Consider the following 72,089-nt stretch of genomic DNA (forward strand, 5'->3'; position numbering starts at 1 on the left):
ATTAAAGAGATATGAAATTGTAGTAAAAATTAAAATTTAATAATTGTGGTGATAAAAATTAAAATACAATAACCAATTTATTATAAAATATAAAATTCAAGAATTAATAATGTAATCTACCTAATACTTTTTCTATAAACTTTTAGGTTATAGATTCAATGATGCCTTAATACTGATTTCCAATTAATAAATGTTAAAATTTGTTAAATAATTAATATTAATTTTTAATGGAGTTTAGAAGGTCTTGCTCATGAATGAGAGAAACCAGAAGACAGAAAGAGAGAGAGAGACATTTCCTTTTGTGCATTATTGTTTTGAAATTTATTCAACCTTGTTTTTTGTATAATTCTTTTAAATTGATAGAAGAAATTAGTTGCTAAAAAGTTAATGGAATTTATTTCGCTAAAATTTTATGAATTTTTTAATATCTTAAAAATCAAATTTTAACAATAAATATAAACAAAATAATGAAGTTTCTTAAAACTCCTTGAAATGATAATACAATGAACCTGTTGAAGATTGAACCAAGACCATTTGGCTAAAATACTCAAAATGACTCCAAGATGATACTTTAAATATAAACAAAAGTGAAAATAAATATTTTAGTTGTTAAAAAGACAAATCAAAAATAAAAAACATGCCCAATTATAGGAAATTTAAACATTAGTTGAAATACTATTTCAAAAAAAAGGAACCAACATACAACCAGAGCAAATATAATTGGAGCTAGAATCAATACTAGCAAGAATCACTAGGGAGAATCAACACTACATTTTAATTAGAACTAGAACCAACATACAATCAATTGTCTAAGCAAGAACCATTAGTCTTCATACACTTTTGTTTGAATGCTCTATTAAGAATTTTTTATTCTCTGCTTTGAAGCCTTTCATACTCACTCTTTATATATAGACATCTTCAAATAACTAGCTGTTATCCGTTTGAATTAGCAATGGAATATTTCGTCTGCATTTGAATACATGACAAACGAAGAAGCTCATATCCGTTTGAATTAAAGGTAAAAACAAAAATATATATATATTCAGATATAAGACAAATACAAGTAAGACATATCCAGATATAAGACACAAACATATATTTGCACTCGATTATTGTTTATTTGTACAAAAATTATTAGTACAAATAAACTTAGAGTTACTTATAAAATAAACTTAGAGTTACTTACAAAAATTATTAGTATAAATAAACTTACAAAATTTATTAACAAAATTTATTAGTAAGTCTCAGAGATATTTCTTCTTTTTCAAATATACAGAAGTGAAACAATCATTTTACTAATATTGGAAGACCTAAAAGAGTCTTCCAATGTATCATTAATAGTGAAATATCGATTGTTTGTTGAATTCTGTGAGTTGAGTGAAAGTAAGATACTCCAAATTCGGGATTTTATTTATTATTTATATATATTATTTTATGTTTATTATTGAGTATAAAATATATTTTTCTCTATATACATATTATTTAGATTTTATGATTTTTTTTAAATATTTTAAATATTTTTTTAAAAAATTAAACGGCTTAAATAGTGACGTGCAACAACGAGCTCTTCGCTAACTAAACAGTGTTTAGTGACAGGCATCTCCCGTCACTGTTTAGCGGAGGGAGATGCCCGTCGTTAACCCCCCATTTCCCCCCGCACCCCCCTTTCCTCCTTTTTCTTAGTTGCACCTATTTCGAATTTTCCCCCTTCCCTTTTGAAGTTTCCCGCCCTCTTATATAAATCCATTCCCCTCCCTCTACACTCTTTGTCTCCCATCTCTTCCCCCTTTGCACTCTCAACTTCACTTTCAAAGTTTTGTTTAATTTTTTTTTTTTTTTTAGAGTCTTCATTTAGAAGATATTAGCATCACCAAAATTTATAAGATATTTTTTTTTTGTCTGTGCATTATATTTTTAGTGTTTTATTATTTTAACTTTTAAATGCATCTTTGAATATTTTTTAGATAAAAAGTATTCATGTTAGTTATAGATTGCTTCGTTTTCTCTCTGCATTATAGTTTTTTTTAGCTGTTAGTTTTTTTTTAATGATTAACTACTAATTTTAATTTCTATGTTATTTATATTTATTGTATGTATATTATTTTTTATTTTACATTTATATAGTTTTATATTCTGTATATATTATTGTGCATTGTGTATATATTATTGATGATTTAAATGAGAAATAATTAAAAAATGTTTATTTAAAATAAAAAAAATATTATGTCAATTTTTTCAATGAAATATTAATTATATATAAAAAATATAATAAATATACAATTTATTTGTAAAAAAATTTTTTCAGTAGTTATTTATTAAATATATTATAATAATTTTAAATAAAAAGATTAATATTTATTTTTTAATTAGTTTTCATTTATATTTTAAAATAAGAAGTACAAATATAATGTTATAAATATGGTAAATACAATTTTAAAATTAGAAATACAAATATAATGATCTAAGTATTGTTTGTGAGTTAGTTATTTATTTAATTAAAATAAATTATTAATTATCATAAATTTATTTTTATATATTTATATTCAATAAATATAAAATTTTAAGTTCAAATTTCAATTTATATAATTTGTATTTTTTATATATTTTATTATTATTTTTTATTTACGTTTAAAATTTTATTTTTTATTAATTTTTTAATCAGTGACGAAATCAACGACAGACCAATCCCGTCGTTGATCAACTGAATTAATTGAAGGGAGTGTTTTGGAACTTAGATGTTTAAGGAAAATGATATAGTATAATTATAAGTATCTTTGTTTATTGGTTCCAAGAAATTTAGTGGATTCTTCATAAAATAAGACTGAAATTATATATAAATATATATATATATATAAATTTAAAAAGAACTAACTGATTTGATTTTATTTTTATCTCTTGTCAATAAATGAATAGTTAGATTGGTGGATTAGTAAAGGCTGCTCATCTTTTATTATTTTAGTCGCAAGCCTATTAATGAATGAATGAATATGAGAAGAGAGAAGCCCAAGCCTTAATATGAATATGATGGGATGTGATAAAATCTTTTTCATGTGTGTGAGTGATGTGCCTACCACCTCGATCAGCAACCTTCTCGCAGCCCTTATATTCATTCGGGACGGTATACATTCAGCTTAGTGGCATTGACTAGTCATGTCATAATAACAATACCCCCTGCTTAATTATTTGATTATATGCAGGAGGAAGGAAGGCTCCCTGCTACCTTACGGGCATGGTCCAGCAGTAAAGCACTTAGAAAAATAACGCAAGCATTAGGGGTTCAAATCTCAATGGCGACCAGTGGCATTTATTGTTGGCTTGTTGCCCTTGTGGAGAGAGGGTCTTGGTGCGCCTTGTCTCCCCTCCAGGGGTCCCATCCGCACGACGTGAAGGGGGTCCACAAGGAGGATAGGTATATCTCGAAGGTCCAGTTTGGGTGTGTATAGACTGGATTCGCATCCGAATTTACCCTATCGTGCATCAGGGGGAAGGTCATCGCCCCGTGGAGACTAGTTGGGCGTAAGTCCGGATATCCCGAGTGAATCGATGATTAATAATATTATTTTTTGTCTTATAAATTTTAATTGGTGATGATATTTTTAATTAAATAAATTTACTATTATATCTTAATAATAATACTTAATTAAAAAAATAAAAATTTTATTTATAAAAGAGACTATTGGAATTAAAACTGTGTCAAAAAAATCAATTAAAAAACTGAGAAATAACAGGAATTAAATTTGAATTTTAAATAACAGAAATTAATGTTAGCATGCCACCCTGCTCCCGCATTCCAACGGACGTATCTTTTCTGGAATAACATATCTCCAACCACCCACGCTCCTCCCCCGTTCGGATTCTCGTATCTTCTCCAACCATCCACGCTCCTCCTCTCTCTCTCTATCTAACCCTCTGGGAGAGTTGCGGACAGCTCTCTCCTCTCTCTCTTCTCGTATTTTAGTGACCGCCAGCCTGAGCCTATCCGCCCATTCCTTGCCCTGCTTCTTCTACTCGCTCTCTCACTCTCTCTCTCTGATCGTCTCCCCAAATTGGCTAGGGTTTCATTTTCTCATTTTGCAGCTATGGAATTGATTGTGTGCACGGCGCGTACATGCTCGTCTCCACCGCTATCGTCATCCAATTTCGATTCCTTCAATACACGCACTGCCGGTGGCCGCGCCGTGCCACTAATTACAACCAAGAAGAAGCTGCGAGTTGTTGCCAAGGCTCCTCCCCCATTCGGATTCGTATCTTCCCCCCCCACCCCACGCTCCCCCCTCCTCTCTCTCTCTCTAACCCCCTCTGGGAGAGATGCGGACCGCTCTCTCCTCTCTCTCTCTCTCTGCGTTCTCTCGTCTCACTCTCTCTATCGCTGCCGCCAACGCCTCTACCATCGCTGCGGAATCCAACTCCTCCCACCCGAGATCCAAGGAGGTCAGCTTGCCCGGCATGATCGGTGCCGCATTGGAGAAGGAATTCACCGAGATTGAAGATCTGCCCCAAGGTTTGATCTCTCCTCTCTTTTTTTTGGGATTGGTGCCTGTGCGGTTAATTTCAGGGGTTTTGCATTTTGTGGAATTTGGAATTTGTTGGCTTTAGTTGAATTGATGTTTCTGGACGTTGCAATTGCGTCTGAGTTGCTGTATATAGGGTTTAACTACTTCTTGTCCGAAATTCGACAATGTTCTTTTTGTTTAGGGAATGTGAGGAGAAAGATTCAATGTGAATCGACTGAAATTATGGCTATTGATAAAGAAGACGAGTGAAAGAGGTTTTCATGTTGTTGGCAACCGCGTAGTTCATGCGTTCATTACACGATTCATTCCGCGTGCCATGGCGTCACTCGGACAGAGAGCTTGCCCTGTAGATGCACTTTTTTTCTGGTCGCTCTTACATTTCCAAATTTTGCATCACGTTTCTTGTGACAATTTGACTGGATGCAATCAAAATATTAGTTTCCATTACTTTCTAATTTCTTATATATATATATATATATTCATATACATATACATATTTAGTTTCGAGAAGATTAACTACATAATTGTCAGCCAAACTTTTGGAGTTGTTGCCCGTCGGAAATGTATTACGTTCTTAATATATTTATTTAACTGCAAATAGATTATATTCTTAATTTCTTTGGGATAAAGTCAGTGAAATTCTATTAATCTCAAAGTTGCTTTGTTGGTTTTTATAAGATTTCCTTTATCTCTGGTTTACACTTATTGAAGGAAAGTAATGCTGACGAGCTATTTTTAATTACTTCTTTGGTAAGTTATATTCTCTCTTATTTGTGTCCAAGCAAAGGAATTAAACTAGTTTCCCTGCCTTTTTGTTCTGCACGTGCAGGTCCTGGGTGCTTTAACTATAGTGTAGCTGATCAGCAGGTTGGTAGAGATTGTCTTCCTCTTCTTCTTCTTTTTTTTTTTTTTTCCCTGTTGCAAATATTTTGTTTGTTGTACATTGCTAACATCAGGAAATGGAACAATCAAGAATCTCTAGCAAGGGGCTAAGCCTTATCTTCCTGGAGGCTCTTTAATTTATTTTGAGTTGTTTGTCATTTAGAAATGTAAGGGAAAAAGATATGGAAAGTTATGTCTTTTGGGGGCATGTAATATTTAATGTGGTGCCGTTGTTGTCTTTTCTCTCTAGGATTATCTAGATGCTGATGCAAGAGCTGAAGAGAATAAAGACATCAAGTAGTTTGATAGTCTTAACAAGGTGCTCTTGAAAAGAGTGAGATAATGCCTCCTGGTAGATACTGCATTTTCCGCCATGCCAATTTCTTTTGAAAGCTCTCACTCTAAACCATTCCATCTTGGATTGCCTTCACCTTAAAAGCTTGAATGCAACAACTGACCCAGATAAGAAGGCAAGAGCCACTTTGCAATCTTAGTAAATTCTAATACTTCCAATCCAAATTCACCTTAAGTCTTGATACAACAAGGAAAGAAAAGCAGGACATGCATGAGATCCCCTCTTTGTCCTTAAGAGACATTGTATCATCTGGGAACAACAGTTACACTGCCATCTGGGGTGATTCAGTCTGCCCTGTTTTATTGAGTAACATCCTGCTTTATTCCATTTTCTGACTATATTTGTTTATTGTTTCCAATTTTATCAGGCAGTTTTGGTAACAGTTGCTAGGGTTAAGTCCAAAAAAATGACACCACCGAGGAGAAGTTAAGTGTTTCTATCTTGTGGAGTGATTAACAGGTTGTCTAAAATTTTTATTTCCACGAGTCTTATGCCAGGTCATTTCAACTTCATAATGTTTTCAAATTTGAAAATGACAGTGGAGCAGAAGACATGACAAAATTAATAGATCAAAAGGTATGCATTGTACATGTGACCCAAAAAGAGAGTTTGCATGCATCACATTTTATTTATTTTTGCAGTTGTAGAAATGTTCCATACAATGATTGTGATCAGATAATGTTTTCTAGGCTAACTAAGTTCTTAGCTATTGAAGTAGTGATCCAATTATCTGAATGTTTTGCCCAGGATAATGTCTTCATCATATCAAATCCCAAGTCAAAATATCACTCTTGGTGCAAGCTTTAGATCTCTAATCCCCACCTTGGAAAAAATTTGATACAATTAATAATATAAAGCTTCAACTTATTTAGTAGGCTCAAAACTCAGGGATACCTCTATTTTTAATAGCATTATTAAAAGGCGTGGACATAGCTTGTCATCTTGGCCTGGTCTAGCCAACTATATTCCAATAACTGGTCTGTCTCATTCGCCTATATTCTTGTAATTGCTCTGGCTACGAACCCTATTTTCTGGAATTAGATTGGCTAACATTTGGCCATCATTTCTGGTGAGATAGTGAGAATAAACATCTGCCCCCACCCACACACACAAAGTGTGGCTTAAACCATTGGACCATCAACCATGCCCTAAATCATCCAGCTGCTAAAAAATGGGAACCCTTGCTGCTAAAAATAGGGTAAGTTGATCATTTTACCCTTACCTTTCTAAAAATGGGTCCCCTCGTGCATGGTTTGGAAGATTTTCAAAGAATATGTTTTTTATGGGATACCACCAAAGCCGAGGAGACCACACATAAAATATAAACATACACAATTATTTCCCAGCTATATACAAAGCCCTCTACTGAGACTTAACAACTTAACTAATGCAAATCTTAACACTTCCACTTAGAAAATAAATAATTGTACACCTAAATACAAAATTATAATAATTTTCTACACACCCCTCAAGCGAGGCTATAAATATTAGGAAATCTCAGCTTGAATCTTCACATCTTCAAACTAGGTCTTCGCTAGATTCTTGTCCACCTTCAATTTTTCTTTATAAAGTACTTGTCCATTTAGGTCACTTTGAACATGTTGAGTAGCTACCAATATCTAGTTAGACAACTAAAATATTAGGTAATTGAGAGGTCTCTTTGACAATGCCTCTGCTACGTCCTCAATGTCAGAATACATCTCCTTTGAGACATCCTAGACTTCTTGTGCCGTCTCGTGGAGGATGAAATTTACTCCAACCTGATGTGCTTTTAGGGTTGGAATACTTCTCCTTTTATGGCATTCTATTATGCCATCTTGTGGAGGATGAAATTTCCTATCAAGTGCTTTTTATGAAAGACAAGCACTATCCTCTTTTACAATGGTAGCTTTTGATGGGCTCAGCTATAACCACATTATGCTTTTTCATGGGATCAAGTAATAACCCTTACAATGCTTTTTTACACTTAGGCTGAAGCAATAACTCTTACAATGCTTTTTATACTTGGATTGAAGCAATAACCCTTACAACTAAAATAAGATGAAGCCAGCATCAACCTCCAGAAAAATAAAGACAACTTGCCATACTTGTTGTTTAACTCATCCGTGGCAAGTAGATTTTTTTATTTTTAAAAGACATTGAGGTTTTCTTAGCCGAGGCCATGCAAATCACCTTCTTAGGATATTTGGCAAGGCTGACAACGAGGTAGTGACCATAGGGGCGATTTCAAGTGCCGTCATCGAATGACCACATGATGACGACCTTTCTATCAGCTAATTGACCTTCTCTAGTGCAATTGTTTGTGTTCTTTGTGAGTCCGCCTGCGACCAACATCTACAATCTTTGATGCCAGAGTACAACTCTAGGTTGCGCCCTTTCATCTTCTCTGACGACTGCGACAGTTGTTTGGGTTTTGTGTTACCAACCCTTTTGTCTTCCCCATCAATCTCCGTTTTGCAACCCTTCACTTTCTCCAACCCAATTTTGTGATTGTGGTCGGTTATCTCTTCAATGGCACTAGGTCTGCGACTATGGCGGACAAAGTTAAAGGAGATGACCGAAGATGAAGGAGATGTGCAGTGGCTGACGATGGCAGAGATCTCCACCATCTTCGCCACTTTCTCTCTCACTGTTCTAATACCATGTAGTTTTTGGACAGAAATAACTTCTTTCACTTTATTATTTAGATTGGACAAATTTATGCACTAAATGGTAATTGTTTATATGGTGGCAGTTACACAGAAAAAAAACTCACTTAGAAAATAAATAGTTGTATACCTAAATACAAAATTGTGATGATCTTCTACAATATATTATGGTGATATTATTTTTTTAATGGACTTTATTTGTGGATGAAATGGAGAGTAGGTGGAGTAATATATCCTGGTATTTGAGTTATTATTGATGGAACTTGATCAACCGATATGTGTTTTTTGTTGAGTTGGATAAATAATGCAATCCTGATATTTTTATAGTTTACCAGATCACCCACAAGTGTGTTGTCAGAATTCACACACAAGTTCTTGCAATTATCTCGTCTTTTTTTTTTTTTTTTAAAAAAAACAATTGTCTTTGTGAATTTGGATCTGTACTTCCAACTATTGGGTCATTAAAATCCTTGTCAAACAAACAGGATGATAAAATTTCAGACTGGGATTCTAAAATTTTCAAGAAAAAAGACAGTAGTTCTTATGTGCTCACTGCTGGTGTTATCTGAGTTCTGATGGTTTCTTGATCTCATTCTAGGAATCACTTCAGAAAATTCTGAGCAGGGAAGTGAAGAAAGGTCAACCTGTTACTGATATTTTTAAGATTAATCGATTACGAAGACAATTACTCTTCCAGTCTTAATTGTGCGACCACCGCTTGATCTATGCTGTCAGTTTAAATAGCAGGACCCTCCAGGATGAGATATGTAACTCCAATTTAGAGATTTTGGAGAAGCCACTTAATGATACTGAGCTGCTCGTAGATACAAATGTTCCTGTTAAGCCAGGAAATGAACCATGTAGTTCTGATTCGGTTCTTGCGGATATAAGGCTTAAGGCAGGTTATGATCATGGAGGAGAAGTTGGTAGTCATCCTAAACAGGCAGATGTAATTCATCAAGGAAATGCTCTCAAAATGGATTCAAACCATGAAAAAGAAAATCCAAGTGATCTTTCTGTTTGTATGAACAACTGTGTTGAATCTGAGCCTCCAGAATCCAAATTAGTTGTTCATAGGACTCTATCTGATGGGCAGTTCCCAATTGTGCCAAGTTTGATAGACACCCTTGATGCTGCATGGACTGGTGAAAATCATCCAGCAATTAGAATAGCAAAGGCTGATTCTTGTCCACTTCCTGAATTAAATGGAGGTGACTCTTTAACTGTAGCATCGGTTGTTGAAAAGTTGGAGTTTGAAGACCATGGAGGTAACCAGAGTGGGCCCACAGTATCCAATTCACTCCCTGTATTGTCCATTAAAGGCTCTGATAATATGGAGGATTATGTAAGCTGGCTGGGAATGCCCTTCATAAATTTCTATAAGTCTCTGAACAAGAACCTTTTAGGGACCGGTCAGAAGCTTGATATGCTTGGAGAGTATAATCCTGTTTATGTTTCATCATTTTGAGATTTTGAACTTCAATGCGGTGCTAGGTTGCTTTTGCCTGTGGGTGCTAATGACACTGTTGTTCCAGTGTATGATGATGAACCAACAAGCATTATATCTTATGCACTGGTATCACCAGATTATCTTGTTCAGTTGTCTGATGAATATGAAAAGCCAAAAGACAGCGGGGAAACTACTGCTTTATTCCAGTCTCATGATTCATGGAATATTCAATCACTTAATGCCTTTGATGAAATGGCCTTGGAATCTTATAGAAGTATTGGATCTACTGATGATAGCATCCTAACCATGTCTGGACATCGCAGCTCCTTGGCTTTGGACCCACTCTCATGCACAAAGACTTTGCATCCAAGAATTTCTTTTATTGATGATGGGCCTTTAGGTAAGGTGAAATATAATGTGACTTGTTACTTTGCAAAGCGGTTTGAAGCCTTAAGGAGGATATGCTGCCCTTCTGTGATGGATTTCGTTAGGTCTCTCAGTCGTTGTAAGAAATGGGGTGCTCAGGGTGGCAAAAGCAATGTCTTTTTTGCAAAAAACCTTGGATGATCGCTTTATTATCAAACAGGTTACAAAGACAGAGCTAGAATCCTTCATAAAATTTGCTCCAGGATACTTCAAGTATCTATCTGAATCAATTGTCACAGGGAGCCCAACTTGCCTGGCAAAGATTCTTGGGATATATCAGGTAATTTCTGAGGTCTTGATATGCTTATTGCACCAAATTAACATAATGAAAGATGTTACTGGATCCTGCTGAGTTCAATTGTCCACAGTTGGAAATATGATATACTTGATTGTGAGTACCTTTAAGTTGGTCAAGACTTTATCATGTGAAATAAACCAATATATTCAAGTTTGTAGGGGCTAAATGCTGTATTATATAGACCTTGCAAATTGCAGAGTACCTATGTGCGCGGGAGATTTGATAGGTCATGGGGTCAAGCTTCTAGTGTCTAAGATGTTAGTTTAATATGGACTCGCTAAATATAGTAAGTTGAATAGTTTTAATATTATTATTGTAAAAATATGGATAAAACTCTCTTTTTATGCATTTAAACTCTATGCTATTACGTGAGCACTGTTTTAGGTTGGATAAAAAAAATATACAAAATTTAGCCATATCCTCCTGCCACTGGACATGAAAATTAGATGACTCCTGTAAGGCATATACTTGCACCTGGCACCATGTCTTAGTTTGTTGCACCATGCAACATAGGCTAAACGAGAATATGGGGAAAGCTTATTTATATCCATCTAACATAGTAGATGGATGGCATGAGCATGATCCATGTGAGAGGAAATTCTTGAAGGAGTAAACATTACCACTAGAAAAAAAAGAATCCTCTTACTTTGGCTGGATTATTTGTGAACACATTTCAACTGAAATTGTTCAGGCTGACATTAACACGTGGTGGCCAAAATTAGATATGAACTGAAAACTTTTCTAATGTTGGCACAATATAATTTGAAGAAAGATAATGTCTACTCTCTGCTTCGTTGTCATATTTATGATGAGGAAATTGTTTGCTTGTTTCTTTGTATTATGCATTATGGTTTTTATTGCAAGGAGATTAGAATGGTTAAAAACATGGGATTTGGGGCTTGGTGAGAAAGAGGAGCTCTGACTGGAAAAAACAATAGTAGCAGCATTTGTATAGACATTATTGGCTACCATAAGTAGGAAATTTAGTTATGTTATGCATGGAATTGGTGTACCCAGGTCGTTTGGTTCTATTTGCATTGTCACATTTCATATTTTAGAAATAGTTCAGTTTTGTTATTTTGTTACACTTGCAACTAAATTCAGCATTACCCTATCTATTAAATAGTTGTGCTGCGCAAATATTAAATAGTTGTGAGTCTTGAGAACTAAATGAGTGGAATTCATTAGTATTTTATTAGAAAGGATAAGGATGTGTGACACAAATATGGTTGGCACTGTAATTTTCAACAAATTAGGACAGGAAATGTTGGGGAAGTGACCACAAATGGATGTCTTTTCATATTTACACATGAAACATGAACTGTATCTTCATTTTTGCATTACTAATAAATTTTTATTATGTAAAATTTGAAGTCAATGCGATTTCCTTAAACTTTTCCATATGAGGATGTTGGAATCTTATCTCATCATTCCCTCGCTAATTTCCTGAGGAAGGGCATCCTACTTAAAATTTTTCTACATTGTTCTTTTACATAGATTTGTATTATTAATGTGATTTTTAGAAGTCAATTGACCCTAATTTGGTTAGAGATAAGGTGCAGTTGGTGATAAAATTTTGAAATCATTTTTTTTGCAGTCAACTCGAAAAAAAGCTTTGAAGAATCATTGCCCCCTTATTAGTGATTTCCATATGTGTACTTATTTATCAAGACATAAAGTGTAAAAGAAAAGAGTCTTGTTACTACTTCAGAGTTTTTTTTTTTTTAAAATCTAAACTTCTGCTTTTAGAAGTCTCAAAATAAAAAAATAAAAAAAAAACAGAAACAGAAACCTTGAAAGAATTATACTTTTGACTCTTTGTGTCTGTTAATATTTGAGATGATATACTATTTTATCTTGTTGAAATCACAAACCATATACTTAGAGCTGTATACACACCACAAACTTGAGCAGCTCTTTTTTTTTTTTTTTATGCTTTAGAATTAGATAAGAATTTTGGTGGACATTTTGCCTTTTCTACTTTCCAAAGTGCATAGGTCCTTGTCTAGCTTAGCATAGGCTCTGAAACTTTGTTATTTTGTTGGCTTAAGGTTTCATCAAAGCATCTGAAAGGTGGAAAGGAAACAAAAATGGATGTTCTGGTATTGGAGAATCTTCTATTTCAAAGGAATCTAACATGGCTTTATGATCTCAAAGGAGCTTCCCGATCACGATATAATCCAGATTCCAGTGGAAGTAATAAGGTTCTGCTAGATCAGAATTTGATTGAAGCAATGCCAACTTCTCCAATATTTGTTGGAAACAAGGCAAAGCGGTTGTTGGAAAGAGCTGTTTGGAATGATACTTCTTTTCTTGCTGTAAGTTTTCATACTGATATTTTCATGAATTTAGTTATTTCACAGGATCTTATAATTGTTTATAGTGCTTGATCTGGAAGTAGTTTCTATGGGCACAGAATAAGCATTTTCTAAACTAATGCTCCTAGCAGAGACGCCTATATAAATCATCTTTCATTGGCTGATAACCTAGAACAGACATGTAGGCTATGTTTGGAATACAGATTTTTAGACTGAAAGGAAAATAAATAGTGTTGTTAGTATTGTACGATACGCAATACGTATCGGTTCAATATTCAGTCCAACTGGTAGAAACAGAAGAGTGAACTGGATTTTGCTTTGAATGGCTACCTGAATCGCATGACATTCTGGGTGAATGGCATGATCCAAGCTAATTCTGCAATCAGGTTGCAACAGGCCAAGTTGGAACTGCGCAACCCGAAGGTGAAACAGCTTAGTTTTCTTCTTCTTCTTCTTCTTTTTTTTCCTTAACCTGATGCAAAGAGTCCTATTGGGATCTTAGGGTTAAAAAACTCAGGTCAAATAGGGCCCTTTTGGTCAAAAACTAAAAAAATATGCAGCATTCCAACAGTCTTTCCCTCTTTGAAATCCTTGGTAGCCTGTTTTAGTTCCATACATGGTATCAGTATCGTTAAACTTGGGTTAGAATTACTATTTTGAGTATTTTCTTCATGTTATAGGTATGAACATTTTTTAGATTATAATCTTAAGCTATTTAGCAAATTGTTATTGTATCTTACAATACAATTCACGGTTCAGAAATTAAACCTTCCAATTCACTATTCTAATCTCGATTTGACAACTATGAATAAAATAACTTTTAGTGTTAAGACTTCTCCACTACCTTCATTGAAATCAACTATTAATGGAATTAAAATTAAAAACAAAAAAACAGGAAAAAGGAAAATAAAAACTTTAAACTTGATAAGGTCTATTCTTGCAAGTGCTTTCCACTATGTGAAATCTTCCAGTGTCTGTCACTTTCCTTTGGGCCTCACCACGGAATGAGTACCAGGTTTCCAGCATTCCATTGTTGATCCTTTAAGCTCTTCCATGATCTGGAAGTTTACTTGCTTTCCATTTATCTTAATTCCTTAAATTTCATGCTGATGCAGTCAGTCGACGTCATGTATTATTCCTTGCTGGTTGGGGTGGTTGAAGAGAAACATGAGTTGGTTATATTGGGATCATTGATTTTATGAGACAGTACACTTGGGACAAGCACCTTGAGAGTTGGGTGAAGGCTTCTGGCTTCCTTGGTGGGCCGAGGAATTCGTCTCCTACAGTCATTTCCCCTAAGCAGTACAAGAAAAGGTTCAGGAAGGCCACGACAACATATTTTCTGATGGTCCCGGATCAGTGGCCTCCTGCTACCATCATAACGAGCAAGTCCTAGACTGACCTTTGTGACGAGTACTCCCAAGGTGGCGGGACACAAGTCGAGTAAAGCCATAAATCAGTGATCATTAGTGGTCTCACGGGGAACTCTCACTCCAAGCAAGTCCTAGGACTGATCTTTGTGAAAAGAAGTCTCTCTCAAGATGGTTATGGGACACAACACAAGTCGAGTAAAGCTGTAAATCAGTGTGCCTCTGTACATTTGCAAGTGTAAGTTTTGAAAATCATTCCTCGCATAATCCACGTTAGTTTTGCTTCATTAGTCATTATATTTAATGATTCGTTTTTTTTTTTTTTCTTTTGCCTTCTTCTGGTAACTCTAAAAGTAAGAAAAGTGTTCAAAGCTTTCAATCTCACTCAAGAAGCACTCAAGCTCACGAATCTAGATTGTGCAACCATCTTCGAAGCTCTTGCAATCAAAGAAACAAGAAGCCATCTTGCAAATCCTATTGAAGGTCAACTATATATATTTGTTCTTATTTGTGTATCTTGTACTTATAATTGTTTCCTTGTAATCTCTTGTGCTTTATTGTTTTTGTCCAACGGTGGACATTGTTGTAAAATCTATAAACACTATCAGTGTGGTTGTTGGTTGGTTTCCTAGATCCATTACAAAATCTAGGTGTAATAGTTGCCGAGGTAAGCTACAGGAAAACCTCAAGGTGTTTAAGAATAGTGGAACCCTAAGCGTAGTTGATACCTTAGGAGAGTGGATTAGGCATGGGATTGCCGAACCACTATATGTCTTGTGTGCCACGTTGCTTTTATTTCTTATGGATCTTGTGCAATCAAATCTCTATCTTCAAGCAATCAAAATATACAAATATATATCAAAGTATTTTTAAGTAAAAAAATTAATCAAGAGGTTTCAAAGAAATTAAAATTAGGCTAAAATCTTTAGTAACTCAATTCACCTCCCCTCTTGAGTTGTCGTTGTAGAGCGTCAAGGGATCAACAGAAGCCTCCACTAGATTGCACCGGCTAAGATTTACATGCAAAGTAGGATTAGAAGATTGCACCGGCTAAGATTTACATGTAAAGTAGGATTAGAGGCCATCAAGGGCGAAAGATGGATTGCCTACATAGAAAAGATATTTGTGGGGATAAATTGCTTTGAAGTGTGGAAGGTGAGATTAGTGGTCATCATGTTGGAGGGAGAGGCCTAATACTAGTGGAAGCAAACCAAATCAAAGTATGCCATTTGGACCTTACTCAAGGAACAATTTGATGGTAAATTTTTCTTACAGCTAATGCAAATACAATTATGTGAGCTATTGACATTTGCTTCATACCTAATGGAAAATGAGGAGAGGATGTTAAGAAACTTTTTTATTAGGATTAAGGCCCAGCCTTCAAGCTCAAGCCGTACAGGCTTGTGATGGCTAAAGCCATGGTGATTGATCAAGATTTGGAGTGTGACAAAGAAACTGAGCCAATCTCAAAGAAATCCAATACCGGATCCAATTAAGAAAGGCTGAAGACCAAGGCCTCAGAGTTCAAGACAAGGAAAAGTTGCTCAAGATGCAGGAGGGAGCATTGGGGAGGGTATTGCTTGGGCTTTGGAAGTGCTATAATTCTAGCCAGTTGGAGTTGGACGCCGGGCTCACAATTGCAGACGACCTAGGCAAGATCCAAAACTAGTTGGAGGGACTTGCTTTGCATTATGGGCAACAAGGGCACAAGCTATAAGATCGCCCCCTGGCATAGGCTGGTGGAACAGCAAGACCACATTAGGAGTAGTTTAAGACACATTATCCTATAGATGGCAGCCAGACAACCAGATTATCCTACAGATTATTCTAAGAGTGTCCCTTTGGACTTGGCATCATTATCTACTGAAGAAAGAAATAATTCTTCTTTTGTATTGAACTTAATATGTCCTTTACAATATATACGAGATATTGGGATATTATATCCCAATATCTTAGGAAATATACAACAGGGAAAGAAAGATAAACAAGAAATCTCCAAAAATAGGAAAGGAGACACTAGGAAAGGAACCATAAAAAATTGTTTCATTAGAGTAGTGTTGTTGTTGTTTCCATAAAAAAATTGTTGTTGTTGGCTAAAACATTCAAGTAATATTGTTTCATTTGCTTTATTAGAGCTTATTTTTGTACAAAAAATTCTAAGGTAGAAACAAAAAAGATGTATAAATATTGGATACTTTTTTGTTGTGTGTAAGAGCAAGTAGGCTCTTGCTGGTGTGTGATGTGGCTTCTTAGAGTTGATCAAATCTAAAGGATATGTAAAAAGTTGCAGCGGTGAACTTTGGATAAGATATCAGGGTAACTTGGGGTGAGTTGCCTTGGAGAAGTGGACATAGGTGTAAGGAAGCACCAAACCACTATAAATTCCACTCTTTCTGTTTGCGTATGTGCACTATGCATTTATTTTATCTTATCTACACAATACTTTTCAAGCTTGCTGCATTAAGATTTAAGTTTCAATTCAACAACACCCCCTCCCCCCCCCCTCTCTCTCTCTCTCAAACAACCATTGTAGGCGCCCCTAACTAGGGACCCACAACAAGATGTCATAAATGCCAAAACCAATTAAAACATTACACATCCTCTTTGACAATGGAAGCCTCACCCATACATTCTTACTCATAGACAAATACAATAGTGTTGACATGCTCACATAAACAAAAGTAACTCAATATTACACACCACATCAGGGTTTATAAACCCATCACATCCCCTCAGGGGTACAACCTAAAACATAAACAAGCATAATTTAATATTACACACCACAAGACACCCCCAAGGACCTTTGATTGAGACGGCTCTGTACACACTGCTACCCCATGGATCATGGTTCACTTGGCTTGCCCTCTTCTTTAGCCTTACCCTTACCTGGAATGATGCAAGTAAACATGAGCCACAAGGCCCAGTAAGTATAACTGGAAGAAAGCGAGCATAAGAGTCATAGGTATCGTGAAGCAAAAGAGTCATGGATGGCATTTAAGGTACTTTCAAATGATAATATAATAAAACATGCATCCATGCTCATATGCAATCTTTTTAAAACCATAAACATGAGACCAAAGTCAAACCATGGGACCGAAGTGCATATTGTAAACTTGGGACCGAAGTCCATAACATAAACTTGGGACCGAAGTCCAACTTTGAGCTCAACACTTTCTTTGCAGATATATCCTGGGGACTCGTTCGCTGCGCGCATCATGAGGCTTTTACACATTCTTAAAAACCACTTTCATGCACATGCTTCATGCTTCATTGTAACATGCAAATTTGTAATAATTTTCCATATATAACTGACATGCAAATAACGAAACAATAAGCACAATAGGACAACATTTATGCAAGATAACATCAAATCCTTGCATGTTCTCAATAAAGCATCATTCCCAAAGAAAGATAGGGTGATACAAAACCCTATTTGAGACTCAAGAGGTATAACTAAGAATCGTGAAATAATTTACTAATAAAAAGGGAAATAACTTGTAAAATAGGAAAATAACTTGTAATTTAGAAAATTAAGAGGTAGAATCTTGCAATAACATGAGATAGAGAATAGAACTTGTAATTTAAACATAACTTGAGCAAAGAGGAACTGAACTTGTAAAATAGGAGAAGAACTTGCAAACATGAACTTGAGAAGAGAGAGAAACTAAACTTGCATATTAATAAGAAAATCGAGATCTTGCCTCTTAATTGAAACAAAGAGGAAGAAGAACTTACAAAAATTAGGAAGATAACTTGCCTTAAATATCTTCTTAATCCTTGTAGCATACCGGGATTGCTTATGCCAAGCCCAAACCCAACAGCAGAATTTTCCCTAATTTCTCCAAAAATTTCCATAATATTTCCCCAAAACCTTCCCCCCAAAGTCTCCCATTTCACTCAGTATCATGGCCCATTTATAGGCCAAGGGAAATGAGCAATGTAGGGGTCACATGGGCGCATAAAAGAAGCATTTTCTGGTAGCAAAGGAGGCTGGACGCGTGGCTGGGGGGTGGCAGTCGTGTGGCCGCGCAGGGCATGGCTGCGAGCATGCGGGCCGTGTGGCCGCGCGCAGGCGCCTGGCTTGCTGGGAATAAAAATTCCCAGATTTTTCCTTTGCTCCAGCCAAGATTCGATCCCCCACCCTTCACCTGCACACGTGCTCACTTAACCACTTGCTCTAGTGCCTCCCTTGCTCTTTAAATGTGCTACTAAATTTTTAAGGAGATTCCAGTTTCCAAATTTACACTTTAACCCCAAAAATTTCTGAAATTAACCAAAATCATTTTATTTTATTCTTTCCATAAATACTTTCAAACAAAATAATTAATTACCTATTTCCTCAAAATAACGTAAACTATTATTTCCTCTTAAATCCTCAAATATTCCATAACGACTTCAAATAATTTTGAATAATTACCAAAACTCACTTGATAAATTTTAATTTTTCTTCAATTAATTCCTTACACCCAAATTCATATTAATTCACAAATAAACGGGTCGTTACAACCATACTCAAGGGGCCAACAAAGGTTAGATTAAAGTTTAGAGTTGTAGATTTTGTTAAGGTCTCACTGCTTCTTTTAGGTGGCTTTGCCTTGCCTAGTCACAAGGATTTCAACCACAAGAAAAATGTATTTAATGTGCACCACTACTCCCATAACAGCAAGCTTGCCTGCAAGAATTGGGTCCGAGGCATTCAACTCTCCATTATGGAATAGGGGACTTTAAATCTTTACAAAAAGTTAAGAACAGACCTCCACCAGTGTGTTGTTTTCTCACATTGAACTTAGACCTCCTACTATTGCCACTCTTTTCTATCTCAAGAGTGCCAACTTATTTCCTGTACCAGTTCTCCCAGTCGCTGTGCTTACTCGGCCCCTATAACGATATCCTTTTTTTGGGAATAATATTTTTTTCTAAACCTATACCAACTTATACAATCTAAATGAAATATAAAGCACACAATATGTAACTTTAAAAACTTTCAATTAATCACATAAAATAAAACTAATGTCAACCACACATTACAAAAAATCTCTAATTATTTTTAATGTGAATACATCTAATGATAGCAACATTAAATTTAATTTCGGTCTATTTCTTCTTCTGTTATTTATGCATTGCAAGAACCTAAAAACATAAATAAATGAAAGATTAGATAAATTAATATAACTTATTTTAATGTGAAATATTTATAATAATTTGAATAAAGAAAACTAACCATACTCCTAAGAAATAGTTATACTACTTTTCCGTCATTATTGATTTAAAATTTAAATTCTAACCGTTAAATAATAGAAACAAATTATTAAGATTTAACTAACATTTATATAAGCAATCTCTAAGTTGATTATATTTTTTTTTATAAATGCACGAATATAATTATTACACTAATATAATTTAACATTAATTATTTATTGATAATACAAGGTATTAAAAAATTACGAAAACATTAAAAATAATATAATATATTAAACTAATTTATTATAATTATTAGATTTATAATATAATTATATTTTTAAATAAATATTAATTTGATGCAATAATTTAAATTATTTTATTATTATAATTTAGATTATTATCATATATTATTAGTTAAATTATTTAATAATTATTATAATTTAAATTATTTTATCAGTTATCATAATCATAATTATTTTTTTTATCAATCAAACTATTATTAATATTAATTTTATAAGTTATTTTATTTTTATTTTACAATTAAATATTATTTTTTGTTTTCTGTTGGGTTGATTATTGTTGTTATGGTTTTATTGTTGTTGGTGTTCTGGTTAGATTGTTGTTATATTGTTGGTTATATTCATAAATTAAAACATGACAAACTTGCTACATAATTTTGAAAGAGAAAAGGATTGCAGCATAAACATTAGATTGTCTCTGACTTGTTCCTTCTCCGAAAGCAGCTAGTCACACATCACTTATTTACCCTGAATGTGTAGGAGCAAGTCCAGGCCATGCTTGATATTCTCCATAGGTAATGTCTTCATTAACATACTTGTCGCATCCTCTTTTGTGCTCACTTTCTCCAAATGAATCTCTCTTAATGTGGAACCTCACAGCTATCTGTTTTGTTGGGAATGGAACACCTGATTCCTAGCCCAATAACCAAAAACAACGAAATTTCCTCCTCAATATAACTTATTTTCTTATACGTCCTGTTGTATGGGCCAATCTCCCAAACTTCAAAAAAAAAAAATAAAAAAAATAAGCATCTTATCCACCACATACACCAGTTCTATGGTACAATGTTCTAACCTCTCTATGATTTGTACCCATTACATTCATGGATATGCTTATTTAGATTGATTTGTTAAAATTTTGTTTATTCATATCAAAATCAAACTAGTGTCAAAAAGACCGAATCTGCTACACATCTGAATGTACTGAATGCAATTTGCTCCAGTTCCCATGAATCCTCCTCATCAACTCTATTTAGCCTTGATCTCGTTAACACTCTAACAACCTGTTGCTGAACTATCAAATCTGTTATTCTTATATGCCACGGATTGAAATTACCTTCTTGTCAAACTTGTCAAATTTAGACTTTATTAGCCCACTTATCTTTCCATGATAAACGATGACTTATAAAGCCTTTATCGCACCATGTTGGGCTGGCTACATAAATTCTAGCTCGCCTTTCATCTTTTCATAATAGAACCCAAAAAAAAAAAAAAAAAACCTAAAGTGAATCTGCTGTAATACAATTTTTAAATTTGATATCCATTTCAAGCACACTCAAAGCAAGCAGCAAGAATAATTAAAAAAAGGGAATAGAAATGAGAAACACATGGTTTTTCATGGTTCAGCCAATGTGCTACTTTCACAGTCCCCTGTAGAATTTTCATCAAGGGAAATGACAGTATAAAATTTCCAAACTGCTTGTAATTGATAGCCATGAAGATTTTTAACATAAGACATAAATATATATATATATATATAATAGACCTGAAAACCGAAAAATTGCCTGACAAAAAATTACAATATCTTGGAGGTTTTGCAATACCATCCATACCATATAACAAACTTGATCTTTCAATTGTCTAATAAAATATTCTTTTAATTTTGATTTTTTATTTGATTTTAAAATTGCATAAAGTTAGAAACACTTGTTCATGTTAGTTGTCTTCCATTATTTCTACGAGTAACAACCTCCATAAGATCCTTATTTTTTGAATATTTAATCCTAGATATTAAAACTCATAATCTTAATGCAATAACTAGATTTTCAAATCTTACCACAATATCACCAATACTTCTATTTTTACTAAAATTACATTTTATATTTGGTCTTAGGGCATTCAACTTGAAGCTTTAGAATTTTAAGCTGTTCCTCCATAACTTGAACTTGGCATTCACATGTTCTTTTATCTCATTTATCAAGACATTGTTATCTACAAATAATATACATCAAGACACTAATGTTGGATGCACTTAGTGAGTTCATCCATTGCTAGAATAAAAAAAGTAAGAGCTTGATGTACATCTTTGACAAAGTCCAATTGTAACAGAAAAATCTTGGCGTATTCTCCACAAGTCTTTAACACATTTCTGCTTTGTGATACATGTCTTTGATATCTTATATATACACCAAATTTGCTATAATTTTATAGTTAAAAAAAAAGAAAATTAAAAAAAATAACTCTAAAAAATTATCGGCATAAGTATTTTCAACATGCGAGTTAGAATAAAAGCCTTGCATGTCACACTATATTAAACTAGCACACTTAAGCCAAAAATATACAAGAGGTCAAATAAGGAACCCAAAGCCTAACAAATAGACAATTTGTAGGTGTCTATCTTCAAAAACACATACCTAAACCTAACTGCATTAAGATGAACTCAAATACCAAGTAGAATTTACAAGTAACTAAGAGAATCCTTCGACGATGATCCCATCAAGGGAGTATGACTGGAGAAGTTTAGACATAATTCCAGGGACACAACATTGACAAAGAATGAATTCAAAACTACAAACTCCACAGGTTTAGGTTCATCTTGCACAAACTTGGAGAAGAACTGTGGATAACGGGGGCTTTTAGGGACAATTTGAGACAATGAATTTCAAAAGGTGCACAAATAACAGCAATAATGCTGTTGATAAAGGGAAATAAGTGGCAGTAACTAGTGCTAGACATATATACTTATTGTTTCAAATTATATACACTTTTTCTTTCATGTGTAATTGCAAAAGAGCCTGTTTTTGATAAACCATGACCACGCTTGAATTTCATGTTTCCTTACAAACAAAGAGTGAATAGATGGAGAACTCTACATTCTTTGAAACATGCACAACTTTGGTGAAAATTCAGATAATTTCTTTTTAGAACTACTGAAAGAGTATAAATAAGGTCAAAAGATATCACATACTTCCTCTGCCTTAAAACATATGGCATATTTTTCCAAGCCCAATGAATGCAAGAAGCTGTCCACAGTAAAGTGTTCATCACTCTACATAACACAAACACAACAATAACAGGAACGTAGTCAGAAGATGAATGTAAAGAATCAAAACATGAAAATGATAAAAATGAAAGGAGGAACAAATTACACCAGAGCAAACACACACACACAATGAGTTGCATGTCATCAACGAATAAGTGACACCAATTGCAAAGTAACGGAGCATTACATTCTGCTTAACTTGACCAAGCATCCAGTAGGGAGAAAGAACTCAGAAAAAGATGGCTTCCTTTGTTAGCATGCCAACACAGCAATATCGAGCCCAGTAGAATAGGCTAGTATAGAAATTAGCTCGCTTATATAGAATAACATTATGTTCAGAGTCATTACAACTTAGGACCCATATCACATGTAGTGAAGTTGCAGTCTGCAGAAATGCCATAGTAGGGCTCTAAGATAGGTGAAGAACGCAGAACTAGGCACCAAATAAATATTCATAGTAGAGTTTTTCCTCTCTCCTCTTTCTTTCTTATCCCTCCCTCCCCCCCAAAATTATAGATTACCAAATGTTCCAAAACCACATTTAGAGAACCACTGTGCCCTGCCTGAAACCTATTATTTGCCAAACAACTAAGTTTTCCAAAACCACATTAATTAGCTCGTGTTCACCCCAAGATGTGAGTGCATATGAGGAAGACTTTACATTGATTAGAAGTGACATTCCAACAGAGATTCCATGTGAAGAAGGTGTATCATGTCAATTGGGAAAACGAAAGAGAGGGAGTGGGAAGGGAAAAAAGAAAGTCAGAGGGAGAGGAAAACGAAAAGTCATTGAATGTTATGATGATGATGATGATGAATGAGCTTGAGTGTTTTGACTTTTTGGTTTAGTATGAGGCACTATAACTTTATAGAAACCAGAGATTGCATATGTGTGTTGGTTATTATATAATAGTCTTGATGTTTATAAACTAAGTACGAATCAATTTAAGTTGACTTAATTTGGATAGAGTATATACTCATTTGGATTTGGATTAAATTTACATGCAGACAAATGATTAGCCTATATGGGCAAACTATAACTCTTATCTTTCTATCTCTCTCTCTCTCTTTTTTTTTTTTTGGTTTACAGGTCGGTCCTTCTCTTTTTCATCTTGTGTGTGCATTTGTGATACTAGTATTGTTGGAGGTATGTATCCTGTGAGTGATAGGATTTAATCACTCCCTCCGGGTGGTGGGTGATCACCCTTTTTTTTAACTTTTGAATGCTTAGTACTATATGTATCCTGTGAGTGATAGGATTTAATCACTCCTTCCGGGTGGTGGGTGATCACCCATTATTTTTTTATTTTGAATGCTTAGTACTATATATATCCTGTGAGTGATAGGATTTAATCACTCCCTCCGGGTGGTGGGTGATCACCCATTATTTTTTTATTTTGAATGCTTAGTACTATATATATCCTGTGAGTGATAGGATTTAATCACTCCCTCCAGGTGGTGGGTGATCACCCATTTTTTAAAATTTTTAATGCTTAATATTATATGTATCATGTGAGTGATAAGATTTAATCTGTAACGACTCGTCTATTGAGCTTAAGATGTTAATTATATTTTTATATAGTGTGTTGTATGTGGGCTTGTTAGATGCCAAAAGTAAGTTATGGGTGAATAAGAGGTTAAATGGCGCAAAATATTTATATGTGGTCTAAGAGGTAAATTAATTAAAAATAACATTTTTAAAAAAATGCATGTAAGTAAATTAATAAATGTAATAACCTACTAGGTGAGTGCCTAATTGATATGATCACAAGAAGAATAACTTCCATTGTTGAATGTTTTGGAGTACTTAAGCACATAGGAAGAATATGGTGCGTCATAATTAAAGACTCTGATCTAATAGTTTCGCTCGAGATTTGGTTGATCTATTAATTTCATTATCAATTGCATCCAACCTTGCATGCTTGTTGGTGTAAAGCTTTCAAGAGCAACAGTTTTTAAAAGAAAAAGGTTCTCATGTACTCATTTTTTGACTGAAATGTTCAAAGAACTTCATTTAATATTTAAACCAATAATGCAAATATTAATCTTTCCCTAAATTATGCTAGTACAAATATAAGATCTATGCTTTGATAAGAGACCATTCTTCTAGATAATATCTGAAGTATGATTCAAAAGTTTAATGGAGAGTAAATGAAATAGAATAAACAATAGTCTATAGTGAACTTTTGAAAATATAATACAGTGGAAGTTTAGAGTAATGGTTATGTATATTGAAAGTGTCCTTAAATTCTAGCTTATTAATTCTAAATCACTGTTTGTTCATGGCCTCCATTTATTTGTCCTTATTAAAGCATCGGATCCCTTCAGAACTCCAAAGTTAAGCGTGCTTAGGAGGGAGTGGTACTAGGGTGGGTGACCTCCTGGGAAGTCCTCGTGTTACACCCCTCTTTCGCTTCTTTTGATTCCTTCCCGAGAAACAGGCGGGCGTCGCCGCTGGTGTAATCGTATGATTTAAGTTTCCTTCGCAACGAATTTCACGGTTTAGGGTTTCTTAACGTCCCCAGAGCTCATTTATGAGCTATAATCGCTAAAATCTTTTAACCTCCTCCAGTTCTCCGCAGTGTCCCGATCTTAAAAAAGCTTACGCCACATCCGAACTAATACCCGTTTTCTGTCAAACCAACCTACGACTTTCGCTTTTGGCCTATTACAGGTACCGAGCGGACGCCCCTCATCGTGGAGGTGGGCGGGGAACAGTCCACGGCCCCGGGGCCTAAATGTGGGCGTGTGATCATACCTAGCGCTAAAGCATCGGATCCCTTCAGAACTCCGAAGTTAAGCCGTGCTTGTGCGGGAGAAGTGCTAGGGTGGGTGACCCCTTGGGAAGTCCTCGTGTTGCACCCTTTTTTATATCCTTTCGATTCCTTCCCGAGAAACGGGCCGGCGTAACCGTATTCGCTTAAGTTTTTTTCGCAACGAATTTCACGGTTTAGGGTTTCTTAGCGTCACCGGAGCTCATTTATGAGCTACAATCGTTAAAATCTTTTAATCACCTCCGGCTCTCCGCAGCGTCCCAATCTTAAAATAACTTACGCTGCCTTTGAACTAATGCCTGTTTTTCTGCGAAACCAACTTGCAACTTTCAACCCACGGCCCCGGGGCCGAAATGTGGGGGTGTGATCATACCTAGCGCTAAAGCACCGGATCCCTTCAGAACTCTGAAGTTAAGCATGCTTGGGCTGGAGTAGTATTAGGGTGGGTGACCCCCTGGGTAGTCCTCGTGCTGCACCCCTCTTTCGCTCCTTTCGATTCCTTCTCGAGAAACAGGCCGGCCTTGCCGCCGGCGTAATTTATTCATATTATTTATAAAAATATGAATAAATTTATTAATATATTTATAACACAAATTATTCTCGAACTTTTAATTAGATCTGTTCGTGAACCCTAATCGAGCTAGCTTGTGAGTTAGTGAGTCAAACTTTTTTAAATTAAAGTTCAATTCATTTATAAATTTAACTTTAAAATTAGATTTCACTTCAGCTCATTTATCTTAATAAATGAATTTAAATAAATTTTTATTAAGTTGAATATCAAATTGTTGAGAAATGAGTAATCTCATTTACAATTCTAAACAATAAATGAATAAAAACTATTGAAGATTAAAGACGGGGAAAAAATAGTTTTAAAAATTTTAGAAAGTGAAATTGTTCTTTTATATGGATTTTTCTTTTTAAAATAAATTATGATAGTTTTAATCTTTTTTCCACTAAAACTAAAGTGGACTTTCCTAAATCAGTATCACACGAGGAACGAAGGGAGTTAAATTTAAAATTTCTTTAGCTTTTAACAAATCTCATTTCTTTAATATTTTATCTTTTGATTTAAGAGTTTAGATGTATGTGCATGTGATTTATAAGTAATTGATAATTTTATAGTTAATATTTATATTTGTTGATAAAAATTATTAAATTTATGTTGCATGTAATTTATCTCTATGATTAGAGAGGGATAAGTCTTTATCACTTTGGAGTGTCTTGAACTTTTGACATTTTTTAAAAAGAAAAAAAAATGATGTTTTACTGTAGAGTTGAGTATTGTTTTTGATAATTGTAATATTTTTTAAATAAAGAACAAATTAATATAAATATTTTTAATGATATTATATATCAATGTATTATATATTTATATTTACATAGCGTTTTCAATATGCATAGATATGTTTTCGGTTTGGAGAAAATTAATATAAACATACATATAAACGTAAAAAGGGAAAAAAGAGAAGAACAAGTAAAATACTATAACAAAAAACTCTTGTTGAGTCAATTTTTTTAGGAGGTTTTTCAAAATTTACATAATTTTTGAAATGTTTCAATAAAATAATTCACACACTAATAAAGTATTCTAATACAAAATTTAATAGGATTATATTTTTGAAGTGTGACAAAATTATGGATTCAATAATTATATTTTTAAATAAATATTAATTTGATACAATAATTTAAATTATTTTATTATCATATTTTTAATTTTAACCATGGAATAATAAAAAAATTATTAAAGTTTAAGTACTACTTTATATAAGTAATTCTAATATAATTATATTTTTCTGTAAATACACAAATATAATTATTAAACTATTATAATTGGGCATTACTTATTTATTAATAATATAATATATTAAAAAATTATAAACATATTATAAATAATACAATATATCAAACTAATTAATTTTTTTTCATAAATTATTTTATTTATTGATAATACAATATATTGAAAAATTATGAACATATTAAAAATAATATAATATATCAAACTAATTAACTTTTTTCATAAATTATTTTTTATAAATAATATTTTTCATAAATTATTTTATTTTTATTAATTAAATAATTAATAATATTATTTTCATAAATTATTTTTTATTTAACAAATAAATATATTAAAAAAAAATGAGAAGTGGGCTGGAACCACTCCGTCGTCTCTCTCTCTCCCCTTTTCCTTCCCCAAATCAACAAATCCCCAAATCTAACCCTAACTCACCCCCTCTCTCCTCTCTCTCTCTCTCTCTCTCTCTCTCTGTGAACTACTCCCGCGCGTCGACCCATCCGTCGCTGCCATTGCCTCCGATCGCAGCCACCGCCGCCTCCTCCAACTCGGTCGGGGCCTCCACGTCCATCGCTGCCAGATCCGCCTCCGCCGCCTCAAAGGTATATGTATATATATATATATTCTGTGAGTGTATATGTATTCTGTGTTTGTATATATATTTTGTGAGTGTATATATATTCTCTGTGTGTATGTATATTCTGTGTGTATATGTAAATGTATATATATATTATGTGTGTATTTGTATTACAGAGTTACACGAGAGAAGCTCTGTAACTCTTGAAACGCCACTTAGTTAACTTGAATGGATGCTTGCTGAGTCAATACTAATTTTATCTCAAGATAATTAATCTTATGTGATTCATCTGTACTGGAAACGCTTGAATCATAGTTAATTTTCAATCTTGTTTCTTAAATAGTGCATGTGTATGTTATAGACTTGCAAATATTTTAATAAATCAAGAGGCTTGCTTTATGCAGCACAATAAAAGTTAACTTGAAGCTCAGTAACTCTTTAACCAATTAGAAAGGTTAATAATTGATTAAACAAGGTGATAAAAATTGAAGCAAAATGTGTAATTAAGAATACCATGATAAAAATTTACATAGAGGCTAAGCTAATTATCAATTTGGGTCAGTTCAATGCTCTTAGGGGGATTATTTGGGCATTCTCGAGCATGGTTCGCGCATGGGTGAGGGTTCACGAATTAGGTAATGCAGTAGAATATTATAAGTTTACTTGTGTATGATAATTTGGATATGCTATATGGGTGGATCGGGGCATTGGGTGGAGTTGATTGGCCTCTAGGGTGGTGTGCATATGGGAGTATGCCCCTAGGTGTTGAGCTATCTGGCCTCAATGACCCGAGCATAAGCTTGGTGTAGACCTTGGGTGGAGCTGACTGGCCTGAGGTGTTAGCTTGGAGTTGAGCTGTTTGGCCCCAAGTGTCAAACTTTGGGTGGAGCTAATTGCCCTTAGGTGTTAGCATGGAGTTGAGTTGTCTGGCCCTAAGTGTGAGTGGTTAGGTATGGAGATCTTGGGTGGAGCTAATTGTCCTCAGGCGTTGACCTGGAGTACGTCCAATGGCAGACCCTCAACATATTATTAAGGGTGCGGTTGCGGCCACCCCTTGGTCATAAACCACTTGAAGCGTATTTCCCTTTGTTGGTCATATCAACACTAGTAATCTCCATCTTTATGTTGTGCAAGGTTTAGGATGCAAAACTACTTGATTTAGCTACTTATCCTATGCTAACTACCCGTTTTATTTAATAACTCAATACTTATTTCCAAGCTTCATTTTCAATTTCTTGATCTATCATTTCCCCCTTTTATTCATCAACGATAACAATATTGAAAGGACTAATATGAATAATGATAATATTAATATCCATACAAACATTAAAAGCCAAATTTATGTGGGCAAATTAAGGGATTGGGCTTCTTATGGGCAATGCTCTGACTCCTCACACATTCTTCAACAGCCAACACATCCTTAACTTCAAGAAATGACAATAAGAAAACAATCATTATAGTAACACATGCCAACACTTTTTGATTATGCAAAACATCTCGCATAAGGAATAGTCCAGGAACTTTCTGATTATACCTATAGCAACATCAATCCGAATAATGCATAAACCTATAACTGAGGCTGTGATTACCGAATGAAAATGAAAATTAAATAGCAATATCAACATCAATCCGAATAATGCATAAACCTATAATTGAGGCTGTGATTGCCCAATGAAAATGAAAATCAAATAGCAACCCTCATCAGGCAATTAAGAAGAATCTAGTTCATAAATTCCCTTCCCCTCTCAAATAAGTTGATCCCCACACAATCTTTGAAGCAAAGCCTAAACTCATCACAGAAGACACTTAAATGATCAACGGGAGATCATCCAGCTAATAGGTGTAATACCATTTGTCCCTTTACTTAATCATAGGCAAACTAGCAATCACCTTTAATATAAGGATTGGCCTTGCCTCCTGCTTGCTCCCTCTCTAAATTAATATGAGCGAAGCAACAAAATAGAGAAAATTTAAAAAGTATTCTCAATATATGAAGCAAATGTATGGACATGCAATATAGAAGATACTATGTATCATGCATGTACAAGCACAAATATTACTGCAGGAGATGACAAAGCGACGCAAGAAAAAATGTATTATATTCTTAACTTAACTTAGGGCGAAGTGCTAGATAAGTCATTGTACTTTAGCCTTGGCACCAAATTAGCTAATATACTTCAAAAAGGGACAAATAAGCCATTGTACTTTTAAGAGTTAGGGCCAAATTAGCCATCAATACTTTAAAAAGACATATGCAACTATGTGAGGTTCATCTGATCTGAATTTGAGGTTTGATTTAGGTGTTTGCGACTATGTGGGGTTATTTTCATTGAAAAAAAAGTTAATATTGCTAATATAATTAAAAACATTATTCGACGGCTTTAAGAAAGCATCTACTATAATGGCTAACATGGCATTGGTTCTAAAAGTGTAGTAACTTATTTGGCACTTTGTAATGTGCAGTGCAAAATTGGCGCTTTAACTCAATGTGTTAATACCCCAAGAGCCCAGAGAATGGTAGTATATATTGAGAATAAGTAAGAAAGGAAACAGCACCAGTTGGATACCTTTTGGGCTGAATGTAGGCATGGAACTCTCGGGTTAAGCGTGCTTGAGCTGGGGTAGCTCAAGGATGGGTGACCCCTTGGGAAGTTCGCGTAGGCCCATTAGGGTAAGTTGTTCCGATCCTTCCTATCGCTCGATGCAAGATGTTACAATGTGTGTGTGTAAATATAAAACATCAAACTTAAGAAAGTTTCTATGTTCTAAAAGTGAAACTTTGTTCCTCAATAAGAGTTATGCTTGTTGAAAGTGTTGCGGGTTTAATCCTCAATGGGATTTCCTTACCCAACAACAAATTCTCAGTAGTCCACACTTTCATTCACTAAGTTAAAACAAACTCACATACACCATTGCATCAATGAGTACGTAGGCAAAGAACTCCATTGCAAAATGACCTTTGTGGCTTCAAAACAAGGATGTTAGACGTGGAAAAAATAACCTTTTACAACCTATAAAACAACTAATGAAATAGCATAACATCCCACATCGAGCGATAGGAAGGACCAGAACAACTTATCCTGATGGGCTTACACGAACTTCCCAGAGGGTCACCCATCCTTGAGTTTTCTCAGCTCAAGCACGCTTAACCTAGGAGTTCTTTGCCTACGTTCAGCCCAAAAGGTATCCAGTTGATATTGTTTCCTTCCTTACTTATTCTTGATATATACAATCCTTCTCTAGGCTCTTGGGGTATTACACCCTCTCCCATTTGAGCACATGACTCGTCATGCGACCTTACAATTGGTCCCAGATCTTCTCCCCTTTGGGGGCTGCCATCCTAGAAGCTTGCCAGAAGCCGCTCCTTGTACAAGCCCTCGAGCCCCGGCGCCACTCCCTGCCCTCATCGGACTGCCTTCACTAAAGGTTGACTCTAATACCACCTGTAACGTCCCGCATCGAGCGATAGGAAGGACCGGAATAACTTACCCTGATCAGCCTACGCGAACTTCCCAAAGGGTTACACATCCTTGAGCTTAGCTCAAGCACGCTTAACCTGGGAGTTTATTGTCTACATTTAGCCCAAAAGGTATACGGCTGGTGTTGTTTCCTTCCTTATTTATCCTCGATATATACTACCATTCTCTAGGCTCTTGGAGTATTACATAAACACTTTTTTTGGACCAAAAAACCAAATCTTTCTTAACTGTTATGAAACTATTTAGATATCCAAAGTACATTTATGATTGTTCCCAAATCCAGATGAGGTAATCAGCCAATAAGAAAAGCCCAAGCCATAATCTAGATGGAGAAAAACATTTAATTTCAAACACAACATATGTTGTTCATGGGCTATAATATATTTGTCTTTATTTATGGAGTTGGGCCTTTTAATTTATTCATTTTTCTTTCTCTGTGACAATAAAGTATTCCTTGCTTTATTGGAATTAATATCGTTATGTTTGCATTTTATTACAGAGGAATCTGAGACAAACCAGTTTTGTCTTAGTAGTTGAGTGTACTATATATCTGTAATATTTTTACGAGTTAATGAATTTCTTAGTTTTCACTCTTTTTTTTTTCTTTAATATTAGGATAACTTGATGGACAAAAGTTGGATAAAATTAAAGAATAAATTTTGTCATGCTTACAGTGTTCAAAAACGCGCTAGGCGCTAGTCGGGCGCTAGGCTGGGGCCTAGTGCCTAGGCGGGGCCTAGGCGGCGACTAGGAAAAATGATTTTTTTTTTTTCTAAAAACCTTTTGATGTAATTTGATATTATTTTCAGGTAAATCAAAGTTGAAAAGACAAGTGAAATAATGAAATTAAGACTCAGAAAATAAACTATTATATTAGTTATAAGTTCAAGAAGGTAGAAGTAGCAATAATACAACATAAACCATATCCGAAGAATCTAAGTCTAACTATCTAATTGGTCTTCTTCCTCTCCATATTCTTCCAGTACACAATCTTTATCGGACTCAAAATCAAATTCATTGATTTCTTGCTCATCTTCTTCTTCTGATTGAAAATCATCTTCATGAAGCTCTCTCATCCTAGAACTTCTTCGAGCTTGAAGCATCTCGTCTACTCCCGATGCTTCACCAACCACTTCCCAAGTGAGCCCCGTACCAGGCTCAACTTCTTCTTCATCTTCTCCATCAACGATCCATCCTTGTGCATTACTAGCATCACTAGCAAGTAGCACATCAACATTCCTTTCCTTCTCCCTTTTGTGCTTGTTCATCAATTTCGCATTAAATTGAACACAGACTAGATTGTTCAATCGATTCACGTCTAGTCTATTTCTTTTCTTCGTATGTATCTACATAAATAAAATAAAAGCAATATCAATATAAATGATAATTAAATAAGGATAACTAATTGATAGTAAATAAATATAATTCATATATACACTAACCCTTTCAAAAGTGCTACAATTTCTTTCACAACCGGATGAACTAGTGGTTAACGAGAGAATATTTCTCGCCATTCGTTGCAAGTTTGGAGTTTGATTTCCATAAGTCATCCACCTTGTAACTACATAGGTCAAACAAGTATGAAGTAAACAAATTTAATTTATACACTAATATAAAATAGAAAGGATTAAAGGAATTTTATACCTGAATTATAATTGTCATCATTTTTCGCACACCCTTGAGTTGCCCACGATTTTCCAAAAGCTCCATCTTTACGAGTATACTTTGGCAACTCAACATTTATAACATGGCCTTGTAATTCACCATCATAATGATAAAACATCTCCACACAGTTAAAAAGCCCATCCATCACTTCATTATCAAGTTGTATATCCATATCCTTGAAAAAGTAGTATGGATTCAAAAGGTAAGCTGCAAAATGTAGTGGACTATGTAGCCTATCTTTTACCCTTACTTCAATAATCTCCATAATAGGCTTATAATTCTTTTCAAGATTATTTAAAGCCTCCTTAATATCTTCCTTTGCTTGCTTAATCTCTCCACATAAAAAGCCCATAAAAGGCTTTCTATCTGCATCAACAATTCGAAGCACATTCACCAAAGGTGCAAAAACCTTAAGTCATATAGTCACACCATTCCAAAAAGCAATGCTCATCACAGTAGCATAGGCTTCTTTCCCTTTAACAATCTTCGACCATTTGCACTCCTCCCATTTAGAGCTGGTAAACATTGCCCTTAGTTGGGCCTTTTTCTCCATCAAACTCTGTAAAGTCAAGAAATCAGAAGCGAATCTAGTGACTCTTGGTCTCACTATATCCCTCTTCTTCGTAAATGACCTCATTAAGGACAAGGTCTTATGGTGTGCATAAATGAAGATTGTGAAACTCTTAGCCTGATCAATGACTTTCTTATACTTTGGCAGTTTTCCAATACTTTCAAGTATCAAATTGATGGTGTGAGTAGCACATGAGGTCCAAAAGATATTTGGCCTCTTCACCTTCAATAATTTTACTGCTCCCATATTATTGGCAGCATTGTTGGTTACTACTTGGATGACGTTTTGTGGCCCAACTTGCTCAATGCACTTATCCACATACTCAAAGATAAGTTCACTTATATGTGCTTTATCTGAAGACTCTCTAGAAGAAAGGAAAGCAGTACCTGCATTAGAATTAACACATAGGTTCATGATGCTCCTCTTTTTTCTATCTGTCCAAGCATCTGTCATAATAGAGCACCCAGTTCGTGCCCACTCTTCTTCATGCTTCTTCAATGACTCTTTTATTCTGTCAACTTCCCCCTTTAATAACGGTTCCTTCAATTGGTATTGACTAGGAGGTTTGAAGCCCGGCCCAAATTGATCAACCGCCTCAACAAACAATTTGAAGCTATCATTGTCAATCGCATTGAAAGGTATACCAGCTTCATACACCCATCTAGCACAATATTCACGAACAGACTGTGTTCTCTCTTTAAATAGTGCTTCACTAATAATTTGTTGCCTTTGGGTCATTCTTGCACTCAAACAAGTTTTAGGACTGATGGAGCTAGCAAACTTATCCATAGGGCCAAGAGTACGGGACGTTTTTCTGCGACCTAACTCTTACAATTCATCTTCATCATCCCCTTCCACTCTTTCAGAGATATTAATAGTTGATCTCATCAAATCTTCCTCCTTCTTCTTATTTTTCCTCTTATTCTTTGTCTCGACAATAACATTCTTACGTTTGGCTTGATCAGTTGGAGAAGATTTTGGACATGCAGAAACATTTCTAGAAATGTGGCCAATGTGTTCTTTTACTCTGTAAACACCTCCAGACATAATTTTACCACACAACTTACATTTAATTTTATCCATATTCTTCTGATCAATTAACATTCCATACTCCCATCCGACATCATTTGACTTCCTTTTAAGAATTGAGGAGGCCTCGGACGATGCTCTCGTACTTCCAATCCTATATGAATCATTCATTTCACTTCCCATTTTCTTGTTTTTCCTTGAGTATTGAATAATATACATTGAAATTTAATTAAAACTCATCTAATGAAATCAACAGCTGCTGCAGTAACGAAGCAACAAGTTGAAGCAGCAAGTTGCTGTTGCTTGCTGCTTGTTGAAGCAAGCAATACGCAAGTGAGCAACGAGCAGCTTTGCGTTGCTGCTTGCTGCTGCGTTGCTGCAGCAACACAAGCTTGCGTTGGCGGAGGAAGATGGATAGTTGGATACATACCGCAGCAAGACGCGATCGGCGACGAGAGAGAACAACCAACAGGTGGGTCGACAGCAAGGTCGGCAGCAACGAGAGAGCAAGACCAAGAGAAGAGATCAATGGCGACGGCGAACGACCAAGAGAATATCGAAGGCGAGAGAGAGAGAGAGGAGCCGCGATGAACACAACCAGAGAGAGAAAGGGAAAGGGGAAATAGAGAAAGGGAGGGGGAAATAAGGTCAGCCCAAGACGCGCACAACCTAGGTGGCCCAAGTCGTGCGCGACCCAAGCAGCCGCCTAGGCGGTTAGGCGCCGCCTGGTCTGCCTAGGCGGCACTGCGGCCCAATTAGTCGGCCATGGCGCATAGGGCTACCGAGTAGCCCTAAATCGCTGCGGCCGGTTGCCACTCAACGCCTAGGCGTCGCCTAGGCCGAATTTTTGAACACTGCATGCATACATTCAAGGGGTTCAACATTTCTTAGATGTTGCAAAATATCATGTTAACTCCATTGGTAAGATCCGATGCCCATGTCAAAACTGTAACAATTGTATCCTGAAAAGTTTAACAGAAGTCGAACAAGATATTTTTCTTTATGGGATGCTGGAAAACTATACTCAATGGATACATCATGGTGAGCCTTTCAATTAGATAATGTTAATCAATGTGGTGATTCATATGATGGAAGTCATTCTGATGATCAAGTTCATGATCAGGATAATGATGTTCAAAGAATGTTGAATGACATGCATAGAGGAAACCTTATGGAAGGTAATGTAGAGGAAATTTCTAATACCCATGGCACATGTATGTCTAACAGAGATGTTTAGAAATTTACTAGATTATTGAATGATGCTGAATGTGAACTTTATCCTGGTCATAGTTCTGAAAGGCGCGAGGCGTAGCGAGGCGTAAAAGGTCCTGGAGCCTGAGGCGCGAGGCGCGCCTTTGCGAAGCGAGGCGCACCTTTTAGGAAAAAAACTCAAAATCTTGTAAAATCATAAACAACTATCAAATTATCAATAATAACACATTCATATCATTCATGATTCATTATCTTCAAATTCTATAAACTAACAACATCAAAGTTAATTCATTCATCATGCAAATTCTAAACTAGAAACATCATCAAAGTTCAAACTTAAAGTCTTAAACTTTACCAAGTACCAATTATAATGCAAAGTTCTAAACAAACACATAAACATTACAAGTCCACAATCAATATAAAAAAGTTTTTTAATCAATCATCATCAAGGAGATCATCAACATCAAGGTCAATATCTTCATCATCCCCTTCAATCACCCCTTCATCTTCTTCTTCATCTCTCAATTCTTCTCCCTCTTCCAAGTCTTCATCATCTTCGGTCCCTGCCTCACTTTCCTCCTCTTCAATCTCTTGAGTTACTCGCCGCTTTGAAGTCGAAGCCGAAGCCGAAGTTGATCCCAATTGTGATCGAGTTTGTTTAGTTCTAAATTGATAACTAGGCTCTCCAACTCCTGCAGCCGCAGCAACATTACTCCATGTCAACCCATCCCCAATGTCATCTGGAAAAACAGTTTCATCATCTTTATCATTCTCCTCATCAAGTTTTCCAGTCAACCATTCATTGCTTTCATCAATGTCAGTCAATATGATAGGGTCAATGGTATCACGCATTTGATATCGACGCCTCAATGCTCTATTGTATTTCACAAACACCAAGTCGTTTAAACGAAGTTGATCAAGCCTGTTTCTCCGTTTAGTATGAAGCTGCAACAATTTATGCAAAAACATACTAAGAATAAGTTACATGAAATAAACCAACTACTAATAAAAATTGTAAGTGTATATGTACAATGCACTTACATTTTCAAACACACTCCAATTACGTTCACACCCAGATGAACTACAAGTCAAGCTAAGAATTTTAATTGCAAATTTTTGCAACGTGGGTGTTGACATTCCATATGAAGCCCACCATTCAGCTGTCCAATAAAATTCATGGGTTAGTTATTATCTATTATCTAGAATGATTATATATATAATGTAATATATATATATGTACCTGGTGATTTCTCAGCTCTCTTTCTAATAGCCATATAGTTTCCAAAGAACCCATCTGCATTGTTATACATCGAAAGCTCAGCATCAATTTGGTCTTGAACCTTTATATCTGGATTTAACTTTCTAATGCATTCATATAAGCCATTCATGATCTCTGGATCTATATGTTCAGCCTTGTAGAAATATTCTGGGTTCAAGTACCAACCAGCTGCGTGCAAGGGGCGATGAAGCTGAACATCCCATCGATTATCAATAATCTGAAAAATGGGTGCATACTTCTTTTCATCCCCATTAAAAGAGTTAGCAATCGCTTCTTTGGCCCTATCCATGGCCTCATATATGTATCCCATAGCAGGTTTCTTCTCACCATCCACTAAGCGCAATACACGCACCAATGGACCAGCCACCTTTAAAGCAAATACAACATTGTTCCAAAATGAAGGCATCAAAATCACTTCTACAACCTTTTTAGCCCCCGCTTCTTTTACCCACTTGCTTGTCATCCACTCCTCGGAGGTAAACATCCTTCTAAGGTTGCTTTTCAGACTATGCATCCTACCCAAAGTGATAAAGGCAGTTGCAAACCGTGTTTTTGCAGGCCTCAACAACTCTTTCTTGTCAGTAAACCTTCTAAGCATGTTTACTAGACCCGAACGAGTATAGATATAGCTATTCACCATAACAGCTCTCTCAAATGTCTTCTTCATATTAGGCAACTTGAAAATATCTTCCAACATTAAATCCAAACAGTGCGCTGCACATGGTGTCCAAAACAACGTAGGATATTTTGCCTCCAAAAATCTTCCTGTTATTATTTAGAGTGAAATTAACAAGATATTAGTAAATAATAAATATCTAATGAATATTCAAATTGTTCTATTTATAAACATAATACAAATTACAAAAATAAATTTCATACCTGCTAAAACATTGTTTGAAGCACTATCGGTGACCACTTGCACCACATTTCTTACTCCAATCTTTTCCACACATTTACTTAATAATTGAAACATCTTTTCCCCAGTCTTTGAATAGCTAGAACCATCAACAGACTCCAAGAACATACTTCCTTTAGGAGAATTGACTAAAAAGTTAATCAATGTCCTTTCCCTCTTGTCTTTCCATCCATCTGACAAAATGGAACATCCATATTTGGCCCACGCCTCTTCATGATCTTTCATCATTTCACGAGTGGCTTCCACCTCTTGTTTGAGAAGAGGAACCCTGACTTCATGGTAACTAGGCGGCTTCACACCCGGACCATACTGACCAACTGCTTCTATAAATACTTTAAAACTGTCATATGTCACTGCATTGAATGGAATGCCTGCATCATACATCCATCGTGCAAAGCTTCTACAAACTCGAGCTCTTAACTCTTTTTTTGCAAAATCATGCTCACCCAACCTTGTTTGCTTTCCTTTGCCCTTGCTTTTCAACACATTAACTTCTGGGTCTTTAAAAAAAACATCAAGTGGACCCTTTTGTGTTGGCCCTTTAACACTACCAATACTACCAGTACCGCTTCCACTTCCGGTAGATACATTGGGTCTTTTTCTACTTTGAGGCAGCGGCTCATCATCATCATCATCATACCCTTCACCAAATTGAATATCATCATCTAACGATGCTATATTTAGCTCATCCCTGTTATTTTTCTTCTTTTGCATGTACTCTCCAATCTCTTCTTTTACTGATGGAGGACATTTTGGACAAGCTTTAGTATTCCTAAAACCGCCCACAAGATGTTGTTTCGCCCGAAATATACCACCTTTTGTTACTTTACGACAAAATTTACATGTGGTGGTATTTCTATCATTAGGATCAGCTTCAAAATAATTCCATGCCGGGTCCGTTTTGGAAGTGATTGACGACATTTATTGGGCTGTTGCAACACAGTTCCAATTTCATCAAAATTCTCCTAATTATAGAAATAAATTATAAAGACTTAAAAGCAAATTTCAGCAACCAGCTGCCAGCAAAATAAATTAAGCAAAAATGCAAGAAATAAACAAATAAAATACAACTAAAGAACTTACAATCTGAAATTATGAATATAGGAGAAGATGTGGGCAGCAGCGGCGGCAGCTTTAGGGCCTTAGCAGCTTCAACTTGAAGAGCTCAAGAGCAGATGAGAAGAGGCGAGGAAGAGAGGAGAAGACCGTGGAGTGGGCAGACTCAGTAGAGGAGAATAGAAGAAAGGGTGCGGCTGGAGACTGGAGAGGAAGATCGAGCAAGCAGCGAGCTGGAGAGGAGAGGAAGAGAGGAGGCAGGCGCGGCAGAGAGGAAGAGGAGGATCGGGCTGGGGCTGGAGAGAAAGAGAGGAGGGGGTCGCAGCTGGAGAGGAGAGGAAGAAGAAGATCGGGCGAGGGCGAGCTGGAGAGAAGAGGAAGAGAGGAGGCAGGCGCAGCCGCGCGGCTAGGGCTAGAGAGGAAGAGGAAGAATGGAAGATCGGGCCAGGGCGAGCGAGCAGCGAGGGCCAGCGAGCAGCGAGTTGGGAGGAGAGGCAAGCACGGTAGATGCTATAGTCGGGAGGAGTGAGGAGCGAGCAGCGAGCTGGAGAGGAGAGGCAAGCGCGACTGGATGCAGTCGGGAGGAGAGGCAAGCGCGATTGGGCTGCAAGATTTAAGTAGAAAACCTCAGTTTCATGAGGCACACCTAGGCGCGCCTCACGCCCCAGCGCCTAGGCGCGCAAGGCAAGAGCCTCGCCAAAACCGCCTCGCCTTGGCCAAGGCGAGGCGCCAAACTGGCGCCTTAAGGCGCCTCGCGCCTAGGCGCGCCTTTGATAACTATGATCCTGGTTGCAAGAAGTACTCAAAGTTATCTTTTTCTATCAAGATGTTGTACAATAAGGCAATAACTAATTGCAATAACAAGTCTTTTAGTCTAAATCGAGAGTTGTTCAAGGATGCTCTTTCAGAAGGTGAAACACTTCCAAACTCTTATTATGAGATCAAGAAATTAATGCGTGATCTTGGCCTTTGCTATATGAAGATAGATGCATGTGTGAATAATAGCATATTATATTGGAAAGAGTATGAACATCTTGATCAATGTCCTAATCTAGCTTGTAAAGCTTCTGGATGGAAGTTTGGTAAGGGTAAACGTAAGAAGATTACTCAAAAGGTGGTTAGATATTTTCCTTTGAAACCTAGACTCCAAAGATTATTCATGTCCAAAGAAATTGCAGAAGAAATGAGGTGGCATAGAGAAAAACGTGTTGATGATGATACAATTAGGCACGCCGATGCTAAGGAATGGAAAGATTTTGATAAGTTACATAGTTGGTTTGCTCAAGATCCTCGCAATGTGCAGCTAGGCCTTTCTAGTGATGGATTTAACCCATTTGGCAATATGAGCACTAATTACTCCATCTAGCCAGTTATTTTATTGCTCTATAATTTGCCACCTTGGAAATGTATGAAAGATCCGTTTATATTTTTGTCCATACTTATCCCTAGTAAGGATTCTCCTAAAAAGGATATTGGTGTATATTTGCAGCCATTAATAGAGGAGTTGAAAGAATTATGGGAAGAGGGAGTTGAAACATATGACGCATATTCTGGTGATAAGCTTCAATTGCATGCTGCATTGTTATGGACCATAAATGATTTTCCTACATACGAAATGTTATCTGGGTGGAGTACAAATGGAAAGTTAGCTTGTCCTATTTGCAATGAGTGGACATGCACATTTACTTTAAAGAATTGGAAAAAACAATGTTACATGGGTCATCGTGTGGTTCGTCGAGTGAGTAATCTGGTCGATTATTTACTAGTGGCGCCTGTAAGTGGGAGCGGGTCGTTACAGTAGCATAGTTTTAGTGTGTTGTTGAAACTCAGAGATAGTTTGGTTTATGGTCACTCGAATAGTGAATGAAAGTTAATCGAGTGTCCAATCTTTATCAGGATCTTCTCTTATGATTATTTACTTGTTTGATAATATGATTGAATGTTTGAAATTGTTTGTCCTGAAAATATATGTTCTCGTTGATAGATTTTTTATTCGTGCATTTGAGGATAAACAGTTGTTTCTTGGGCAATAATATTTTGTGATAAGTTCTTGAATGAATTTGATTTTAGATTTTATTTGAAATCCTGGGAATGAGGAAAATCTCGTAGAAGTGAATAAATTGTTCATGAATTGAAGTCTTGAAATGTGGTTTTCAAGTTCATCCATATAGTGCTACATATTTCCAGCAAGTGTCATAAGATACTAGATTAATCTGTGAAGTTAATCGAGTAAGAGTGTGTAGATATAGGTCTCTATGGAATATTAGTCGAGTAATGGGGAGATGTTACTCGAGTTGCTAAGATAGAATAGATATTTCTAAGAGAAGCTCGAGCTTGTCACTCAAGTGTCATAGGACTAGAATCCTAGTGCTTAAAAACACTTTAGCTTTTGATATATTAGTTCAAATTCACTTAAGCTAGATTTATGATTTTGAATTATTTGCTTTTGTTGCTTAATGTTTGCCTAAATTGTCAAGATGACATGCTTGAATGCTTGTATGTGCTTATATGCAAAGACTGATTAGCAGTTTTGATTCGTTCTGATGTGAATGCTAAATTCTATTAAGCCTTGAGTGTTAAAAGAATTTGTGGCTTGTTTGTAGGGGAAGCATATCCTCTATTTAAATCTATCTAAGGTTTGATTTCTTAAGAAGATATATGAGGACCCCACCCTTAGAAACTCCGACCAAGGAATTTCTTAACATTTGGGAAATTATCTTGGAGAATTTTTTTTTTTTTATCAGTAAATAAATGTATGCATTGATCAAAATGGACTATACAAATACATTGGGCATACCCAGGAGAAACAAATGAAAGGACCAAGGCTAATGACCCATAGCAAGGGATTCAAAATGAGATAAAACATAAGGATACAAAGAAAAAATGGTCCTGTATACTTGTGTTTTGACCCTACAAACAATGTTGTCATTGATGGTCTTTGGCCTTCAAAAATGTGCCGATTGCGGGCTGTCCATAAGTAGTAGACTGTGTTGGTTAGAGTTATTCTCTTAGCCTTAGGTTGCCAAGAAGATCCTCGACCCTATTTTTTGATCCATTTTAAAGCGGTGGCAATGGATGACATAGATCGACAGATGCTAATCCAAGCTTTAATTTGCCCCCATATCCCCGAACTCACTGAACATTGGAAAGATAGATGCTGGTGGGATTCATCGCATGAACCACAAAGCCCGCAACCTCTCTCAATGTCCAAAAAATGTAGGTTGTCCTTTGTAAGCAATCTAGAGTTAGTATTGAGCCATAAGATAAACGCCTGTTTAGGGGGCACTGCTAACATTTTAATAGTGCCTCCTTGATTCCAGCTCTCAAGTAACTAAATAGCTGCTGCCACCGACCCCTCCGAGCAGCACAAGGAATCTCCTATTGCAAATATTCTTTTCATTAGAGGAGAATCATCCTTTTTGCATGATCTCTCCCAAATCGTAGAATGCCCAAGGTAATTATGGTTTATCCATCTGACCCAGAAAGTGTCTTTTTTGCTATGGAAGTTCCATAAAACCTTAGCCAGCAGAGCCAAGTTCCAGCATATGAGATCTTTAAAACCCAAGCCTCCTTTTTTCGGAAGGCAGACATCCTTCCAAGAAGCAAGGGAGTGAGGGAAATTCCAGAGAAACTGCCTATATAACCAAGTAATCTTGTCTATGACAGCAGTTGGAATAGGCAAGACAGTGAGCCAAAAGTACTCCACCCCCTGGAGAATACTCTTGATCAACTCTGATCGACCTGCATAGGATAGAGATACACAGTTCCAAGCTTTAATATGACCAGCAATTATATCTATAAGAGGCGCATAGTAATTAACTTTGAGCTTGGCAGTCGCAATCGGAATGGCGAGATATCGAAATGGCATTTGACCCTTCGAGAACCTGGATAAATTCTAGATGGCCTCAATGTCATGATGATCAATATCGGCATAATACATATTAGACTTGAAAGCATCACATAAAGCCCAGATTTAGCTGCAAAATTAGAGAGGCAGTCTAAGCAGATTTTAACTGATGGAATGTCCCCTCTAGCCAGCAACATAAGATCATCTGCAAAAGTAAGGTGAATAATACAAAGGCTGCCACAACGAGGATGAACATTAAAATCAGAGTTGTCAATTACAATCTTCAGCAATCTAGATAAGTATTCCAGACACAGAACAAATAGGAACGGGGACAAGGGATCCCCTTGCCTTAAACCTTTCCTCCCTTTAAAGAACCCACATAAGCTGCCATTGATTAAAAGAGAAAAGGAAGTAGTAGTGACGCACTCTATCACCCAGTTGGTATAAGTAATGGGGAAGTTGAGACCAGTAAGAACATCCTTTAAAAACTGCCAGCTAACAAAATAAAAAGCCTTCTTGATATCCACCTTACCAATCCAACAAGGAGAAACTCTCTTACGATTGTACTTCCCGATTGTACTTCCTCGATAATTCTTGAGCTAAATGAATATTGTCAACCATGCTTCTTGCTTGAATGAATGCTGATTGAGCTTGATCAACCAAAGAGTCCAAGATAGGAACCAAACAAGCAGCCAAGATTTTGGAGATGACTTTATATGTAACATTGCAGCACGCAATTGGTCTATAATCTTGTGCCATAGACGCATGAGAGGATTTAGGGATTAAGGCAACAGTAGTATGATTCACCTATTTCAGAAGAGAGCAGGAGCTGAAAAATTCTTCAATCGCCTCGTAAAAATGATCTCCCACAATATGCCAGGCATTCTCTCATTTCCTTCTCTCTCTGTTTCCCTCTGAACTCTCTCCCGATCCCTCTGATTTCTCTTTAATCTTCCCTCATTGTTCTGTCTGTAATCCTTCCCCATTTCTTGCTTCATCCCCATCCCTTTAAGTCTAGTTCCAGCTCGATTTCTTCCAATTTCCTATCAAAACCCTAGGTAAATGCTAGGTACATGACAGGCCTAATAAAGTAGCTTTAGCTGAACAAGGTCCTAGTTCATTCACCAAGGCAATTGGTGATGAAGTTGTGGGTTGAACAGAAGTAGATAAGAGTTGGTTGCTCTTTGATCGAGTGATCATAGGATGAATAGGATGGATACATTTAGATTTAGGGTTAGGGTTAGGTTGTAATGTGGGTTGAGATGAAGGAGGAAGTGTACTTTATGGCTGCTGAGAAGAGGAAAAAGGACCTGTTGAGAAGGAGAAGTACCAAGGGACTGTTCTACAAATGAATAAGGAGATGAAAAAGACTAAATATGGGAAATAGGTAAACTGGAGATAGAATTTGAAGAAACACGAGAAGGTGAAAATAAAGCTTTATAAGGAAATTCAGACACATTAAAAAGTACATGTCTAAAAATATGGATTTTTCTTTAAAGATGTAGACACTTATATCCAGCATGTATTTGACTATTTCCACTGAAAATACATCTAGAGGAATGGAAATCAAATTTATGGTAGTTGCAGAAATTTTAGGGAGAATAACTAATTTAATTCATCATAGTGAACAGAATATATATACATCATACATCTTTACTAGTTTCCTAGTACGTACACTACAATTAGAAAATTACATCTACACTACTTTAGGAAACCTACAGCTAGCTGTGAGGGAGAGAGAGATTTATTCTCTCTACTCAAACTAGGAAATAAGTTGACTTTATAGAAAAGGAAAGTTAGAAAATAGGAAACATAATAATTAGTTGGTTGATGGCTGATATTACTCGAAATCTCTACAGTAGTTATAGGGTCTTAGGTAAGGAAAACAAGCAAACCAAAAGGTTGAAGAGATGAATAATATGGTTGCTTGTGATAAAGCAGCTCCAAAGGAGAAGAAACTTTAAAGCCGAAGAAGGTAATAGATTAATAAGAAAAATTGCAGCTTGAAACGCTTCTACCCAAAATTTTAAGGGCATTCGAGCAGGAGCAAGTAGAGTTAGACCCATTTCTACAATGTGTCTATCTATTCTCTCTGGAACACCATTTTGTTGGTGAGTATGAGGACAAGAAAGCCTTGGTAGAATGCCATGTTGCTGAAAATACGGAAGAAACACCTCAAATTCACCACCATTATCAGACTGAAAGGATTTTAGTTTGGTGTTATACTGCAGTTCAGCAAGCTTATGAAACCTAATAAAAGTAGCAAGGGCTTCGGATTTTAATTTCAAAGGGTATAGCCATGTATACCGAGTATGGGCATCAATAAATATGATATAGTATCTATACCCATCAGTAGGAAGATAAGGTGTGGTCCCCGAAGATCAGAATAGACAAGTTCAAGAGGTAGTTTGGCTTTAATTTCACAATCATTAAAAGGTAGCTGATGTAATTTTCCAAACTTACATGAATCACAAAAAGAAAGAGACAAATGTGAACAAGAAATATTCATTTTATTCAATATTTTCTGAAGTACATAAAAATTTTGATTTTTCATGTCAAATATCACATACAGTTTTATTTTGGATTCTATTTGCAGCACAAGGCTTTGAGCCAAAATACAATTGTGTAGAAAAAGGCTTTAAGCCTGAATACAATTGTGAATACAAAGGAGAGTCTTCAGTGGTAGAAAATGAGGCTGAACTGGAATGAGAAACTGGAAAAGGACTTGGAATTGAGGATGAGCTCCTAGAAGAAGAAGATGCAAGTTGATAAAGTCCATCCCTAAATTGACCTTATCCCTAGCAGTAGCATAGTTCCTGTTTCCTTGTCCTTATCAAACTGTAAGCATGAAACTCAGCAATAACATTATTTTCTTTGGTAAGTTTAGAAACAAAGGCTGGATATGTTGTTGTTGTTGTAAGTTTAGAAACACTTTTTAGGTTCTTAGTCATTGCTGGAAAATCTAAAGCATTAGTTTAAGAAAGAATAGAAGATGATTTAGTTTGTGTAGCTAAATGACTAAGACCAACATATGTAATAGGTAACTTCTTACCATTTCCAACTGCAACTTTCTTGGTGCTTTGATGCTAAGAATGAGGAATCAAATTGTTGAGATTTGAGGTGATGTGATTTGTTGTGCCGGAATAAACAAACCAGGATTAGTCCTTTAGGGTTTTAGGAGAAGCAAAGAAAACTTCAGGTGTGCAAGAATAGTGTGAATATCAAATAGAACTTGTCCTAGGTAAAGACACTTCATTAGAACCACTATTAGCTGCTTAAGTTCACTTTTTGATCTGTCTGGATAGAAGATTTATGAAAACCATAAAAACTTGGACTCTGAAAGTTTCTATCAAATTGATCAGAACATCTATCAGCAAAATGACCGGTTTACCACATATCTGACAATAAAATTTTCTTAAACCAGATCTACCTATTTCTCTACCTCCTCTATTGTTGAAGCCACCACCTATTTTATTATTACTGTTTCCATTTTGTGTGACCAATTTTAAGCAACATTGGCTGAAATATTTCCATTAAATGAATTAACCGAATTCTGCACACCCAGTTGCTGTTCATGCAAAAGTAACAAGTACTAAACCTTTTCTAGATTTATCTTGTTCGTTTGATACGTGATGAGAGAGACAATAGTCTCATAATCTGAACCTAAACCACATATAACAGCCAAAATTAAGTCCGTATCAGACATAGGTTCACCACTAGTAGTGAGAGCATTCCCAATTGTCTTAATCTTTAGGATGTACTTATTTACTGACGTAGGTCCTTTCTTAGTTGATCTAAATTGTTGCTTTAGTTGAAAAGACTTAGCTATGGTTTGTTGTGGGTATAGGTTTTCAAGAACATGCCACAGTTCAGAAGAGGACTCACAATGAACCTCCTCTCCTAGCACTTCTTTGCTGATTGCTGAAAATAGCCCAAGAGCAACTGATCTGACTTGAATCACGCATGATATTCTTCCTTCACTTTCTGTTCATTTGGATTACTGGAATCTGGATCTTGGATATACTTTGCACGAGGTTTCTCTGATTTTGTGATAAATTGAATTAGGTCAAAGGATTGAATTGTGGCAAGAATTTGAGCTTTCCAAAAGAGATAATTATCCGTCTACAATTTTATTGGATGTAGTTCAAAGCTATCGCAATTGAGGAAAAATCAAGTTGTGATTGAGAAACAAGAGAAGTTGAATAGAGATTTTGAGATGTTGAACTCAAAGACCGTTCAAGATTTCTTGCTATTGATGTGAATCTTTGGCTCTATTACCATGTAGACAAAGAAAGGAAAGAAAATTTGAGAGAAAACTGAAGAGAAAGAACTGAGTTCTCCAATTCTTAATCAGGAACACAACAAATACAATGAGACCAGTTGAATTTATATACTACTCAATTGGTTCTCTAACAAATTGTTACTGACAGCTGGCAGTAACAAACGGAGAGTAGGTAACTATTGTCTGTTTAAACAAAATAAAAACTAACTTGCCATGTAAGTTGCCACATGGACTGAGAATAAAACTATCTACTATTAATAACAACAAACTATATCATCTTCTCTTTTTTCTTCCACTCTTTTATTCATGCACAGAAAGACTAGAACTATCCTTGACAATTTTCTATAAGACCCATATAACTCATATCATACCTAAAAGTCTCAGTCCTCTACCTCTTTTATTCAAGACTAGTTCCATTCCATCAACTCTCCTGAGAGAGGCCTCAACCGGCCTCCTTCTCACATGACTAAGCGATCTTCTCCATATTTCATACATCTTATATTCAATTGGAGCCACTCATGACTTTATTGCTAACAACTTCATTTCCAATTTTATCTTTTCTTATATGGATGTACATCTATTATAACATCCTCTCCAATGTTATTGATTATGGGTTATGTTTCATGATAAGTAAAAATTATTACAGCTTCTCCAATGTTATTGGCTGGTATGTTACTGTATATCGATAGTAATTTATGCTTTTATTGAATATAGAGAGCGAAACACAAAACTTATGAAAGAAGCTATACACATGCGATACATGTTACTCCCATATTTATACACATTATTTAGAGAGGCAAACACAACTGGTGCTCCAATAATGCGCCCTCTTTGGATGGAGTTCCCTGCTGATGAAGCCACTTTCAATATTGATGAAGCTTTCATGGTTGGAAGTGGTCTTTTGGTGCAAGGAATTTTTCCCAGTGTGCTGTTTATTATTATTACTGAAGTCTCATTGTTTTGTTGTTCTTCTTATTAGTTTTTTCCCCCCTTCTGTCATTGTCTATATATCTTAGGATTCACAAAATGAGTGATAAATTCATTACTTCCACACTAGGGAGCAAAGCATGTTTCAGTATACTTGCCCAGTGGACAATCATGGTATTACCTGAGTTCTGGGACTACATACAAAGGAGGTCAAACACATAAGATGAAGATTTTAGAAGAGAGTGTTCTAGTCTTTCAAAGGGCTGGAACCATCATGCCAAGAAAAGACAGGTTTCGTCGAAGCTCCACTCAGATAACAAATGATCCTTACACACTGGTATGCATTTGAGCCATGTCAATCTTGTAATCATGTGCGAAACCACTAAATGCAATTGAATATGTCCAAAATGCGACATATTTTTCATATTCTAGTTTTAGAACCACATCTAATTCTTGTCCTGGAAATCTGAACTCTGGTATTTTATACTGTTTCTCTGGAATATGGCTCCCCCAGGCGACCTTCCTATGCTCCACCAGTTGGAGGCAGTGCCACCACCCAAAGAAATAGGAAAGAAAATACACCTTTGTGCATTATTCATTGCTCATGACTTTTCTTTGATTTTTTGCCTGTTATGATTGAATTTTGTCATCCACTGCATTGCATTTTTGACTGGCTTCAGTTTTGAATAACTTTCTAGTTGGAATTGGAAAAGTGTTATCTTGTCATCCCATTCTTTTCTTTTCTTTTTTTATCAAAATGTAAATATGTATAAAGATCAAAATGTACAGTACACACCAGGCATACCCAGGACAAGAGAACCACCAAAACTAAAGCCCCTGAGCAAGAGATTCGTATTGGATTACAACATGGGGATACAAAGAAAACATAGCTTTGTATACAAAGGTTTTAATCCTATAAGAAATGCTCTCGCAATAGGGTTTAACATTCTCAAAAATAACACAATTTCTAGCGACCCAAACGTGGTAGACCGTGGCTGCTAGAGCCATCCTTTTAACCCGGCTCAGCCAAGAACAACCTTTAGCTTGATGCTGGATACACTTAACCAACCTCGGCAGCAAAGACATAGCACGAGCAAGGCCTAGCCAAGTCCTATTCGAGCTCCAAATGACCGTGTTGATCCGACATTGAAAGAAAGGATGACCCACAGACTCATCAACGTCACCACACATAAGGCATAAGAGTTATTTGCAAATCTGTTACCAAATAACATCCTTATTTACACATTTGAGCTTATCACAATGTGGTTGATGTGATCTACTAAGACCAGATAATGTGCCCATGAGTATGATTGATAACCCAGTGTTCTGTACCAACTACATTTAATATTGTAGGGACAAGATAAGAGTTATCCATGCAAGTCTAATAGTATCACATAGTGCAAGCATTGATATTACAATGCTAGTCACAAAAATGCTACCTGTTGTACTATGGACAGTCTTTTGTTTAGTAATTAAGTTGATGAGTTGTGGGGTAACTCTTCTTGCAGCTTGACAATAATTAATTTTTAATATTAAGGTTCTCCATTTTTCTATTTTGAATATTGTATGAACTCATCTGTACAGGAAATAAATAATGCAAGTCCAGGAAATATTCTGGCATAGTGCTTATTTTATCTAGTAATTAATCGAAGAATAGTATCTTTACATGCTTAGGGACTAAAAATTAGGGATGGATGGTAGGTTCTGGCTTGGTCCACTTTCATTTATGCTAGGCTTCGTGATTTTTTCAAATTGTATTTCTAGAAAGGAAATTTTAAACTGTGTTGACTGCATAATTAAAAAATTCTCATATTTCTAACTTTTCAATTTTTTCCCTATCGTACTCTATATTTACCATAGGAAACAGGATTAATTCATGCTGATGCTGGGAAGGTGCATCATCATTCCATAGTCTCACTATTTGAGTCACAGTGGAGCACATTACAGATGGTTGTGCTAAGAGAGATCCTGCTATCTGATGTCCGAGCTGGAGATCCTCTTGTTGCATGGAGTGCAGCTGCACGACTTCTTTGATCCTACTATCCTCTAAGTACTCCTGCTGGACAAAATGGTCTTGTAAGTGCACTTGCAAATTCTACAGAAAGGCTTCCTTCAGGAACTCCCCGTGCTGATCCTTCCTTACCTTTTATCAGGTACTTTGTTGGTGTTGAATATTGTTTTTCCAAATGAGAACCAGGATGATTGATCTCAAGTTATTTTCTTAATTAACTAAGATGATTCTTTATAGTTCATCCAGTGGCACAAGTACGACATGTTCTCTAAGTTCTTGTGGTTTTATGGCTATTGCTATGTTAAAGGCTACAACTACAAATTACTCCTATATGAGTTGGATTCCTATGTGCTTAAAAAAAATTGCTCGCGTTCTATAAGAGGATATAAAGAATTTGCTAATACATGATTTGTGTGCGAAAGGCAACTGTGAGGAATAACTTTCATGTTGGTTAGTTCCCAGTGGACTTAAACTTACTAATGTAAAATGGAGGTCAATAATTCATATAGCCAACCCCTTCTAGTGGTATTAAGGCATGTTATTGTTGTTATAATTTTGTTGTAACATGAAGGAACACAAGGGAGATTTATGCTTTTGCAGAGACTTCACATGAAATAGCCATTTTGCAAGCCTTGGTAGCAACAATAAGATTGCTCCAATGTAACTAGAAGTTCACAGATTCTGGAAATAGCTTTATTGAAAAAAAACTAGGGTAAAGCTGCATACAATCTCTCCCTTGACCCTTGCAAAGATGGGAATCTTGTGCACCGAAGCACACCCTAGAGGCTTGACATGAAATTATATCCTTTATTGTCTGAAATGTTCTATATTTTCCAAAATTTTCAAGCCTTTTCAAGATAAGAGTTAGCTAAGACATGCTACTAGATATACTGGTGGTACTAGTAGGGATGGTCATGGGTCCATTGCAATCATTTCAACCCCATATTTATGGTGGAGGAAGCAAGCCATATGAAACTATAATTTTTGTTAAAGAATTATCCCATAATCTTGTTCCATGAATGGGTATTACAATATATAGGAATAAAGGTCATCAAGATCCCTTTATTCTAGGAATACACAGATAGGAAACTACTGAACATAGAATAGAAAATACCAAATATAAAACAGAAAGTTGACTTAAATCTAATCCCTTAATATCAGGAATTATTCTAGGAATTATTCTAGGATCCTAACAAGCTGATACCCCAAGGAACATGGTCGTTAGGGCTAAAACTTCATTAGTGGGGTGACTGCACATTGACAATGGAGTAGTCGTGCATATAGTCAGAAGCAACATTTGTATTGTTAAATATGGAGATCATGCAATCATGACACAAGTCACACAGTGTAAGTGATAAACTCAGGTTGAACAATCTCTCTTTAGAACCAATCAAGGTGAGGATCCTTTGTAGTGGAGGATCCGTTCTTGACAAACTCCTAACCAGCCTTCATTTCATAATTACAAAAAGTATATTTTTAAATATATTATAATTATAGAAAATATATTTTTAAATTTCAAAAAGTATAAATATGTATAAATTTTCTTATTAAAAATATATTTATAAAATCTAATTCTAAATATATTTTTTCTAGAAATATAGTTTACAGAAAATGTATAAATATTTTTAAAAAACATAACAGAGGGAGGAGGGGACACCCATGGATGATGTTCGTTGGGTGCTGTTAACTGTTCAGCAAAGAACACTGAATTTGCGCTCTCTAACAGCTTAAACTTTGTTATAGAGTATGCTGAGAATATCTTTCTATGTTAATTATTCCTTTGAGCCTTTCTCAGTCCTGCATGGGCATAGTTTGGTGTATGCTAATGAATTATTGGATATGTTTTGTATTCCAAACATTCTTAATATATCAGTACTACTTTCTATGCATCTATTACAGGTTGCTATGCGCATTGAAGCTTTGCTTGGTTTTACAACATCCCTATTTAGTTCGACCTTACTCCCTTAGGTGCCCATTTGATCCCAGTGTTTGTATTGTAGCAATATGGGACATCGTTGTAATGTTTTTTCAATAGATAATTGGCAGTTCTCCTGCTACCAGGAATCTGTGATGTACTTCTTGTGTTTGTGGCCACTCATATCTAATGTGTAATACCCATGAATGATTTGAGGCTATAAATAATATTTGATGGAGGGTACAAGTGGAATTATCGAATGAATAAGGCTACAGGACACACTGTTGCAGTCTTAAGTGACCGAATCAACTGGAGGGAGTACCCTGGACCATAGATAGCCAAGGAAAATGTAACGGTATTGTCAAGTAATACGAATTATGATTTTTAGTGATGAAAGAAATTGAATCGGGAATAGTTTTCGGTACAGTTGTCTACCGGGCTGAGAAAACTGAATCGACGTAGGGATCATCCGAAAAGTCAACGGAGTGAGTTAATGACCAATATTTTGTGTATAGAACAACCTTTAAGTGATTTTAGGTTAAAACAAATGGATATAAGGTCAAATAGACCAGTCGGGCCTAAGTGCAATTTTTTAAATTTACCCGAGGGAGGTCAAAACAGTGATTTTTCAAAAATTTCAAGGATGATATGAGAAGTACAAATCTTGTGGGACTTAATGGTGGTATTGGATAGTTCAGGGGTGCATTGGAAAGGTCAAAATGCGATTGGAAGAAACTATGGGGGTTCAAAGTGTAATTAATCAAAAGTTGTAGTGTGAACACAAAGCCAAAATCGGTCGTCGCACTGCCACCGCACATAGAGGCCATTTCCGGCGATGGGACGGCCGAGGGAGGGCTGGGGAAGGTCATATCCGGCGTTAGGAGGCTTGGGGACCAAGCTTTGGCCTTTGATTGGCTGCAAATCGGTCGGATTTCACCTATAAATAGAAGAAAAGTGGCCGAGGGTTTTTGTAAAATGGAGCTTCAAATAAGAGGGGTTAGAGGTCGAATCAAAGGTAAAGGTTAAAGGGCTTTTGATCTCGAGGCATCAAGGATGATTTTTGGAGATTTTGGAGGATTTTTCATAGCATTTGAAGGCCGTTTGAAGATTGGCCGAGAGCTGGAGGCGGACCGCCACCACCGACCTGTAACTCGCCTTTCGAGGCATTTTTCGGTGGTCTTTCAGCCTGGAAATGGTGCCATCCTGATCGATTTGCTTGGGGCTTCAAGAGGGTGTCATCGTTTAGGCCATCGGAGCTGTCGACGGCGACCGGAGTTTTGGAGAAGAAGATGGCACGTGAGATGCACGCGCCACAAACCACTTGCTCTCACGCACTGGCACGTGAAGGCAAGTGCGAAGGGGCATTTTGGGAATATTGTGGCTTGAGGTTGAGTATAATTTCAAAGGTTTGTGATTTGGCACGCAAATCAAGGCAGTACACGAGGATCGAGGCGATCCGATTAAAGTTCAAGGTGAGTGGTCTGACTCTAGTTTTACCCTTGTTTTGGAAATGTCTTGGTATGAGTGTAGTGAGTTCAAGTGAGCAGTCTTACTAGAACTCGGGATGCTATGCTTATGTGTTTTATTCATGTATTCATGACATCATTTGCATATTGATCATGTGGTATATTGCATCAGCTGTTTTTACTTGCAAAAGAGTCGGTGCATAGCGTGTGATTTTCATATCATCGGGGCATTGATTTTTGTGTCATTGGATCTGTATGGGATGGGATGGGGTCTACTTGAGAATGGGACAAGGTTAATCCAGGTGAACAAGTGATACGGTAGGGCACTCGAGAGATTAAGTATGTCGCGGCAAGGTCAACCCCAACGGTGTGTGGAATGGATTTTTCATGGGAGGTTGAGTATGTCAGAGAGATTTCTCAAGTTAGACATGTTTGCATGATATCATTTTGTCTGTGTATGCCATGCTTGTATGTTTTTCATGCATTATTAAACTGTTTCATGCCAGCACTTAGATGTTTTGTCATCTAACCTGGGTTATGCCCCTGGAACGTTCAATGTTCCAACCAGGGATTGCTGCGAGGGCAAGAACATGGCCGGTTGAAGGTCAACGGTGCTTAGCTTGACAGTCGTTGTAACCTTTTTGGGGTTTTAGTATGTATTTCAGCTTGTGTATGAATAGTTGTACAATAACGCTGTTATCATTTGGTTATCTGTATCATGTATTTTGTTATGGAAATACTATATAACAATCACGGTATTTGATGTTATTGTATCCGCTACGTTACGTTATGTCTCGTTTAGTTGTTAAGATTATTGATCTTGTTAAGTTAAACGGGCAAGACTGGAGTTCTCGGGATCCTGTGTGTGCATGTGAAGGTTGTTCATGAAGCACCGCGCGTGATGATGTTATTTAAAAAAAAAAAAAGATTCCCGAAAATACCCTTATAGTGACACGCCCGGCGGTTTAGGGTGTTACATAATGTCAATTTTCATTGACCAATTGGAATTATTTTACTTTTTGGTACCTCTGGATAGGTTGATTAAACTGTCCTGTAGTTCAGAAAATATTTACATATATCTAATTTACTCTAAAGCCTAGGGGATCTTAATGATAGAACTGTATGAGTAGAAAAAGTTATTGCCTGTCCTCCGTGCATCAGTGTAAAGCTTTCAGCTAGCATACCATACCCTTACCAAGTATGCAAACTGTGTTCTAACCTGTAATCCTGCACTTGTGAAACAAATAAACTTTTAATCTTGCACATTATTTATCGTATGCACTTGAATCACTTTGATTAGGTATCATTGGGTGATCCAATTGAGTGCATCATGACCCCAATTGAAGATGCAATTCCATTACGAGCTAACTTGGACTTGAAAAAGGTGATCATGCGTTTCTATAGAGACACTGTTGTACCAATCGTAGATGACTGGGGAAGCTGCATAGGACTTCTGCACCGCGAAGACTGCAATGAGGTACTCTCTTTAGTTCAGCAAGCTTCTAATAGATATTAAAGATGGCAGCATTGTAAGACCACTTGTTACCTCCTTCTCAAAGATGTGTAACTACCCATGGTTGAAAAACTGACAAAATATTGTGAAATACAATACTCTATCAAATTAACATGCATGAACCTATATAATTTAACATGTATTCCTCTATCTATTTCCCAAGATAATCCAAACTACCCTTTAATTTAGTAGTAAACAATTATCATGAACATGGTTTGGAATTTCCCCCTATCTTGTGGATATTTATGACTAACAAGACTATATATTAGATACATTATGTATGAAAATATATGGCCTTCCTTCACAAGGTACATGACTATATGTTGACAACTTAATTTTGGTATGTTGTTCTATACATAGTAAATCTACTCCCTGAGGATTGCAATTGTTTCAAGGTTTCTAAATTTATTAGTGATCTTACAATGGAATTTTTCCATATGAAGATGGTATTGAAACTTATCTCATCATTCAAGGTTGCATTAGGAAGGGCATTTGGCATAAGATTTTGTCACATTGTTCTTTTGCTTGGATTTGCATTGTGAATGTGACCCGTAGAAGTCAATTGACATTATGAATACTATGCCACAAGCCCTAACTTAGTTAGAATAAAGTGCAGTTAATGATAAATGATGATCTTAGGATGGAACTCTGATTTCATAATAATAAAGCTAGAATAGCTAAGGCTAGCCTAGGTAAGCTTAAATTCTTTCTTAGCATTCCAATAACTTCAGCAATCAATATTCCTTAGAAACAAATAATGTTATCACAAAATTTCCCATAATACATAACAGAGGTATTATCTAATTAGCTTCTGTTAGCTATATACTCTTTATCTTTTATTCAAATGTCTCATAATTTTGTTGTATGTAAGTTTTCCAGGAGATATATTCTTTAAAAAAAATTTAAAAATCTTGGGGTTTGATGCATCTTAACATAGAAAAATACGAAGTTTAATCTGTAACTTCTATTGTTCTCAGATAGAAGTTTTTAATGCATATTTGTGAAAATTTAGATGCATGTGGCATCAGATAGACGACTTGGAACATCCAAGAGTGCTACCCCTCTAAAAGAGTTACGGTAGGAATCCACCGTTAGGATCATTTGAACAACTTTATCTTGTTGAAAAATTGACAGGTTTTTTGGGATACTGCAACATTCTTTCCCATATCCAGCTTAAGTAGTATAATATGCATGTTACCTAAAAAATGATTGTTCTATGTTACCCAAAAAGTGGATCAATCTAATTTGTGAATGCAGTGTGCTACACATTCTAAATTGTGATATGATAGGAGTGGGCTTTTTCAAGTTACCATATAAATATAAGATATACTCCTATGGTAGTTTTCTCTGATGTAGACATCTAAATAATAGAATATAATAATTTTTTTCTTATTAAATTTAATCTTTAAAGGGCATTGCTAAAAATATGGTAGCTTATTGTTCTTCTTCTCCATGTTATCTTTTAATATTTTCTCTAGATTTTAGTTCATTAGTTTTAACATTTCCCTTGGTAGGAACACCTTTTATGCAAATTAAATATATCACACCTTGGGATCACATGAATCATCACATTTTCCATTTCAAAATGACCTAACAAATGCACAAATTGCTATGGTATTAGAGCATTTTCCGGCAACACCTTGAAGTTGACGTTATTCTTTGTGGTTGCTTTTGTTTAATTTATGCTCATCTTGGTTATCTCTCCTCGTCAAAGACGAATTATCTTCTAAATGGGAGTGTTTGGTAAGTTGATGTATTTTCTTATGAATGGGAGTGATTGGTAAGTTGATGTGTCTGGGCACATTTCTTAAGAGTATAAACCGTTGGGAATATTGGTGACCTTACCACCAATGAAGGGCATGTGGACAAATAAGGTCCCTCTTAAGTAGAGTAAGATATCTAAGTTAATGTAATACATCCATCAATAATATGTACTTTTGAGATTTCAATATACTAATTAGTTAACGTATTCTTTAATATTTTTAGATTCCACCTCTCTTTTAGGAACAACATATCCATTTTTGGGGTTGAGACGTACCCTTTTATTGATAACTAATTCCTTCCTTCCAATATTGCCTTCAACTTACCCTCTTTCTTGGTCGGTCCCCTCTCCCCCCTTGCTCAGCCAGCTGCCTTGGGGACGATTTTAACCAATGATGATCCAATAGGATGTGACAGGCATTCAAATGTTAATGGTGCTTAAGATTTGGTCTTCTAAGGCATATCTTGCTTCATTGTAGTCTCACCAAAAAGTACAAATTGCCAGTCCTTAGGACTTATTCAGAAGTACATATTTCAAAACATTCTGCTGAATATGGCTTCAAAGTTGTTCTCAAGTTTAATTACATATGTTTATTATGTTTCCAAGGTCATTGAAAATGCAAAAATACAAACAGGTTACTGAACACTGCATAAGTAACAATAACGCAAAAGCTTCCCCCACAGAGTTGCTATGAGTAATTTTTTGAAAAAACACTAACTAATCAGTAGATATGATGAGATGGGCATCTAGTTAAATTGGCCGAGCCTTTTACCATATTTGTGTCTTGTGATAACTTTATTTCACATGTGCATCATTTTTGTGCATTTTCAGTTGAATGCCCCACTTTCATCAATGATGAGAAGCCCACCCCCTTGTGTTACAACCTTCACATCGATCGGCCGCGTGATTGATCTTATGCTGGAGAAGGGGCACAAAATGGTGGTGGTTGTCAGCCATAGCAGCCTTTATGGTACATCTTATAGCTCAAGTTTGAGGGCCGTTGGAGTTTTTACATCTGAACAATTACATAAGCTTGTTGTACCTGCATTAGAAACACCACAGCAAGCGTCTCGTGTCTATCTAAGTCAATTGTGAAGTTAGATGCATAAAGTTTTAGTTATTCTTCTCCCTATTGTTCTTTAACGCGTTAACCAAGAGGTATCCTAGCTGTTAAGGATAGTTCTTGCTATGTTCGAATAAGAGAGGAAGAAAAGAGAAGATGTAGTTTATTGTTAGTAGTAGGCAGTTTATTTTGAGTCTATGGGGAAGCCTAGGTGATAAGTTAGTTTTTTATGTTTCAACAGACAGTGGTTAGCAGCTCTGTTTGTTACTGACAGCTGTTAGTAACAGTTAGTTTGCTAGAGAATCCGCTGAGTAGTACATAAATTCACTGATCTCATTGTCATTTGTAATCAAAATTCAGTATTCAAGGTTTCTATTCTCTCTTTAGATTTCTCTCAGTTTTCATTTTTCTTTCTACTTTTACATGGTATTCAGAGCCATGGCAAGAGTGCAATGGCAGGCCTTCTAAGTGCGAAGAGCCGTGACTAGGAAATAATAATAAAAGGTTAAAGGGAATCAGCTTATTTTCCATTTTTCGGATGATAGCCCTTTTGTCTTGATTTTCTTGGAGAAATTCTACACTTGTAAATCTTTTGAGATGCTTTCCTTCTAATCATGGTGAATTCACAAATGAACCATAAGCGATTTGGAGCAAATTTCCTTAACTAGAAGTTCTTATGTTCTTATGAACTTGAAAAAATGCATGTGTATGTATTTTATTATTTTTATTTTTGTTTTCCTTTCTGTAAAAAAAAAAAAAAAATCCTAGTTTTGAACATTAAAGCAAGAGCTTTTAGGGCACGAAAAGAAAACGTGAGAAGAAGAAAGAAACCTTGCTGAAATTCTTACTGAATGAAAAATGAAAACTAATACAAGATAAAAGGTATAGCTGAGTATTTATACTCAGCTATCCTTGATAACAGATAGTTGTTGCAATCTGCAACAACCAGTTAACAAATAATTGCCTAAACAACAACCTAACTAAACAATCATCTCTTATAACAATACCACCCCTGCACTCCATATCTCACAAAAGAGGTTCTTGATGTTCTAGTTGCAGGTTTACTTGTTCACTTACCACATGCTATTAATTCTATTTCAACATCTTAGCAATGGCAGGACATCCTTCTGCTCACTTATTTAGTTTGAGATCTCTTTGGCACTTTTGCTCTCTGTTTTATCTTCCTCTAATATATTGATGATTTTAATCAATGGAGAGAAGCTAATTGTAGCCAATGTTGGTGATTCCTGAGCAATCTTATGCAGAAATGGTGCAACAAAAGCAATACAAATAACTGTTGATCATGAGCCACAAAAAGAGAGGGAGATGGTTGAGAGGAGAGGAGGATTTTTCGTACAGACGCCAAGTACATTTAAAAGACTTGCTTCTTCTATATATTCATCTTGTTTATGGAAATTGGATGTTATTTTGTATATATGTGTGTTGTTCGATCTAGTAACTATTGATCCAAGGGATGCCAGATTCTAGAATATAAGTTGACGTCATCCTGACAAAGATAGGATGCTTTATTTCAATTCACAGGACCAGTAATTTAACTTGATGTCATCCTGACAAAGGTGGAATGCTGGATTTTTAAGTCACAATAACATTAATCTTCTTTCTTATGGCTCCAAGCTTCAGATGGTTCTAATAATTGATTGTCTTGCCAAAAAATGAATAAAAATGTGTGATCACATATTTTTTTCTGAGAAGTATCACTATTACAATATCATTCAAACCCTCTCCATTTCTCTTCCAGTGTTTTGAAATTCTTAAGGTTGAAAGTAGAAGCATAGTGTGTAGATGGATGAGCATTCTACGTACCTATTATCATATATGTTTTCTATTTTCCCAAACTATTAGGTATCTATTTTTGTTCTTTATTGACATACAAATGCATACTTGGCTTAAGTGATGTCACATGTTGATGGAAAACTTGCAATGACAATGAGGCATTCGGTGATGAAAGTCTGAAGGAGCACATTACTGCAGAACCAGATATAGTGATTGAGATGATAGATGCAGATGCTGAATTTATAATATTGGCAAGTGATGATGTATGGAAGGTAAGGTTGGCTTGGGTTTGAAGTTATGTCAATTGGGGCTTCTACAATCTGCTTATCAATGCAATCCCATCACATTCTTTTATCTTGTATTGATTCTACCTTATTGTTTTGGTAATCTGCTAGCTAGTAGCTATAGTCGTGCTCTGATATAATAAGAGGAAACAAGAGCTTTTTTCTCCTTTGGTTTTGTCTCATTTTACATGAACCATTTGAGTAATGACCACTGAAATAGTGATTCCTTCCAAATTAATGCATATTAGGTAGAAGATTTTATTGAAGGTGAAATTGTTGTAGTGGGGGTCACCTCATGATGGACCAACACCATGTACAATGACTTGATGTGCTCTTTTAGTTAGCTTAAAAATGAACAACATTTGTAATTTTTCAAAAATTCAAGAGAAACTCAAAAAAATTGGAAGCATGTAGAAATGTTGTCTTGGTTCTGATTTTTGAACTTAAGTTAGCTGTTTTGTTTTTTCTTACTTAAGGGAATGAAGTTGGCAGTAAGCACATTTATTCTGCCTCCCTCCCTACGTGGCGGAGTGTTTGACTTCAGCTCTTCTTCTATCAGTTTTATTATCCATGTCTTTTTCTATTGAACAACTTAGATCTTTCTTAATAGATCTAAGTTATTGTTTCAACTAAAAGGCTCTAGCAACTGTTTGTCTAGAATAAAGACTTTCAAGAGTAGTCCATACCTCAGCTGCTGATTCACATTGAATTACCTGACCAAGAACCTCCTTGTCGATAGTCAAAAATAGCCATCATAGCAAGAGCTAGTCAGATCTGATCCAATTTAAGTATTCAGGATTGACAATAGGCTCATCATTGTCAGAGGAGATGTATTTTGACGGAAGATCTATCTTATTAATAAAAGACAACAGATCAAATGCTCTAATTGTGGCTAGAACTTGCGCCTTCCAATACAAATAATTGTTCGAATCTAGTTTTGTTGGAGCAAAACTAAGATTCTTAGTGATTGGTGAAAAATCAGACAAAGACGCAGATGATAATGAAGAAGAAGACCAGGTTGAATCATGAGAAGCCATGGACGTTAGTCGCTAGGGCTCTGATACCATGAAACGAAAGATAAAGTCGAACAGGAAAACAGAGAAGGAAAGGAATTCTAAGACTTTGATTAAAATGATTTCAACCTCTCTACAAAACAGAAATGGACCTTGATTATATACTAACTCTAGCCGCTCCTCACACAGCTAAAACAACAGCACTTGAGATACAATCAGGTACAGCTATAAGCATAACAAAATAATACAACCAACACAATACACAAAGTGAAATATAATAACAGCTACTCTAAGTCAACATTCTCTTCTACAGATGAAAGTCTGAAGGAGCACATTACTGCAGAACCAAATATAGTGATTGAGATGATAGATGCAGATATTGAATTTATAATATTGGCAAGTGATGATGTATGGAAGGTAAGGTTGGCTTGGGTTTGAAGTTATGTCAATTGGGGCTTCTACAATCTGCTTATCAATGCAATGTCATCACATTCTTTTATCTTGTATTGATTCTACCTTATTGTTTTGGTAATCTGTTAGCTAGTAGCTATAGTCGTGCTCTGATATAATAAGAGGAAATAAGAGCTTTTTTCTCCTTTGGTTTTGTCTCATTTTACATGAACCATTTGAGTAATGACCACTGAAACAGTGATTCCTTCCAAATTAATGCATATTAGGTAGAAGATTTTATTGAAGGTGAAATTGTTGTAGTGGGGGTCACCTCATGATGGACCGGCACCATGTACAATGACTTGATGTGCTATTTTAGTTAGCTTAAAAATGAACAATATTTGTAATTTTTTAGAAATTTAAGAGAAACTTAAAAAAATTGGAAGCATGTAGAAATGTTATCTTGGTTCTGATTTTTGAACTTAAGTTAGCTGTTTTGTTTTTTCTTACTTAGGGGAATGAAGTTGGCAGTAAGCACATTTATTCTCCCTCCTTCCCTACATGGTGAAGTGGCGGAGTGTTTGACTTCAGCTCTTCTTTTATTAGTTTTATTATCCATATCTTTTTCTATTGAACAAAAAGAAAAGAAAACCTCCATGTTCCTTTGACTGAAAATCTACATGACAGTTTAAATGAGAGGCTTCAACATAAACAAGCTAAGATTATCATGTTCCCTCGTCTCTTCTTTTTAACTGATTTTGGTGGAGCTAACAGTAGAGATGCTTGAACTTGCCTTGTTATAGTTATGCCTACCAATTGGCTAGATGACTGAGGTCTGGTTGTACTCTGAGAAATGGAGCATGACTTGTCAAGCCCGAGCTCAGCCCGTTCTGTGACTGGCTCCATTTTCCTAGCTCAGCTTGCCTTTTTATGTGGCTTAAGGCTGAATTCTAGCTTTTGTCTATCTAATTAATGGGTGGTCTGATGGATGGGTCCTAATTAATCATATGAAATTATATGATTAATCATGTTGATTATGTCATGCTTTTATTATCATGACTCAATCCTTCTCTGATCAAACTTCATTTGATCAAGGGGAAGTTAGAGTATAAAGTAAGTAATGGGTGGAGTGTGGAAAGCATGATAAAATTGTTAAAGCAATTAAAGAGGCGGAGGTTAGAGGAAGAGTTAATTTTACAAGAAATGTCAATTTTTTGTTCTTTGAATCATATATTTTACTTTCTGGTGTACATGTATTGTGTCTTTGGTTTTGTATCATCATCCAACCTTTCTCACAGTCCAAATCATGTTAACTCCCAATCTATTTTTTGTTGTTCTCCTCAATGGCCCTAATGGTACCAGGTCTTGAGGTACAATGACCTTAATTTACAATTGTTCTGCATTTAGCCATTTATTGCTATTGAAGAATGGAAGTTCTCATAAGAGCCTTTCGCTTTACAACCTGCTTCTGATGGCAAAATACATAGTTTTGGAGTAGCCAAATACACTACATCCACTTAAAACTGAAAAATTAATGCAAGTGTCTAAAATCTATTAGTCTGATTCGATTGTATGAGCAAACACGTTGTTTGACTTGCAATTATGGTATAGGGCCTTATAACAATCCACCCTCCCACGACGTGTCACTATTCTGTGATTTTTTTTTATAATATATTCTCTCTTCTCATAATACTGTGTCTCAAATCCACGAGTACCGTATTTAAAAATCCCTAACATATATATATATATATCATTCCAAATAATAAGCTAAGGAATGGTAAACTAAACACTTGCGGAAGTAGAATCGAAACCTAACGAAATATTGTAATTGGAAAGGAAATAAATCCATACAAGATCGTTCAATAACCACAATATTACAATATTTGGAAAACAAATTTAACATAAAATAGCTGGAACATGCCACCTATCATGATTCTCATAATTTGTCTTAGCACAGGTGTATGACTTATTACACGACTACTAACATAATCATATCTCAACAATCTCTTTTCCATTTCTCCTGCTTGACTCACCTGGAAAGTTGCATTTCCCAGGGACAAAATTTGAATTAAAAGATGAAACTTCTAAATAAGGGTTTAAAATAGTTTTCAAGAATTTATGATGCATGAGCATAAAAATCAATCGACTGCCTAGAGTAGCTTTGATAGCATTCTCGCCCCAACACGGAAACTAAGGTAGTCATCTCGGCAAACACACAAAGCATGGGATGCCCCTATGGTCATTCTAGCAATCACCCTTGGGGAAATACAGATCAAACTACTAGGGCAATATCCCACCCCATCGTGTTAAACATGAATGACACAAATATAATATTGATATGCCAATAAAATCATAGCCAATGCAATAACAAACTGATCGAGGCAATATAGGATGAGTATGCATATGTATAACAAGATGTACGTAAATCACATAAACTTGGCGAATCCCTTGCAATTGCATGCTCATTTAAGCAAATTATACCACGTATAAATTTTTTGGACAAATCACTCACCTTAATTTAGCTTCTTAGGATTTCTCGGTACGCGTGCTCTAACCTCTAAACCTGTGCCTTGGAAAATTTCCTAGCCAAAATTTTTGAAAAATTACTAAAACTTAATTTCCTATTTTTTTAGAATTTTTTCCCAATTTTTCTCTATTTTGTTTTCCTTTTATTCCCTATTTTTCTATTTCATTACCTCTCATGCACCCGCAGCCACTAGCCTAACATGTGCACCTCACGTGACCGATTTGCCGATCATCTTCTCCGATGATCTTCTCACCGCCAGTGACCTAGTCTTGGCTTGGTTCTTTGATTTTTCTCCCTCTCCTGGCTTGATTTTTCCTCCTGAACACAATGGTATCCCTATTGCATGGTGCCTCTAGCTAGAACACCCTCAATTTGGCCGTTAAAGCTCGGTTGTGATGACTTTTCCACTTTTTGACAATGCTCAAAACCACCTCAAATCGACACAAAACTTGACCAAACTTTCCAGAAATGATCCTTATCACCTCAAGAACAAAAACCCTTTATCAAATCCTCACAATTTCTCTGAAAAATCTCGAATTTTGCCACTGAAATTTGATAAAACCCCTCGGCCCATTTTCTACTATTTATAGCTTCTTTGACTGTATCTCTAGCCAACCATGGCCTCGCCTTGCACTGCAAGGTTTATTCCTAGGCCATGATGGCCCAAGGGAACCTCAAATGGCTGGGATTCGACCTCTCCACCGGCGGCCAATGCGGTTCTTAACTGCATTGCAGGTTTCACACCTACTTTGTAGTTCAGCTCTCCTACTTTTAATTTCTTACATTTTAGCCCTTTTTCCTCAAGTCCTCAAGTTCCCAAAATTTGTGTTTAATCCCCACAACTTTGAGAAATTACATTTTAGCCTGAAAAATTTGGAAAATAATAATTTATGTTATATTTTATATATTATAAAAATTATAGTTTATAATAATATTCTTGAAACACTAATTTTGCTTCCAGTTGCCTGTGTATTGAAGAGGAAAGAACGAAGAAGACCCATAGACCGTATTCGCTGCCTTTTGCCGCCTCTCACTACCAAAGCCTCTCGTCGCCAACTTGAGAGAAGAAAGTGACTGCCTCTCTGAAGCCTCTCGTTGTCTCTCTCTCACTCTCTCTCAAAATGGTTGGGAAAATCTTCGAGGATCTCTTCTGCTCTTGATCCCAATTTGTTCAAATTGACATGTAAGAAGAAGAAGACTCCACTCGCTCTACCAGTTCTCTTCGAGTAACAACAACAATAAGAAGAAGAAGACCACTCAGAAGACCCTAGGCATTGCCTTGGGGTTCCGATTCTCGTAGATTTCGGAAGGTCCTCTCCCCCGCTCTTTCTGTACTTTGATTGCAACAATGGAAAATTTCTCTGTACTTCGATTATAACAATGTTCCTGATCACCTTCATTATCCAATAATACGGAACCGGCGTCGAGCTTCGACCTATAAGAACTAGGGTTTGGCGATTCGATCATGGGGTCTTCCACACGAGAGAATTGGCATCCGATACAGAAGTTCAACCCTCTAAAAATCACTATTTTTGCTGATAAAATGGCTTATTGTGCTAACGCGTTCGTTGTGTCTACAGAGATGGAGAAGTTCTTGTGTGACCGATTGTTGGACCAGAACCAGCCCATATCGGAGCGCTTCAGAGCCCTCTTCTCTCTTTGCAATCTTCGTGGTCCTCTCCCTCGCAATGCCCTTATTGCCGGTTCTCTCTCTCTCTCTCTTCTTAGGGTTTGAGGAATTTTCTTTAACAAACTAGACTATGGTGACTTATCATTTCTCTATGAATTATATTTGCACAAAAAAAGTGAGATGAATTTCTTGCTAAAGTTTGTAAGTTTGCTAAGTTTGACTTTTCTACTGGGTACGGAGGTGGTGTATTAGAATTACATCTTAAGAGTTCAAATTTTGTTGTAGTATTAGAATTGACTCGTAATCTGATCCAACAACATGTCTTGGTTTCGATTGAATGTGCATGCCCCTGATCAAGTTCAGGTTTCTCCATTGTTCTTAGTATAGAGGTGTTGCCAAAAAATCTAAAAATTCCCTTTTATGTCGAATCTTAATAGGAACATTTCTTAAACGGCTATAATTTTTATTGTTGGTATTTTATCTAGGTCCTTTAGTGGTGGATTTCCAATAGTGAAACCTTCATGGCTGATGGATTCAATTGCTGCAAATAAACTGTTAAGCTATATGTTTTAATCTTTGCTTGACTTTTTATTTCCTAAGCAGTTTTGAATTGGCATCCCTTTTTCTAATTGCCACACTTGATTCTATGTAAGTTTAGAAAAGAAAAGAAGGTTGATCTCTAGATGTTAGGGAGGGAAGTCATTTTGATTAGTTATCTATTAATTCCATGTACTGTATTTTCAACTATAGTGTTTCTATTATGTGGATCATCCTTGAAGCATGATCTAAGTGTATTGAAATGGTGAAGAACGCGTAGCAATGGTTACATGTATTGAGAAATTTTAGGAAGATAGATAGGCTTTGTAGTTTATGATGCAGTATAGGCTTTGATATAATTCATATTTCTTTGTGTTGTTTGCAAGGTTCCTTACCAACTAGACCAGATTGCTAGTGAAGCTCATAACCAACCAAAGATTTTGAAACTTGATATAACTCATATTTCTTTGTATTATAATTCATATTTCATATTTATTTTTTTTGCTTCAAAAAGCAGCCTAGTCTCCAATGATTTTGAAACTTATGTGACCGGTCAAATAAAACCTAAAAAGCAGCCTAGTCTCCAAGTGCTGGATGTTAGGTTGTGCTTCCAAATAAGGCCCAAGGCGGTGATGATTTTTTGGGTGGGTCTAATCTTCATAGGCTTTGACCCATGATTGAAGTATAACCCATATCACTACTTATTGGCAACCTTATATAGAAATCGGGCCATAAGCCCATTCTTTTGAGGAGAAATGGGCTTAGCCCATTTGCTTAAGAAATGAGAAGCCCAACCCATTTTGATGTTTAACCCTACCTGTCCACACATATATATATATATATACCTATGTCTTTGGGGTGACTCTTGTTCTCTCTCCCTCTCTCTTGTCTGCGTCGATGTCCCCGCCTCGTTTCTCGAGTTCCCTTGTAGCTTTGTGCGGCGTTTCCTTGTTGGTTTGTGCGGTGCCCTCTTGCCATTTATGTGTCGCACCTCTCGGTTTCCCTCTCTCTATATAATCGGTACGGCCGATCCTTCGTAGGTAAGCTTCATAGTCTTGATCCATTCTCGTTTTATCTTCATGATTCTGGTTCCTGTGCATGAACTCTACTTTGTGTAGAGCTTTCGCTTCCTCTTGGGAGGGTGAATAGATTTGGGGTTTGGCTTTGTTGGGACTTGGTGGTTCTATTCTCAGTGTTGCCTAAGTGGTGATTTGATTGTCTAGATCTGAGCCTTGAACGCCTCTATCGTGACTGCCAGGGAGTTTCTCTATACTTTATGTATTTTTGGATGTTTTTGGTTTTCGATTAATACTTGTTGTAACCATCATTTTTGTAGATCTTCCACTCACAAAGGATTATGCTGGTTGAGCCGAACTGCTATACATCTTTTTGTGTTACATTGTTAATTTACTTTTACTTCAGCAACTTTACATTTTACTTTCGGCAAGTATTATTTTTTTTAGCAAATTTGTTTTCAATTTTAATTCTGAAATCAACACCTTCGTAAAAATTTAAAGACAGTAAATCTTTTTACATAAATTTTATTTCACTTTCTACATATCATTTTCAATTAAGGTCATAATTAAAACATTAAGTGTTCATCGTTTGATAAAGGCAAAATTGTTTTATTCAAAGTATTTATAAAATCAAGAAAAGTTTTTGAAAACCCAATTCATCCCGCTCTTGGGTGTTTATCTTTTCTCACAAGTAGCATCAGAGCAGGTATTCTTATTTACTTTTCTAGTTTAACAACTAAGAGTGATCCATGACTCTCAAAGGGGGATTTTGGTGTCATCTCTTCTTATGCAAATCAGTGTTCTAAAACGCGCTAGGCGCTAGTCGGGCGCTAGATTGGGGCCTAACACTTAGGATGCCTAGACGGGCCTAGACGAACTATTGCTTTATATATATATATATATATGAATAGATTATATATATAATATAAGTTTATATATATAACTTAAAAAAAGTCATATATATATATAAACTGATATTATATATATAAGTGGGTGATGGCTATTATCGGAGGGCAGAGGAAGAACAGCAACGAGAGGGATGTCTGCTGGCAGGGACCAAGGGGCTAAGAGAGGCAATTGGGGGCGATAGTCAAGGGACCAAGAGTGACTGGCGGTGTTAGAGAGAGCTTTCGAAGAGGCAATTGGCGGCAGCAACGGCGGTGGTGGTGTCTAACTAGAGAGGCTGAGACAGAAAAGGCAAACGGCGATTGTGACTTCGTAAGAGACGATCAGCGGCGGTGCGCGAGAGAGAGAAGGGGAAAGTGACAAGAGAGAGAAGGGGTAAGGGGAAACAAAAAACCTAACAAACAAAATGGATTAGGTGGCCGATTAGGACATAATCGGCCTAGGCGTTTCATGCGGCTAGGCGACCACCTTTTCTGACTAGGCGTTGCCCGGTACCAATTAGTCAAGCCGGCGCCTAAGAGGGCTGATTAGGTCATAATTGCAGCAATCGCCTAGGCTGATTTTTAGATCACTAATGCGAATGCTTTATGAAATACTATGAAAAACAGTTTCATTTCAAAATCATCCATGGATTTGAATGTGCATTCTCCTTTAAATAAATTTGTTAGCTCTAATCTTTTGTGTGAGGTTTTTGATAGTGAACACAAGGATATCAAAGAAGAATACCTTCAGAAATCTCAAGTTCCATCCACCAGTTAAGAGGAGCATATAGAAAAAGAAGAGATAACCATTTCACCTTCTTATAATATAACTGATACTATTGATAGGATTATTGAATATGAAAAACTTTTTTCAAATGAAAATCTATTAACTTATTTTAATGATTTATTTTTTCAATTTCAAAAACTTCGTATGGATAATAATTTTCTTAAATATCAACTTGAAATATTGTCAAAAGAAGTAGAAGCTTTAAAATCAAATGATACTAACAAATATTTAAGAACCTGTAGTAGAAATCTTCTAGGAATGTTAATAGGAACAGATATGCCAAGACAAAATGTAACATCCCAAAATTCTGCTCAGTTTTTATTTACATCATCAGTAGCAAAAGAGTTACACACGCTAGGGCTATCTTACACACAACCGAGCCCAGACAATAGAGTCTTATCAATTACAACTTCTAACACCTTGCCTACAACTCACCCTCAGAGATCTTTTCAATCGGGATCACCCTGTACACACAGCCACCTAAGACCGACGCGACACCAGCCCATTCTCGATATCAACTTCCATACTTGGAACGATGTTAAAAATAAACTAAGTCGCAAGGCTCAACAAATATATCTAAAATAAAAGGGGCACAAGAAGGAATTGAGGCGAGACAGAATTATCATACCTATTACATGAGAAATGACCAGGCTATGATTTACAGCTCCATATACTCACAGTATACTTTACGACATCATGCATCTATTTGTATTACATATAACCATACCCTATTATACCACATTGTGGCTCGTGCCATGTCTGAAAAGACGTCATACACAGTGCAATGCTTTACCACGCTTGACATTCATGCTATGATATAGACTTCATAGACACACAAATGCTCATAACATGTTCACCTATGTGCACACCACAAGCCAAATGTCTACATATAAATATGCCATGACATAATCCTTTTATTCACTTGCTCACACAACATGCATCAATGTGCATTCCATATCCATATCATAGTAAAGATGCCATGTCAACATGCTATTCTTATTAGTTTTAGAAGCTGTAAAAGTTTGAAGGGTTAGAGTTTTACCTTGCTATACCAAGGAACAGGATGCTCCATCTTGGAATGTCCGAAGAAAGGCCTTTAATTTTCCTAGCTCTTCTGAGTTTAACTGAGTAGGATCAGTCTCTATTGAATCCACTTTATCAGTTTCTTCTCCGGAATCTTTATTGGATAGGAAGCTTTGGTGCTTCATATTTTTGAAGCCTCCAATCCTGCTCAAGACCACTTCTTTCCCATGCAACTTGAATCATGTTTCACTAGTATGTGATGGCCTCTTACAAAAAGTGCACCATTTCCCTTCACGATTAGGTCCACGATTCTGAAATCCAAATTTTTCAAGGATTTGAATTCCAAGTTTGCCAGGCTTGATTCCTCCTCCTCTTTGTTTGCTAATCATTAGTGCTAACCCTTCGTTGTTGTGTTCTGTAAACATGGCGTATCTTCAATTTTTCTCACTCCTGATGATGGCAAACACTTCATTTAAGTTAGGGAGTTTATCCATACCCAAGACTTGAATCCTCACTTGATCAAATTCTGGATTTAGGCCGGCTAGAAACTCAACTATTCGATCTCTCTCAACAATCTGATTAAGAGTAGCAACATCCTCTTGGCATACCATTTTTACAGCTTGATAGTGATCAAGCTCCAACCATAATCCTTTCATCTGGTTATAGTACTTCGTCACTGTCAACTGCCTTTGCTTGGTAAAGTTTATCTTTGTTTTAACTTCAAAGATCACCGAAGCATCCTTGACTCTTGATAAGGTTTGTTGAATAGTCTTCCATACCTCCTTGGCTATGCTTAGGAACATAAAATTCCTACTGATCTCTAGCTACATTAAACTCCACAGCCAAGACATAATCTGTGAGTCTTTCACATCCCAGGTCGTGAAGGCTGGATCTGCTTCCTTTGGTGAAATTCCAGTTAGGTGATTCCCTTTCCCGCATCCTTTGAGGAGAGTCTTGACCAGTTAAGCCCATTATAGATAATTCCTATCGTCTAACCGATAGGATTGGTGAACACTTGGCAATTCACCAGCTATAGAGGATTGATCAACTGGAACTATTTCTCCAATTATGATGGTAGGGGGTGTGTTGACATCTGAAGTCTCTGACATGATCTCTGAAAAAAAACCGCAAAACAATGAAGGTTCTGATGGATAGAAGAACAGGCTGTGCACTAAAGGCATTAGGGTTGCTGGTAGATCAGGTTAGAATCGAGTGGCTCTGATACCTTGTAGAAGAAATCAAAATAATTCTTCATATCATTAAATATTGTGAACACTATGAACCTATTGATACAAACTCCTAATAATTCTCCTAAGTTTTAGGAGCAGATTACATTCCTAAAAATTAGGATTAGATCACATTCTACTAGATTATAACAACTAATTTACAACAGATAAATAAAACACAAAACATATAAACAAAACAGATAAATTAAATTTAGATAGCATCCTTATCTTCTTAGTTCTCGGCTTTGCTTTTCCTCGTCAACATTAACACATACCAGCTCATATATTTGTAAATAAAAGGATGTTGTCATTCTATAGTTTCACAGCTTGAGTAATTGCAGGTCCTTTGTAAATAGTATATTTTCTTTATTATCTTGCTATGTTAGCAGTATTTTTGTGTTGGTTTATTGAAACATTTAAAAATATTTTTTACCAACATCAACTTCTTGTTGTCCACAGGAAGCAAGTTTGTAGGTGTTGAAGGAAATTTGGATGTGACGTTTAATGACTTAAAAGACGTGGGTATTTTGATGATGTGGAAACATTTATTGTTCTTTCCCCTTATTTTATTGGGTGACAATAATGAACTTCTTTATTCTAGTGTCAACATTTTTTGATGAACCTCTGCAAGGGGGTCTCATTGCGCTTTCTTGTCTCAGCTTGTTAAACTCTTCCACTACTTCTATTAAGTTCAAGTCACCAAATTTAGCACAAAAATCCTCAATGAAATCTATCCAGTTATCGTTACTTTGTAGCATGATCCAACCTTGGAACCCGGAATCGGCCACATTGTTCAGATATGCAAAGGCTGAAGTGATCTTCTGTTGCTTTCATACTTGATACAAGGAGGATTGCTTTTCATAGCTCCTGATCCATCACCGTAGATTCTGGCCTTCGAATAATGGAAGATATAGCTTAGGCATAGGGAAATTGGTAACTTCTCACATTATTATTGATAGAAAAAAAAAAAAAAAAACTTCTCGCATTATTAATAACTTCTATTCAAATTGCACTTGATTTTGTTAATCTTCATCTAAGTATTTTAGCACTTCAATATTACTCAATTGCTGATAAAGTACTTATGTTTTGTCATTACTTACAATTGTTGATTTTTC

At 36.0% G+C, this 72,089-nt stretch overlaps 1 protein-coding gene, 1 long non-coding RNA gene and 3 pseudogenes across 2 annotated transcripts in view; 4 read left to right on the top strand and 1 right to left on the bottom strand.

Annotated features, from left to right (window-relative positions):
• Positions 1-3,788: 3,788 nt before the first annotated feature.
• LOC127801383 (1-phosphatidylinositol-3-phosphate 5-kinase FAB1B-like) lies at positions 3,789-59,114 on the top strand (annotated as a pseudogene).
• On the top strand, positions 25,469-25,589 carry LOC127802963 (5S ribosomal RNA; annotated as a pseudogene).
• LOC127802951 (5S ribosomal RNA) lies at positions 25,858-25,977 on the top strand (annotated as a pseudogene).
• On the bottom strand, positions 35,935-39,495 carry LOC127801384 (uncharacterized). The gene is made up of 4 exons (XM_052336460.1): positions 37,982-39,495; positions 37,064-37,867; positions 36,865-36,983; positions 35,935-36,768 (listed from the first exon to the last, which is right to left on the bottom strand). Exons 1-4 carry the CDS (start codon positions 38,937-38,939, stop codon positions 36,259-36,261), a joined length of 2,391 nt encoding a protein of 796 aa, XP_052192420.1. The 5' UTR covers positions 38,940-39,495; the 3' UTR covers positions 35,935-36,258.
• A 2,217-nt stretch (positions 59,115-61,331) lies between the features above and the next one.
• Positions 61,332-72,089, top strand: part of LOC127801385 (uncharacterized) — an 11,063-nt gene continuing 305 nt past the window's right edge. Inside the window, exon 1 of the long non-coding RNA XR_008023031.1 lies at positions 61,332-61,368. This is a non-coding gene — a long non-coding RNA (uncharacterized LOC127801385). The remainder of the gene's footprint in view (positions 61,369-72,089) is intronic.

This window comes from Diospyros lotus, chromosome 5, assembly GCF_014633365.1.
Source record: "Diospyros lotus cultivar Yz01 chromosome 5, ASM1463336v1, whole genome shotgun sequence".
NCBI classification, from domain to species: domain Eukaryota; kingdom Viridiplantae; phylum Streptophyta; class Magnoliopsida; order Ericales; family Ebenaceae; genus Diospyros; species Diospyros lotus.

What these genes read in the sequence shown, in the direction of transcription:
- LOC127801384 (XM_052336460.1), bottom strand. Translation starts at nt 38,939, where the DNA reads ATGTCGTCAATCACTTCCAAAACGGACCCGGCATGGAATTATTTTGAA. An exon ending in GAGAGCTGAGAAATCACCAG is followed by an intron (nt 36,984 to 37,063) that starts GTACATATATAT and finishes TTTATTGGACAG; the next exon opens with CTGAATGGTGGGCTTCATAT. An exon ending in ATTGGAGTGTGTTTGAAAAT is followed by an intron (nt 36,769 to 36,864) that starts GTAAGTGCATTG and finishes AAATTGTTGCAG; the next exon opens with CTTCATACTAAACGGAGAAA.